The sequence below is a fragment of the Propithecus coquereli genome, unplaced genomic scaffold (genome assembly GCF_000956105.1).
Source record: "Propithecus coquereli isolate 6110/MARCELLA unplaced genomic scaffold, Pcoq_1.0 Scaffold235, whole genome shotgun sequence".
NCBI classification, from domain to species: Eukaryota; Metazoa; Chordata; class Mammalia; order Primates; family Indriidae; genus Propithecus; species Propithecus coquereli.
The window spans coordinates 1,360,038-1,431,632 of record NW_012147897.1 but is presented as its reverse complement, the minus strand read 5'-3'; the positions used below and the strand labels follow the sequence as shown (position 1 = coordinate 1,431,632).

The 71,595-nt window shown below is 41.5% G+C and overlaps 4 protein-coding genes and 1 pseudogene across 5 annotated transcripts in view; 1 reads left to right on the top strand and 4 right to left on the bottom strand.

Annotated features, from left to right (window-relative positions):
- The window catches only part of RRM1 (ribonucleotide reductase M1), a 42,141-nt gene extending 26,256 nt beyond the window's left edge, over positions 1-15,885 (top strand). For both annotated transcript variants that reach the window (XM_012645675.1, XM_012645676.1), the window contains exons 10-19: positions 1,199-1,360; positions 1,792-1,871; positions 2,536-2,737; positions 6,198-6,347; positions 6,563-6,784; positions 8,332-8,408; positions 11,672-11,807; positions 12,849-12,944; positions 14,077-14,265; positions 15,289-15,885. In XM_012645675.1, the coding sequence (XP_012501129.1) occupies positions 1,199-1,360; positions 1,792-1,871; positions 2,536-2,737; positions 6,198-6,347; positions 6,563-6,784; positions 8,332-8,408; positions 11,672-11,807; positions 12,849-12,944; positions 14,077-14,265; positions 15,289-15,477 (1,503 nt within the window). In that variant the 3' untranslated portion in view covers positions 15,478-15,885. The remainder of the gene's footprint in view (positions 1-1,198; positions 1,361-1,791; positions 1,872-2,535; positions 2,738-6,197; positions 6,348-6,562; positions 6,785-8,331; positions 8,409-11,671; positions 11,808-12,848; positions 12,945-14,076; positions 14,266-15,288) is intronic.
- Positions 15,886-22,280: 6,395 nt separating this feature from the next.
- Positions 22,281-23,300, bottom strand: LOC105811478 (olfactory receptor 52Z1-like). Its single transcript, XM_012645673.1, has one exon. The coding sequence runs from the start codon at positions 23,298-23,300 to the stop codon at positions 22,281-22,283; it is 1,020 nt and encodes a 339-aa protein (XP_012501127.1).
- Positions 23,301-40,207: 16,907 nt separating this feature from the next.
- On the bottom strand, positions 40,208-42,055 carry LOC105811447 (lethal(3)malignant brain tumor-like protein 4). Its single transcript, XM_012645641.1, is given in 3 exon segments — positions 40,208-40,467; positions 40,470-41,100; positions 41,102-42,055. Coding segments are annotated over 3 exon segments (1,845 nt in total).
- A 7,626-nt stretch (positions 42,056-49,681) lies between these two features.
- LOC105811467 lies at positions 49,682-50,671 on the bottom strand (annotated as a pseudogene).
- A 9,706-nt stretch (positions 50,672-60,377) lies between these two features.
- On the bottom strand, positions 60,378-61,301 carry LOC105811385 (olfactory receptor 52K1-like). The gene has a single exon (XM_012645567.1). The coding sequence runs from the start codon at positions 61,299-61,301 to the stop codon at positions 60,378-60,380; it is 924 nt and encodes a 307-aa protein (XP_012501021.1).
- Between the last annotated feature and the right edge of the window lie 10,294 nt (positions 61,302-71,595).

Genomic DNA, 71,595 nt, shown 5'->3' with positions numbered 1-71,595 from the left:
AGAACATTTTCATTACCACAAAATGTTTCCTCATGTACCTTTGCATTTAATCACTCCTGTCACTCCCACCCACACATATTGTATCCCTGGCTCTAGGCAGCCACTGATATAGGCAGCTTTTTTACATGATAGTTTATTTGCAAAGAATTTCTCAAGTTGTGACTCACATTAATACCTAACCTTGAAATGGGGTTGTAATATGTAACCTCTAGGTTGTTCTTTTGAAAAAACAAACAGAACAAAAAAAAACCCCAAAACAGGACAACAAAATCCTCCCTAATTGATAGAAGGAATAGTAAAGTTGAGAGAATTGGGTTGTTTACCTAATATGATCAAGAGGATTATTTGTGAATAGAGTCTGCCTGCCTCTTATGACTATATAGGTATACCAATCACCTATTAGTTTGTGGATTTCTCTCTGGTAGTCTTTGGGGACCTTGATAAGACAGATCACCTTTTTCACCTTGAATAAGAGCACAGCTTATATTGTCAGAGGTAAAGCGACTTTCTTTGGGCTTTACATAAGGTGTCATATGGTGTAAAGTGAGCTGGGCTATCATTGAAGAGGAGGTTCCATCTGTAGTTCACTGTGTCACTTGGGACAAGTTACTTAATCTTGTTACACATTTTTTGATATATCAGTTGCTCTTTTTTTCTTTCTTTCTTTTTTTTTTTGAGACAGAGTCTCACTCTGTTGTCTGGGCTAGAGTGCCGTGGCAGCAGCCTAGCTCACAGCAACCTCAAACTCCTGGGCTCAAGGGATCCTACTGTCTCAGCCTCCCGGGTAGCTGGGACTACAGGCATGTGCCACCATGCCCGGCTAATTTTTTCTATAGATATATTTTTAGCTGTCCAGATCATTTGTTTCTATTTTTTAGTAGAGATGGGGTAGACGGGGTCTCGCTTTTGCTCGGGCTGGTCTCGAACTCCTGACCTTGAGCGATCCACCCGCCTTGGCCTCCCGGAGTGCTAGGATTACAGGCGTGAGCCACCGCGCCCGGGTGCTCTTTTTTTACTTGTAGAATGTAAGAAAAATATTACTACTTTACATTTTTATAGTCCTTGGATTTATATTATTTCATTTAATTCATTAATGGTAGTCAAGATCAAAGGAGATATTATAAAAGTACTTCAGAAAACATGAAGTTTCTTTGTTTCATTCTGATTTTGAAAAGAATGATGATTTATTTACCATTAGCGTCCTGGGGCATTTGCTATCTACCTGGAACCTTGGCATTCAGACATCTTTGAGTTCCTTGATTTAAAGAAGAACACAGGAAAGGAAGAACAGCGTGCCAGGGATCTTTTCTTTGCCCTTTGGATTCCGGATCTCTTCATGAAACGAGTGGAGACTAACCAGGTGAGAGATAGATACCTGTTGGTAGTAGTGACTTGATTCAATGAGTTTTGTTTTCTTCAGTCATGTTAAATTATGCTTAGGAAGAGCCCATCTATGTATGATGCTACAGAAGGCATTCTGAACAAGTTAAGAGATGCCATGCCTGTCTTCTTGCATTTTTGTTCTCTGAAGTAGATGGTATCTGACCTAAATGCTTAAAAGGACATGTACAAACAGGAAGAACTAGGTGTTTGAGTCTGAACTTAAAATGATGATTTCTACAGAAAATTTCCAAGAGAGCCTATGAAAGCCACTTTATCTTTGCAGTGTTTCTAATGAATTATGGTTGATTATTTGAAGTTTCTTTCTTTCTTCTTCTGTTTTTTGGCACATAGTTGTCAGGATTTGATACTTGAAGTTTCTTACGAGTGGTACTGTCCTTCCCTTTGTAGGACTGGTCTTTAATGTGTCCAAATGAGTGTCCTGGTCTGGATGAGGTTTGGGGAGAGGAATTTGAGAAGTTATATGAAAGGTATGGGAAAAATATGAAAATAATAATGTTTTAATCATGGTTTCTCTTATTTGGGGGATCCAAATATCAAAAATACTGAAGTCATTAGCCCATTTCTAGGAATCATAAGAAGCATTTAGGAGAGAAAGTGATTAATAATTTAATTTTGATCAGGTTTGCTTCCTGAGTCTTCAAAATTGGTTTCTGTTTTCTTCTTTCTTAAAATTTTGGGATATATAAATAAGTGCTTGGGTTTTTTTAATTCTTATAAAATTTAAGTTAAAAACTAGCAGGGTTATTATTTTGCTGTCATATAGTACTTTTGATAAAATAAGTTATGCTTTATGTTGTATATAGGAATCGTGAGTGACTAGGACACACAATGTCAATAGATCATTAAAATTACCACAGTATTAAGAGATTTGGCTAGTTTTATTCCTTTTTATTACAAAAGATATTATGGATTTGGTGGGATTAGGATTATTTGAAGGTGTCTAAGCCTGCCTGATTTTCCTCTGACTTTACCCAGAGTAAAATAAATATATTCCTTTTTTTTTCTCTTAGCAAAACATGGTAAAAATTTAAGTTTTCATAACTGTATATTTTAATGTCTTTCTTCAAGTTGTCTATAATAAAGATTTTCTTAAGGAATAAATATTAAAATAATCCTCGCTTTGCCTTTCAGTTATGAGAAACAGGGTCGGGTCCGCAAAGTTGTAAAAGCTCAGCAGCTTTGGTATGCCATCATTGAGTCTCAGACAGAGACAGGAACCCCATACATGCTCTACAAAGATTCCTGTAATCGGAAGAGCAACCAGCAGAACCTGGGAACCATCAAATGCAGCAACCTGTGCACAGAAATAGTGGAATATACCAGCAAAGATGAGGTAGGTAGAAAAACTTCTGCTTAGAATACTGAGAGAAAGATCAGGCAGTTACTATTTACAAATCTCTTGCTTGATTTCACTTGAGATGGGCGAAGGAAATTTTCGTAGTTTGTTGTTAGCAGACAAGTACTAAAATAGATTATAAAGGAAGAGTTGTGATCTGTGCCCATAAATATGTTTTAGTCTAAGCCATGTAGAAAAGACTGTCAGTTTTTTCTTATACACACATAATTGTAATAATATTTGCTTGAGAAAAATATCAATGTACAGTTATGGTGGTTAAGGACAAATACAAAAATGTGTTAGGATGCTTATGTAGTTTAAAGTATGTAAGCACGTAGAAAGTTCTTTCAGTGAACAGTCAGATAAAATTCTCATCTCAAATCTGTAAGGAGATTTCACAGAAGAGTCAAGACGAGAAATGGGACATGGATTTGACTTAAAAAAATTGAGAGAAAAGCTTTCCATTTGGGAAGAACAATCTGTATGATAGAGATAGGGCTAGATTTTGTGCATTGTGTCAAGTACATTTGTTTTGATGGAGCAAATAAATTAAGGCCTGGTAGATGGAGAGATGGCTATGGCTGGGGAAGGGAGATAGGAGGTAGAAGCTGACATGTCACAGAGGTAGGAAGCCCTTGTAGGTTTCTGACAGGAAAATAGCATCAAAATGCTAGGATGAAAAGGATGGTTCTTGCTTTGGTTATAGAGTGTCTTGGTCTGAGAAGAGGTTAGAGATTAGCATAAGGAAGTTATCGCAGTAGTTGGATGGCAAGCTGCTTGGTTATTGGATGTAAACTATGGAAGTAAGGAGGAAGAAGCAGATCGCCAATTCTAGGATCTAAAAAAAAAACCACAAAAAACAAACAAACAAATGAAAAGTCAAGAAGTAAGTTAAGCATACCACCAAAGTTACAGTTTAATTCAAAATGTTTTGGGCACCACCTCTGTGTGAAACACTGTGCTATGTGCCCTGGGAATGTAAATAAATATGGCTTCGTCACTGCCTTTGGGAAGCTTCTCATTTTCTTGGGAAGAAATTGACATATATTCAAGTAACTATTAATGCAAGATAGATTACATTATAAAGACTAGAGTGACCATTTTAGAACAAAAATCAGGTCATGTCATTTGTCTGGACAAAGCTACTCTTTGGCTTACCAACCCATGCAGAGTTCTTTTAAGTGAGATGTAATTCATGTACAATAATATTTACCCTTTTAAAGTGTACAATTTAGTGTTTTTTAGTATATTAACAAGTCTGTGCAGCCATTACCACTATCAAATTCTAGTACGTTTTCATCACTGTAGATCTGTGGTCCCCAATCCCCAGGCCACAGACCAGTACCGTTCTGTGGCCTGTTAGGAACTGAGCCGCACAGCAGGATGTGAGTGAAGGGCTTCATCATGAGGGAAGCTTCATCTCTGTTTATGGCTGCTCCCCATCGCTTGCATCACTGCCTGAGCTCCGCCTCCTGTCAGATCAGTGGTGGCACTGGATTCTTATAGGAGCACAAACTCTACTGTAAACTGCATGCGAGGGATCTGGGTTGTGTCCTCCTTATGAGAATCTAATGCCTGATGATCTGAGGAGGAGCTGAGGCAGTGATGCTAGTGCTGGGAGTGGCTGCAAATACAGATTATCATGAGCAGAGAGGTTGCATTTATGGTGAGTTGTGTAATTATTTCATTATATATTACAATGTAATAATAATAGAAATAAAGTGCACAAAAAAATGTAATGCACTTGAATCATCTGGAAACCATCCCCCCAACCCCTGACACCCTCCACCCCTAGTCCATGGAAAAATTGTCTTCCATGAAACTGGTCCCTGATAGCAAAAAGACTGGGGACTGCTGCTCTAGATGATGAAACCCTATACCCGGTATCAGTCACTCCCTATTCCTCTCTTCCCCTAGCCCTTGACAACCACTAATTTATTTTCTGTTTCTGGATTTGTGCACTTGTGTATGTTCCATATGAATGGAATCATATGTGGCCTTTTGTGTTAGGCTTATTTCACTTAGCATGTTCTTAAGGCCTATCTGTATTATAGCATATGCCAGTACTTTCCATCCAGAGTTCTTACAATACCCTATGTCCTATACAACTAGGTCTCTCCACTTCATTGGCTTTTACTTTCCCCTTTGTTCACTATGCTACAACCTCACTGATTTCCTTGCCATTTCTCAAACATGTCAAGCATGTTCCTGCCTCAGGATTTTTGCTCTTTGTTTTACCTTGAATGTTAAACTGCTTCCCTCCCCACCTAGATAGCCACATGGCTTGCTTTCTAACCCCTTCAGTTCTTTGTTTGTATTTCACATTCTCAGTGAGATCTTTCTTGACAATTCTATTTAGTTGTCTCTATCCTTACCCCCAGTACTCTCAGTCTTTTCCTACTTGGTTTTCTCCCTAGCATTTATCAGACTAATGTGATCCAAGCTATATTTTTAAAATGGGTATTCGGCAACATGTGTAGAATGGAATAGATGTGAAAGGCTTGAGGGAATCCAGTTAGGAAACTATTCAGTAGTACAGGTGAGAGAAGTTGAGACTGGATTGGGATACTTATAATCAAAATGGAAAAGAAATTGTATTCATTCAACATTATCAAGTACTTACTGTATGCCAGATATGGTGCTAGTGCTAAAAATAATAATATAAGGATAAATAAGATATGATCCCTGGCTGAAGAAGCTTACTACTTAGAATAGTGTAGTAGAGGAATCACCTGAAGAGCTTTTTCAAAATCCACAAATTTGAATCCTGTGTTGCTAAGGGCTTGTCAGAATATCAATGAAGGTGAGGTAGATGTGTGTTTTGGAAGAACTTTTTGCAGTGATGGAAATGTTCTGTGTGTGGTGGCTATTTTTCTTTTCTTTTTCATGTCAGATGGGTAATGTCAAATGGATAATGCTGTTATGTTGATGTCATAACAAGGTTTGAGGGAGGCACATCTTACACGTGAGCAAGCAAACCCAATCATCACGCTTATGAGCTATAACAGGATCTCTGGTGGCTATTAAGCACTTGAAATATGATTGGTGCAACTGAGAAACTGATTATTAAATTTTATTTAATTTTAGATACATGTAGGCAGTGGCTACTATACTGGACAGTGCACATTTCCTGAATAATGAGATAGACATAAATAAAAAATCAGTTATAGCACAGCATGATATATATATGGTAATAGAGCTATGTACTATGGAACACAGGGTTCTCTCTCCACTTAACCTGTTTCACTGATGCATGTTACAACTTCCATATGTGACTAGGTATTGAAGAAATAGGATTAGTGGGATTTAGAAATGAACTGATGAAGAGGGAGAAGTCAAAGATAAAAATTAAAAATTTTAATGTCTGAGACTGTTGGAAGCTTACATGGTAGTGTCATTGACATTGGGGAAGAAATCAAAATTGTCTAATTCTTGACCCTTTTCCTTTGCATTACAGGTTGCAGTCTGTAACCTGGCTTCCCTGGCCCTGAATATGTATGTCACATCAGAGCACACGTATGACTTTAAGAAGTTGGCTGAAGTCACTAAAGTCATTGTCCGAAACTTGAATAAAATTATTGATATAAACTACTACCCTGTCCCAGAGGTATGAATAGATATTTCTCTGCTTATTGATAATTATTGAAATCCAAGATGGAGGGAGTTTGTCATGGTCTGCAAGCCATCATTTAAATGGCTATCATTGGAATGGTGTGAGAAAACTGACATAAAGAGGGTAATGTGTGTCATTTGGTGCAGAATGTTGCTTTTTCTGTTCAGTAATGTTTTCTCCTTTTCTTCTCTAAATCTGTTGGCACAAAGGCATGCTTATCAAATAAACGCCATCGCCCCATTGGGATTGGGGTACAAGGTCTGGCAGATGCTTTTATCCTGATGAGATATCCTTTTGAGAGTCCAGAGGCCCAATTATTGAATAAGCAAATCTTTGAAACTATTTATTATGGAGCTCTGGAAGCCAGCTGCGACCTGGCCAAGGAGCGTGGCCCATATGAAACCTATGAGGGCTCTCCAGTAAGCAAAGGAGTAAGTATATGGATTAAATTTCTTTTTACCTGTGAGTACCTATAGTTGGCTGAATGGTGGCTTCCCCACCAAAAGGATATGTCCACATCCTAATCCCTAAACCTGTGAATGTTATCTTATTTGGTTCAAAAAAGGGTCTTGGCGTATATAATTAAGAATCTTGAGATAAACAGATTTTCCTGGATTATCCAGGTGGGCCTTAAATCCAGTGGCAATTGTCCTGCAAAAGACACAGAGAAGAAGGGGAAGCAACGTGACCACAGAGGCAGAGATTGGAGTGATACAGCCACATGCCCAGGAATGCTAACAGCCATTAGAAGCTATAAGAGGCAAGGAATGATTCGAATCTCTTCTACTGCCTCTGATGGAGTGTGACCCTCCCAACATGTTTATTTTGGGCTCTAGAACTATGAGAGAATAAATTTTTATTATTGTAAGCTACCGAGTTTTTGGTAGTTTGTTACACCATCTATAGGAAACTTCAGTGCCTTTGTCCTCTGCAGTACAAAGGATACTCAATTTTAATTTCTTATTTAGAACTAGTCATTGCTGCCTGTGTTAGTTTTCTATTGCTAAATTTAGTGGATTAAAACAACATATATTCACATAGTTTCCACAGGTCAGGAGTCCAGGCTTGCCTTAGCGGGGCCTTCTGTGAGTCTCATAGACTGTGTTCAAGGTGTCAGTAGAGCCTGTGGTCTCATCTAAGGCACCAAGTCTTCTTTCAAGTTTACCGGTTGTTGGCTGAATTTATTTCCATGTAGCTTTAGAACTTGTGTCATCTTGCTTCTTTAAGGCCAGTGGAAGAGGCACCTCATTTCAAAAAGGTCCCAGTCCAACCTCTCTCTTTTGAGGGCTTTCATCTGGTAAGTCAGGTCCACCCAGCATAATCTTCCTTTTGTTCAACTCAAAATCAACTGATTTGCAGCCTTAATTACATCTAGAAATCCTTTCCTTTGCTATGATTGTGGGAGTGACATCCTTCATATTCCCAGGTCTTGTCGACACTCAAGTGGAGATTATAAATGCCTATGTACCAGGGAGTGGAAATCTAGGAAGCTGTCTTAGAATTCTGCCTTCCACACTGCCTTTATTATCAGTAGTATGATTCTTTTACACATAAAATGTTAATTTTAGTTCTGATGTTTCTGCTGACATTTAGGAAATCTAATTTGTGGTTGTTTGAAAATAGGTGTTTTTAGCTAAGTAAACAAATCAAGGAACAGATCAAGGCAATGAAGAAAGATAAGATTAATGTTTTTACTTTAAAAAAAAAAGAATGTTTCTTAGCAACATGCTTTCATGAATGTTAGGATTTTCTGGCTTGTGTATATGATGTGGGTTAACCAGTTAGCCTGCCTTTGATCAATATGACTATGTGGAAGTTTGTCCAGGAAAATCTCTGGACCTTGTACTCTTTATGGAGGTCAACTAGAAGACAACGTTTGTTGGGATGTGGGGACATGGCAGTTAGTCATTTGTTTTTTGTCATAGTCTTAAATTGCCACAGAGTGACATATCATAAGTTTGAGTTGTTTATTCCTTAGATTCTTCAGTATGATATGTGGAACGTTACTCCCACGGACCTATGGGACTGGAAACTTCTCAAGGAGAAGATTGCAAAGTAAGTGGAAAGAGAAGTAAAGTAGCTTTGAGGCAGGAGGGTTTGGGTTCTCCTGGATCTTCATAAGTTAGGTATGTCATTTTAGCTTCTTAAACTCAATTTTTTTTAATCCTCTTTTAAATGGAGCTAAAATGGCCTATTTCACAGACCTATTTTTGGAAAAATACTTTGTAAGGTAATATATGTATAGTGACCTGCAAGTTGCTTTGTACAATGAAAGCATTTCAGTACATGGTAGGAATTATTAGTTGATCTTATTTTAGGGACTTAACATACCTAGATTGGGTAGTCTTTTTTTTTTTTCATTAAGCCTTTGTTTTCCCAAATATGCTTGCTTTTGAAATGTTTTTCACTCTCTTATTTATTACTTAACCACATTGGGCATATAAATGGCTTTTGTTTGAATTATTTGTCATAGAAATAAGTTAGGGATTTTGGAAGAGCTTTTGGAGGGAAATGTTTTAAATTGTATGAAAGAAAAATTTCAAAATTGAGTCTTTATAGGACTTTTAAACTAAATCATAAGAGATTTGAGGACAAGCAGAATGTTTTGCTGAGTGAATAACAAAACAACTTGTTTTCATTTTCTGTCATAAGTTTGTCACTATTGGCTTAATGCAAATGCAAAATGTTTAATATTTGGAGAAGAAAGCAGTAACTTTAAAATGCTCTTAAAAGTATCTACTTGTCTTAAAATTGTTTTCTTACTCAAATAATACATGTTAGAAAAGTTAGAAGAATATGTAAAGGGAGTAAAATGAAAATTATCCTAATACCTAAACCTGATGTCAGTATCCTTTAGACTTTCTTCTGAGTGTGTGCATGTATTTATATACAAATTCAACTTTTACAAAAATGGACCTGTACTATATTTTATATTTGTTATTTTGGTTTTTCTTCCTCAACACTATAGTGTAGATATTTTTTTATATACGTGACTTTTTTTTTTTTTTTTTTTAAATTCAGGATATTATGGGGCTACAAACATTTTGGTTACCTATAATGCATTTGCCTCGCCCAAGCCAGGGCTACAAGTGTGTCCTTCCCCCATACAGTGTGCTCTGCTTCCATTAGTTGTGGGTTTACCTCCCCCCCACCCCACCCGCACCTGACCCAATGAATATTACTACCATATGAACACCTTATGTTGATCAGTTAGTACCATTTGATGGCAAGTACACTGTGGAAAGTAATTTGGAGATACCTCAAAGAGCTAAAAATAGAAATACCATTTGATCCAGCAATCCCACTACTAGGCATCTGTCCAAAGGAAAAAAAAACATTCTGTAATAAAGACATCTGCACTCGAATGTTTATAGCAGCACAATTCCCAATTGCAAAGATGTGGAAAAAACCCAAGTGCCCATCAATACATGAGTGGATTAATAAAATGTGGGATATGTATACCATGGAATACTACTCAACTACAAAAACAATGGTAAACTAGCACCTCTTATATTATCCTGGACAGAGATTGAGTCCATCCTTCGAAGTGAGGTATCGCAAGGATGGAAAAACATGACTTTTTTTGAATTTCAAAATTCATGTATGAACACATTCATTAGTAATGAAATTCAAATACAGAAATAAAATAGAAAATAAAAGCCCTTCTTCATACTTCTGCCAACCACTCGTCCAAAAAAACAAACAAAAAACTAACATATCTTTTCCCAGGGATAACCCTTGTTAATGGCATGTATTTTTATAGACCTTTTCTGGTACATTTGCAGATAGATACACACACACAGAGTTTTGTTATATAAATGTGGTCAAACTTGACATATTCTGAGACTTAGTAATTTGGAGACTTTTCTCTTTTAGTACGTGTATGTCTACCTTACGTTTTTAGTGATTATAGATAATCCCATAGTTTGGATATATCATATATGTTTTTTTTTTTTTTTTTTTTTTGAGACAGTCTCACTCTGTCACCTAGACTAGAGTACCATGGCATCAGCCTAACTCACAGCAACCTCAAACTCCTGGGCTCAAGCGATCTTTCTGCTTCAGCCTCCCGAGTAGCTGGGACTACAGGTGTGAGCCACCATGCCCAGCTAATTTTTTATTTCTATTTTTAGTTGTGTGGCTAATTTTTTTTTTTTTTCTATTTTTAGTAGAGATGGGGTCTTGCTCTTGCTCACTCTGGGCTTGAACTCCTGAGCTCAAACAGTCCTCCCACCTCAGCCTCCCGGAGTGCTAGGATTATAGGCGTGAGCCACTGCGCCTGGCCTATCATATATGTGTGACTTTTCACAACATTTTCCTGTCTATAGACAGATGATGTTGCTGTTTTACAGATGAGGAAGTAAAGATATGAAGATATTAACAGTTGGTGGCTTGCTTGATGCCTTACAACTGGAAAGTGACAGGTTGAGAACCCATGTATACAGACTCCTTTAGGATAATGAGGCTCTATGTATGCCGAGCACTATGTGAATCCATAGGTATAGAATGCAGAAAAGACCTGTTCTTTGTGTTTTAAAACCCTAAGACTAAGTGAGCTAAGACATGTAACACAAATGTTAAAAGTATATATAAAGGTATGGGTCATAGAAAATGTTTGCACAGCAAATACTTGTATTTGACACTTGTATTTGTGCCTACCTGATCAGGAAAGATGTTTTAGAGTTGGTATCTCTTAGGCTGAGCTTTGAAGGATGAGCCAGGGGCAGTTTGAAGATTTCTCAGTGTGTCAGATAGTATTTTCTCTCGTAATTACTTTTTTTGGCACTGAACAGAGTCAAAAGATGTTGACCTTCTAGGAACTTATAATTGAAGATGTAATAGGGTTAAGTCAGGAATAAACTGTGAGCATAATTTTTCCCTGTTTACAGGATTATGGAGAATTGTACTGGTATATGTCCGATTCTGACCACTTTCACATCATTGTTTCCTGAAGGGGTCTAGCACAGTGATCATATAGGCACATAGAAAAGAGTGAAGGTTAGATACAGGTGGGGAGCTCTTCAACAGCATTTCGAATGCTTCCCTGGGCAAAATAGTATATCACGTGTTAATGATTCCTGAGTGCCCCAGCACAGTGGCATAAAAATCATGGCATGATAAGGATTGCCAACAGTAAAATTTGTCCTGATTCTGTTCAGGAGTCAGGCATTTAAGAGAGGAGTGAGCTATAACATTAATACTGTGTGGTGTTACATCCCTGCAGGAGTTTAATTCAAAAGTCAGCATGCGAGTTAAATGCATATATGATGTTACAGCATCTGCTTAGGATCAACAGCTAATAATCTCTTTTTCTTTAGGTATGGTATAAGCAACAGTTTACTTATTGCCCCAATGCCTACTGCTTCAACTGCTCAGATCCTGGGGAATAATGAGTCCATTGAACCTTACACCAGCAACATTTATACTCGCAGGGTCTTGTCAGGAGAATTTCAGGTGAGCAGTTCACAAACAGACCTATAGAGAAATCTTTCAAAAGTTTGATATTGGGAATAAATGCTCACTCATATTTAGTATGGCCCTTTTTCTCAGTTTGGAGGCAAAGCTTTGATAGAGTCATCTTCATGTATAGTATTTTTCTATGTTATTTTAGCACATAATGACATTTAATAAATATTTGTTGAAAGAATGGATGATTGGGCTTGAGTATGAAAGTAACTTGATATTAGAGTTCAGGTGATGTTTAACCATTGTATAATCATAGTGATATATGCTACAACCTCAGATACTTAAGTTGGGATACTCAAAATGTGTACAGAGGTATCATTTAAGAGTGCTTCTCAGACTTGGTTACCAATCAGAATTTCTGGTGGGCAGAACCAGTGGGTTTTTTTTTTAAGATAATTCTTATATGCATTTTGAAACAGGATTAGAGATTAAAAAAAAATTCTTACGGGCAGCTAGGGTAGAGAATCACTGATTTAAAATATTTTTATTTGTGAATTTCCAGATGTCTTGAAATAAATTTCTGTAAGGTTTGGGGAGGATTCATTTCTAATTTTTTTACTTAAGTATTTTATCCTTACATAGACAAAAAATCAGTTTGTTTAGATTTACCCAGCTTAGGCAATGTTAGTTGTTTTCACTTTTGCAAATGCTATATGTTATGTTCCTCTTTTTTTAACATTAAAATAATCATTTCAGGTTTATTGAGAAATACAATTTTTTTAGGTCAGTTTAGATATAATCGACAATTAAAAATTGTATATATATCCAAGGTGTACAATGTAATGATTTAATATAATATACTACACTATACTATATTTCTTGAATAATATATATCATGATCTTAAAGGAATATAGCTTTTATGTGGTGGGATGGGCATCTCAGTTTCATAAAAAATAGAATTTACCAAGCAATCCAATGTTAAGTAGTTCTTTGGTGATCTTATTTATTTTAAGCATTAGACCTGTGATCCTATGTAGGCCCTGTCATTGTTACTTATTTCTTCACATCTTTTCTGCTTTTTCATTCAGATTGTAAATCCTCACTTACTGAAAGATCTTACTGAGCGGGGCTTATGGGATGAAAAGATGAAAAACCAGATTATTGCATGCAATGGCTCTGTCCAGGTACAGAATGAAAATGAAGTGTGTACTTGAGGAGCTGAGTTGGACTTTGTGGTGCCTCCTCACTTATCCCAAACAATGTGGAGAATAACTTTTCATTGTGTTCATACAGGCTCTGCTTATGTAGCTCTGTACACTTCTGTGTTGTTGTGCTAGGATTATACACATCTTTACATGGATGGCCTTTTCCCTCTTGTTGTTTGTGCAATAATATAAAATAGTGGTGCCCAACTTTTCTGCATATTAGAATCAATTGGGGAGCTTTTAAAATCCTCAAGTTTAGGTTGTACCCTCTGCCAATTAAATAAAAATGTCTGAGAGTGAGAGCAGACATCACTGTTTTTGGAAGATTCTTTGATGATTCCAAAGTGCATCAAAATTTGGGGACCACTGATACGAAGTCTGAAATTAGAGAATCAGACTTAATTAAAAAACATGGTAGAGATTGAGGGTTGATAGTTCAAAAGACAGAGTCACAAATAGTGTTTAACCATAAAATTTGCAGCTGAGGATCAAGAAGCATTTATTTGTAGATAGAGAGAGGCCTCTGACTAAATGCTGGTCTGTGTGGCAACACAGATAAAGAGTCCTATAACATCTCTATATTTGAGACAGAAACTGTAGCATTAGCCAGTCTGTGTGTTTTAATGTAAGTTAACCCTAGACCTAAGAAAACCTGATTTCTTTGTACTCCAAATGGAGTTTGTGGAGTCCTAGCTTATTTAAAGGGTTTTATCTCATTGCTTCCCTTGATCATATCCCTGTGAGTTACAGCTCTGATTATTTGTTTTCTGCAACTCAAGGGTCATTTATTGCTGCTTAGCACTGACTTTTCCTTCCTTTTTTAAGTGCCTCTAGAACAGTGAATGTTTTGGCCATAAACCAATTAAAAATGGATACTTAAATCCTTACCACCAGATTGATATTTGGTGGGTTAGATGGGGGTTTTTTGGGCTTTCTACGCCAGAGGTGAGCAGTCTTGGCAAACTTGACAAGTATTACATCATACGATGCTGAATGGTAGGGTCAGATCTAGCAGGAAGTAGAACCAAGGTCAGACCCTTGTGTCATTATTCTATAATCTTACTGCTTTCTTCAAATGGAGTAGAATAAACATTTGGTTTCCCTTCTTTAGAGCATACCAGAAATTCCTGATGACCTGAAGCAACTTTATAAAACTGTATGGGAAATCTCTCAGAAAACTGTTCTCAAGATGGCAGCCGAGAGAGGTGCATTCATTGATCAAAGCCAGTCTTTGAATATCCATATTGCTGAGCCTAACTATGGCAAACTCACTAGTATGCACTTCTACGGCTGGAAGCAGGTTGGTAGAGAAAATCAAGGAGGACTTTATTATCAGCTTGGGATATTTTGGAATTGGAACAATTTCATGTTCTATCTACCTATTAAAAATTGCCACCTAGAAGTTTTTCTTTAAGTTCAAATCTAATATGTTAAAACCAACCCATGGTTCTTATGCCAGATCAAGCTTTGCTTTTGCTTTTGCTTTCTTATTTCTGTTAGAATTATTTCATTCTTAGGTTTGAAAACTTGAAGTTACCTGTGATCCTTTCCTTCCGTTATTCTCCACGCAATTACTCACCAAGTCGTGTTGTTTGTTCCTTTGTACTATTTCTTGAATACCTTCCTTCCTATTCCACTGTGATTATTCTTAACTGACCTCTTTGCTTCTAATATCTCTGCTCCAGGCCATCTTGTGCACTATCACCATTCCCTAAAATAAAACTTTGCACATGTTAACCCACTATTCAAAATGTCCAATTGTTTCCCCACTGTATCTATAGTGTAAAAACCAAATTACTTGGCTAGTCATTGCCATCTGTAAAGTCCTGTGATTCTAGATTGTATTCTTATTCCCTGGCAATGTGAAAGGTATTTATATAGGATTATAAATTTTTTTTAAATTTAACAAACATTTATTGAACATCTAGTGTGCCAGGACTGGGGATATTGAATAGAAGATGATGATCCTTACCTTGAAGTGGTCATAGTTTGTTATTATACAGAGACATAATCTAGCCCTTTAAATAGTTATAAACTAAGACAGACATGTTGTCCTAGGCAAACTTGGAAGTTACGCACATAAAAACAAAAACGAGAATAAAAATATTTGACATTTCCAAAGTGATAAGCCTATTTTGGGGGCGATAAGAACAGGATATACTTTTCTGATTCTCAAAGCATTTTTGAGAGTACTTCTAGTGGAGATGGAATTCCAGGAAAGAGTTTGATCTGGTTTATAGGAATGTATTTTAAAACATTGGTCTTGAATGTCTACTGTTTTCACAAAAGTTTTTCCTAATAGTTATATTTACTTCCCTTGTAGGGTTTGAAGACTGGGATGTATTATTTAAGGACAAGACCAGCAGCTAATCCGATCCAGTTCACTCTAAATAAGGAGAAGCTGAAAGATAAGGAAAAGATATCAAAGGAGGAAGAAGAGAAAGAGAGAAACACAGCAGCCATGGTGTGCTCTTTGGAAAATAGAGACGAGTGTCTGATGTGTGGATCCTGAGGAGGAGCTTAGAAGAAGCCAGCATGTCTTCGATAGCCAAACCACCTCTTGAGCATAAGTAGGTGTAATGGGTTTGCTTGAGGTGGTAAGGCTTTGCTGGACCTTATTGCAGCAAAAGGAACAATAGATTTTAAAGTACTGTTTCTATATTCCAAGTTTAGAAAGTAGAATTTTAAGAATGCAGAAGTCATCTCGCAGATAAGGAGTAATTAAGTAAAGTTTCATCACTCTTTTAGCCCCGCTTTTCTGATGACCTCAGTTTTGTTAAGGAGACTTAGTTTTACTGTTTTGACTCATGGATCTCGAGAAGCAAAACTGAGTGACAATTCATGAGAAGTGCTGATAGGATCTTATTCTAGATATGGTCCTATAGGTCATTCTGAAATAAAGATAAACATTTCTGAGTGATTGTGTGAGATTAATTTCGTCATTTATTTTCATGTAAAGGTCAAATTTGAAGAAACATAATTTCTGTTCTTTGAGAATTCAGGGAGGTAATTTTATATTTTACGGCTTTTTCCTTTTTTTTTTGCTGTGATAAAATATACCTGACAAAATTTACCATTTTATCCATTTTTAAACATACAATTCAGTGGCTTGAGTAGATTCACAATGTTGTACTACCATCACCACTATCCTTTGCCAGAACTTTTTCATCATCCCAAACAGAAACTCTGTACTCATAAAAACCGTAACTCCTCATTCTCCCTCCCCTTAGTCCCTGATAATATCTATTCTACTTTCTGTCTCTTTGAATATGCCTATTCTAGATACCTCATATACATGAAATGCAATGTGTCTGGCTTACTTAACATAATTTTTTTAAAGTTCATCCGTGTTGCAGCATGTATCGAAATTTCATTCCTTTTTAAGGCTGAATTAATATTGCATTGTATGTATGTACCACATTTTGTTAATTTGTTCATCTGTTGGGTATTTGGGTTGCTTCCTCCTTTTAAGCAATTGCAAATAATGCTGCTGTGACCATTGGTATACAAGTATCTATTGAATTCCTGTCTTGAATTGTTTTGAGGATATATATAGGAGTGGAATTGCTGGAAAATATGGTAATTCTGTGTTTAACTTTTTGAGGAACTATCAAACTTTTCCACAGTGGCTGTACCATTTTATTATACATTTCATCTAGCAATACACATGGGTTCCAGTTTTCCCACATCCTCACTAACTTTTTATTTTTCATATTTTTGATAATAGCCATCCTACTGGCTTTTGAGAGTTTTGTTTGTGTCTTGGCATGGATCTCTGAGTTTATCCCACTTATTGGGCTTATTGGATGTGTAGATTCATGGCTTTCATTAAATTGGGGAAATTTTTTGGCCATTGTTTCTTCAGATTTTCTGCCCTTTTCTCTCTCTTACAGGACTCCCATAATGCATCTGTTGGTCCACTTGATGGTGTCCCACGGGTCCCTTAGGCTTTGTCCACTTCATTTTTTTTCTTTTCCACACCTCAAACTCAATAATTTCAATTCTCCTATCTTCATGTTTGCTTATTCTCTTTTCCTTCTCAAATCTGTTGAGCTCTTCTAGTAAACTTTTCATTTCAGTTATTCTTTTCAACTCCAGGATTTGATTCTTTTTAATTCTTTTGTTGATATTCTGATTTTGTTAGTAATTGTTTTCCTCATTGCCTTTACTTATTTGTCCATGTTTTTCTTTAGCTCTCTGAATATATTTAAGACAGTTGTTTTAATGTCTTTGTCTAGTAAGTTCAATGTCTTGGCTTCCTCAGGGATAGTTTCTGTTAATTTATCTTATTCCTTTGAGTGGGCCAAGTTTTCCTCTTTCTTTGTATACTTTGTGATTTTTTTTGTTGTTGAAAATTGGGTATTTGATTATTAGAATGAGGTAACTCTGGAAATCAGATTCTCCTCCAGACTTTACTGGGGTTTTTTTGTTGTTGAGTTTTTCTGCTTATTTCCCTTTTTTTTTTAATGCTGAAGGGTATAGTATTCTATTTGAAATGTTTCCGAGCTATTTTTTACAGATACTATTCCTTGTAATGTATGATTGCCCAAGTCTTTGTTCTTTTGGTGCATGTTAATGTTTTGACAGAGATTTCTTTGAATTTTTGGAACTCTCCAGTCTGCAGATTGTTTGTTTTCTGGGGCACTCCTTCCATACTTAAGTAGACTTGCTCTGAGCCTAGGGATCTGCGTTGGTTAATTTTATTTGACGGCTGGCTAGGACATGGTACCCAGATATTCGGTTAAGCACTACTTAGATGTTGCTGTGAAGGTATTTTTTTTAGATGATATTAACATTTCAATCTTAGACTTTAAGTAAAGTTGACTTGAGTAAGGTGAGGACATTGATTGGGAATGAATGTGATCCTGAAAAGTGGAATGGGGATGTATGGGAAAATCCTGATGAAGCCGAAAACATTGAATCCTAGGTTCTGTTGAGTCTTTATTGCCAGATGCTCTACCCAATCTGAGATTAACTTTGCCTGAGGAAACTAATGGCTTTCTCTGAGGTGATTGCCGTGTAAGACACTACTGATTGTCATCAGGACCCACTCCCACCACCCTTCTTTGCTTCTAAACCTATAAGTAGACTCGCGTCTCAGCAGGCCCCTAAAGGTAAGGTGCAAAGTCTGATCCATGAGGTGTGCTGCACTCCAGAACAGTTCCAAAAGAACTACATAATTTTTCCCCTTTGGGAATATGTGTGGAAATTGATATTAAAGGTATAGGATAATGATAGAAGAAACACAAAGTTGGATCAAGCTCAATTTATTGGTATAGGCCCACAAAATAGAGATTCTGGATTTAATGTTGCAGCTTGGGGGATTAGAAAGTGCTCTAACTGTTTGGTTGGTTGGTTGGTTGATTGAAACATGGACCAGAAGGTGGCCTATAGTAAATGAAGTTGAAATGCCAGACCTGCGTTGGTATGCAATAGAGGAAGGGATCCAAAAGCTTAGGGAGATTGAAATGTTAGAGTGAATTTATCATATAAGACTTCCTCACCCACACTGATGGGAGTCTAGAAAACATACCTTTCACCATGACTGTGAGAAATAAATTTATGAGGGGAGCCCCAGCATTCTTGAAGTCTTCTATGATTGCTCTTTTCTAAAGGTCTGAAATTACAATGGGAACTGCTGCCACTGAATTGGGAAACTTAAATTCAATGGGAATAATTGGATCATGTTGTGGCAGGTAGCAGCACTTAATTGCCACAGGCAAGGTGGGAATGGTTACCATAGTGGACAACAGAGTCAAAGCAACATAGAGACCTGTGGTTTGATAGTTATCATGGAGTTCCTAGAAATGAAATAAATGGGGAGTCTATTAAATTCTTACTTGATCTGTATGAGCAGAAGAGTTTTAGTTCAAGTGAACAAAAGTCAAATTTGAGTTACAAAAATGGAGTCTCGGCCCGTCATTCAACCTCCAGATTTGAGCCAGTTTATAGACCCAAAACTCCTTGAACAAAGGGGAGACTAGGTCACCTTGAGGAAAGATCCCACTACACTGCCAAAGATGTATATTTTTAAGTCTTCCAACCTTTCCCAAAAGGACCTGTGGCAGTTTACTAGAGTTACATTGGGGGAAAGGAAATAATGAAACTTTGGGGGATTGCTGGGCACAGGTTCTAAACTAACACTTATTCCAAGAAACCAAAAATATCACTTAGGTTCACCAGTCGGAGTAGGATCTTATGGAGATCAGGTGATCTATGGGCTTTTAGCTCCAGTCTATCTAAGAGTGGGTCCCCAAAGCCATCTTGTGGGGATTTCTACAGTTCGGGAATACATAATTGAAAGAGACATACTCAGCAACTGGCAGAATCCCCACATTGGTTCTTTGACCTGAAGAGTAAGAGCTATTATTAGTGGGAAAGGCCAACTGGAAACTATTAAATCTTCCTCTACCTAGGAAAATGGTAAACCAAAATCAATATTGCATTCCTGGAAGGATGGCAGAAATTAATGCCACTATCAAGGACTTGAAGTATGCAGGAAAGGTAATTCCCACACCTTCCCCATTCAACTCACCTATTTGGCCTATGCAGAAAACATAAATCTTGGAGAATAACAATGGATTATCATAAGCTTAACTAGGTGGTGACTCTTACCAGATGCAGAGTCTGCTCAAGATGATTACTTGAGCAAATTAACATATCCCCTGGTACCTGATATGCAGCTATTCATCTGGCAAATGCTTTTTTTTGATACCCCTTAGTAAAGGTAACCAGAAGCAGTTTGCTTTTAGCTGGCAAGGCAAGTAATACACCTTCACTGGCTTGCCTCAGGGGTTTATCAACTCTCCAGCCCTACATCATAATTTAGTTCACAAGATTTAAAAAATGTTTTATTGATACATAATGTATATCATTTCAGGGTACATGTGATTATTTAATACATTTAAATAATTTATAAAGATCAAATCCATCACCTTGAATATCTGTCTTTATATTGGAACCATTCATTAGTCCACAGGATTTTGGTCAACTTTCTCTTTTATAAGACATCACACTGGTCCAATTCATTGATCACATATTGATTGGACCTTGTGAGCAAGCAATAGCAACTACTCTAGACTTGTTAGTAAGACATGTGCATGTCAGAGGATGGGAAATAAATCTTAGTAAAATTCAGGGGCTTTCTATGTCATTGAAATTTCTGGGCACCTAGCCGTATGAGGCATGTTGAGATATCCCCTCTAAAGTGAAGGATAAATTGTTGCATCTGGCCCCTCCCACAACCATGAAATAGGGACAACACCTAGTAGGCCTTTTTGGATTTTGGAGGCAAAAAAAAATCATTGTAACCATTCCTACCTTATCTTTAGCAATTAAGTGCTACCACCTGCCACTGTGGGATCCAATTACCCCATTGAAGTTAGGTTTCATTTGGTTTCATTTGGAATAGCACATTTGGGTGTACTGCTCCAACTAATTTTCCATGTGACCTGAAATGCTGCTGGTTGTGAGTGGGTCCCAGAACAAGAGAAATCACTGCCATAGGTCCAGGCTGCCATGCAAGCTGCTCTGCTACTTGGGCCACGTGATCCATCAGATTCAATGGTGCTTGGAGTGTCAGTGGCAGTTAGAGATGCTCTTTGGAGCCTTTGGCAGGCCCCTATAGGTGAATTCGAGCACAGGCCCTTAGAATTTTGGAGCAAAGCCCTGCCATCCTCTGCAGATAACTACTCTCCTTTTGAGAAATAGTTTTTGGCTTGCTACTGGGCCTTAGTAGAGCCTGAGCACTTAACCACAGGCCACCAAATTACCATGTGACTTGAGCTGGCCATCATGAACTGGCTGTTGTCTGATGCCACCATGAAATTGAACATGCACAGCAGTACTCTATCATCAATGGAAGTGGTATGTATAAGATCAGGCTCAAACAGGCCCTGAAGGCACAAGTAAGTTACATGAAGAAGTGGCTCAAAAGCCCATAGAATGCACTCCTGCTACATTGTCTTCTCTCTCCCAGCTTGAACCCATGGCCTCATGGGGAGTTCCCAATGATCAGGGTTTTTTTTTCTTTTTTCTTTTTGAAATAGGGTCTTGCTCTGTCACTCTGTGTAGAGTGCAGTGGTGTTATCACAGTTCACTGCAGCCCCAAACTCCTGAGCTCAAGTGATTCTCCCACCTCGGCCTCCCACAGTGCTAGGATTACAGGCATGAGCCACCATGCCCAGCCCCCCAATGATCAATTGACAGAGGAAAAGAAAATTCAGGCTTGGTTTACAGATGATTCTGTATGCATGTACCACAGCCCCTTTATGGGACATCCCTGAAGGACACTCCCTTCTACAGATGCTGGAGAGCTGTGGAAGTCTTTTAGGCAGGAGGTAACTTTTAGATAGATAGATCACACTGGCTGCCATGGGAAGAATGGCCTGACCTATGGATTTGGTCCAGATTTGAGTCTGGGTCCCAGATCAGATACTAGTTTGGTCTTTGGGTCAGACTTGGGCTCCAGGGAAGGACCCTGTCTATATGCCTGAAATAAGCATGGAGGCTTCAGGGTCTGACCTGTGTATTTTGCTCAGTTTGGGCTCCCCAAGGTAGGGCCTAGTCTGGTCTTTGGGCCAGTATGCTGGGACCCAGGAGAAGACCTGGTCTGGGTGTCTACCAGACTGGGGTCACCTGTGTAGGACCTGCTTCCTAGTGAAGCTCCATATATCCAGACATTAATTGGGGCTTTCACAGGAGTTGAGGGAAAGAGGACAGAAAAAACTAAGAAGGATAAATAGGTAAAAACAATTTTATTACTGGGGTGAAAACAGAACATTCTAAGAATTCAATGATGTGGCCCAACTTGAGACCGAGGAATGAACACAGAGACACAAAGACACAGACACATGACTGCAGCCCTTATAAAAAGACACAGACACCACAAAGACAGTATGAGGCTCCAGCAAAAAACTCTTGCTGTAGCTGCTTTATTTATAACATAGTCTGTTTGGCAACTGTCCCACTGTAATTTCTTCATTCCCACACCGTCCCGACTCAACACGTCTCTGTTCCTTGTTTCGTCTCCGGCGAGCAGATGTTTGCATCTAAACTCTCTAGCCCTTCCTGTTTGCAGGGTGAGGGCACACTGGACTTGCATGCAAGGCCAAGGCATGTTCTTGAGAAGAACAACAAGGAATCGTTCCCAGACACAGGTGTCCCCTACAATTCAATAAGCAATAATTGACCAACAATGGGCCTGCTGTTGAGCCTAGTCTGCTCAGGAAATTCTGGCCTGTCCCTGAGTACTGCCTGCTTATCTCTTATTCGCAGAAAGTCACATCCCCAATTTCCCATGTTGATAAAGTTCTCTTACCCTGGCAATTTCCTTTCCACTCTCATGTTCTGCATCCTCTTTGGTTTCTCCCTAACATTCTGGACTGATTCTTTTCCACAGAGCATCTTTTCTACATGTTGCCGGATCTCCTTAGTCCTCACCCCATAAATGACAGGATTCAAGGCTCCTGGGAGCAGCAAGTATATGGCACTGAGAAGATTCTGGACATCCTGAGACACAGTCCTGGCTACTCGGAATACAATAGAAGTGGAAAGACCAGAGAGATAGATGGTGAGGATGACCAGCAAGTGGGAGCCGCATGTATGCAAGGCCTTGGCTCTCGCTCCCCCAGAAGAGATCTGAAAGGCAGCATAAATGATGCGAGTGTAGGAGGTCCCCAGCAGGGTTAGATCAAAGGTCACAGTGACCAATCGCATAACCAGCCCCAACTGGCTGTTGAAAGTCAGGTCTCCACAAGCTATGCTCAGTAGTGCAATGTACTCACAGGTGAAGTGTTGAATCACTCCTGTCCGGCAGAATTGAGCTTGTGCGGTTAGCACCACCAAGGGCACTGCCACTCCCAGGCTCCGTGTCAGGGCAAGAATGGCCAGCAGGCCCAGCAGGCGGGAGGTCATCAGGTCAGTATAGCGGAGTGGGTGGCAGATGGCCACATAACGGTCCAGGGCCATGGCCAGAAGGAGGTTGTAGTCCAGAAGAAGGGTGAAGTAGATAAAGAACATCTGGGCCAGGCAGCCGTGCAGTGATATGGGGTTAGCATAATGTACAAAGCCCTCCAGCATTTTAGGTATCACAGCTGTGGCAGCACAAATGTTGACAGCCAGGAGCAGAGCAATGAGCACATACATGGGCTGATGCAGGTTTCGCTGGGCAACTACTGTGTGGATGACCAGGGCATTGGCAGAGATGATGGTCACATAGAGGAAGGTAAGAGGCAGGACCAGGAGGGGCCTCCACTCTTGCAATCCAGGGAAACCCACCAGGAAGAAGTTGGTGTAGGAGATGTTGAAGGTGCTGGTATTTCCATCCTCACCCATTAGCTTTGGACCTGAGCTGGCACCAGGAGTGGAGATTAGAGGCTGTTAGAACAAAATGGGAAAAAAAGCCCATTTCTATTTTAGGGTCTGAGGAGTTTGTGATGAAAATTCACCTCTTCATGTATGTATTCCTTTGGGGCACAGACAGGTACTATGCCAGATGTGGGAGCAACAAAGATGAACAAGACATTCCTTGTCCTCAAGAAGCTCTTGGCTCTATGTGTGTGAAATGTAAACTTATAAGATACTTGTTATTCCAGATATTTGATTGCTCAGTAAAATATTATGAGGATAAGTAGGTGTGGTATATTAAGGGGAAAAATGAGCAGTGGCCAGAGGTGAAATAAGAAAGATGAAAGAGGGAAGAGGTCAGAGGAGGTGGAGCAAGATAGCCTATTAGAACCCTCCAGCAATCATCCATCTGCAGGAACACCAAATTGAACAACTATCCATGTAAGAAAGCACCTTCATAAGAACCAAAAAATCAGGCGAGCAATCACAGTACCTGGTTTGAACATAACATCAAGGAAAGAGGTGTTGCAGATACCAACCCTAGGCAGTGGAACATGGAGAGAGAATCTGTGCTTGGGGAAGGGAGAGAAAAGTGAGCGTGGAACTTCGCATTAGAACTCAGTGCTGCTCTGTCACAGAGGAAGACACCCAGGGCAGAATTCTGCCAGTGCCACAGAGGGAGCATTTAGACCAGCCCTGGGCCAGAGGAGAATTCCCACCACAGCTGGAGGAATCCAAGTCACAACCCGCTTCACCATCAGCTGACTAAAGTGGCTGAGACCCGGAATAAATTTGAGTAGCAGTCAGCCCACAATGATTGCAGTCCTAGTGCAAGCCCTGGTGCTGCACTGGTCTTGGAGGTAGTGGACTTGGGGTGTGTCACAGTGAAACACCAGCTGTGGTGGCTGAGGGAATGCCTGTGTCAACTCTGCAAAGCAGATCCAGGGACGATTTCTTCTTTTTGGGGGAAGGAAAGGGAGAGTTCAGAGAACTGTGTCTTGCAATTTGGGTACTACATCCACAGTAAATAATAAGCACCAGCAGATTCCTAAAGCTCCTCATTCCAGGTCTTTGCTACTGAATGGCATTTCTAGACCCACCCTGGTCCAAAAGGGAATCTGTTGTCCTGATGGGATGGACCCAGTCCCAGCAGGATTCACCACCTGCTGACTACAGTGATCTTGGGCCTTGAATAAACATCAGTGGCAGTCAGGAAGTAGTGGCCATGGACCTTGGGCAAGCCCCCGTGCTGTGCTGATTTGCATGGCTTCAGGTGCAACCCTCTGCAGTGCCAGCTGTGGTGACCATGGGAGTGTCCATATCACCCCTCCCCCAACTCCAGGCAGCCCAGCATGGATAGTGACTCCTGATTGGGGGAAGAGCGGGAAGATAGTGGGAGACTTTACCTGGTAACCTAGGGAATTCTCCCTTAACTTACCCAAGTCCACCAAGTCTGTGTATCTAAGAGTCTGCAAGAGTCACAGAGTTCCTGGGCTTACGGCATCCCCTAGTACTGAAATAGCTGCAGACTTAGGTCACAACACTCAATCCCCCTTGAATTCATGGAAAGCCCTCTCAAGAAGAATGGGTGCAAACAAGCCCAGACTGTGAAGATTGGAATAAATACCTAACTCTTCAATGTGCAGACATCGATGAATGTCCACAAACACCAAGAACATCCAGGGAAACATGACCTCACCAAACAGACTACTTAAGGCACCAGTGACCAATCCTGAAGTGATAGAGATATGTAACCTTTCAGACAAGGGAATTTAAAATAATCTGTCTTGAGGATGCTTAATGAATTTCATTATAATACTGAAGGATCAGAATCCTATCAGAGAAATTTAATAAAGAGATTGAATAATAAAAAAAATCAAGCAGAAATTCTGGGACTGAAAAAATCAATTGACAGGCTGAAAATGCATTAGAGTCTCTTAACAGCAAAATTGATCAAGAAGAAGAAGGAATTAGTGAGCTTGAAGATAGGCTATATGAAAATACACAATCAGATAAGCAAAAGGAATAAAGAATTAAAAAGAATGAAGCATACCTACCAGATCTAGAAAATAGATCAAAAGGGCAAATCTAAGAGTTATTGGCCTTAAAGACAATACATATAGAGAGATTGGGGAATACAAAGGATAAGTATAAAACTCACTGGTAATAGTAAATACACAGACAAATACAGAATACTTGAACACTGTAATTGCAGTATGTAAGCCACTCATATCTCTAGCAGGAAGACTAAAAGACATCTATCAAAAATAATAACTACAACTTTTTAAGAGACAGACAAATATAAAAATATATAAATACAGAACAAAAAGTCAAAAATCATGGGGGTTGCAGTTAGAGTATAGAGTTTTTTAGTTTTCTCTTTGCTCGTTTGTGTGTTTTTTTCCTTTTCTTTGTAGTCAAAGTCAAGTTGTCATCACTTTAAAATAATTGGTTATAAGATCTTATTTGCAAACAAAAACCTATAATAAATATACAAAAAATAAAAAGCAAGAAATCAAAACATACTACCAGAGAAAGTCACTTTTATACAAAGTAAGACAGGAAGGAAGTAAGAAAGGATAAGAGGACCAACAAGACAGCCATGAAACAAATAGCAAAATGGCAGTAGTAAAGTTCTTACCTATCGATAATAACATTGAATATAAATGGACTAAATTCTATAATCAAAAGATATAGAGTGGTTGAATGGACAAAGAAATAAGACCTAACCATATGCTGCCTACAAGAAACTCACTTCACCTATAAAGACTCACATAGACTGAAAATAAAGGGATGGAAAAAGATATTTCATGCAAATGGAAACCAAAAAAGAGCAGAAGTAGCTATACTTATATCAGATAAAATAGATTTTAAGACAGAACTCTAAAAAGAGACAAAAAGGTCATTATACACTGATAAAGGTATCAATTAAGCAAGAAGATATAAAAATTGTAATTATATATGCACTCAACACTGGAGCATCCAGATATATAAAGCAAATATTATTAGAGATAAAGAGAGAGATAGCCCCCAATACAATAACAGTTGGGGACTTCAACATGCCACTTTCAGCATTGGGCAAATCATTCTGGACAGAAAATCAACAAAGAAACATTGGACTTAATCTGCACTATAGACCAAATGGACCTCATAGACATTTACAGAACATTTTATCCAACAGCTATAGAATACACATTCTTCTCCTAAGCACATGGAGCATTCTGTAGGATAAACCATATGTTAGGCCACAAAAAAGTCTCAAAAATTTTAAAAAATTGAAATCGTATCTAGTATCTTTTCTGACCACAATGGAATAAAACTAGAAATGAATAACAAGAGGAACTTTGGAAACTATTCAAACACATGCAAATTAAACAATATGCTTCTGAATAATTACTGGGTCAATGAAGAAATTAAAAAGAGAATTAAATTTCTTGAAACAAATGAAAATGGAAACACAGCTTACTAAAACCTAAGTAAAAGCAGTACTAAGAGGGATGTTTATAGCAATGAATGCTTACTTCAAAAAAGTAGAAAATTTTCAAATAAACATCTTAATGATGCATTTTAAAGAACTAAAAAAGCAAGAGCAAACCAAATTAAAAATTAGTAGAAGAAGAGAAATAACAAAGATAAGCAATAAGTGAAATTGAGACTAAAAAAATAAAAAATAAAAATGAAAGGAAAGTTGGTTTTTTGGAAGGATAAATAAAATCCAACAAAACCTTTAGCCAGACTAAGACAACAAGAGAGAAGACCCAAATAAAATCAGAGATGAAAAAGGAGACATTATAACTGATACTATGGAAATTCAAAGGATTATTAGAAACTGTTATAAGCAAATATATATCAATAAATTTGGAAACCTAGAATAAATAGATAAATTCCTGGACATGTACAACCTACCAAGACTGAATGATGAATAAATCCAAAACCTGAATAACAAGTAACCAGATAGAAGCAGTAATAAAAAGTCTCCCATCAAAGAAAAGCCCAGGACTTGATGGCTTCACTGCTGAATTCTACCAAGCATTTAAAGAAGAACTAATATCAATCCTACTCAAACTATTTCAATAAATTAAGAAGGAAGGAATACTTCCAAACTCATTCTACAAGGCTAGTATTGCCCTGATACCAAAACCAGACAAAGATACAACAACAAAAAATTACAGGCCATTATCTCTGATGATCATAGATACAAAAATCCTCAACAAAATACTAGCAATCCAAATATAACAACACATTAAAAAGATCGTTTATCATGACCAAGTGAGATTCATCCCAGGGATGCACAGATGGTTTGACATACACAAATGAACAAACGCAATACATCATATCAACAGAATGAAAGACAGAAACCATATGATCATTTCAATAGATGCTGAAAAAACATTGAATAAAATTCAACATCTTTTCATGGTAAAAACTTACAAAAAACTGGGTATAGAAGGAACTCACCTCAACACAATAAAAGCCATATGTGACAGACCATGGGTAGTATCATATTGAATGGGGAAACACTGAAAGCCTTTCCTCTAAAATCTGGAACAACACTAGGATGCCTACTTTCATCACTTTTATTCAGTATAGTACTAGAAGTTCTAGCCAGAGCAGTTAGACAAGAGAAAGAAATAAAGGGCATCCAAATTGGAAAGGAAGATGTCAAATTATCCTTGTTTGCAGACCATATGATCTTATATTTATAGAAAGCTAAAGACTCTACTAAAAAACTGTTGGAACTGATAAACAAATTCACTAAAATTGCAGGATACAAACAATACAAAATTCAGTAGCATTTCTACATGCCAACAGTGAACACTTAAAAAGAAACTGAGAAATTTATCCCATTTACAGTAGCTATAAACAAAAGAAAATACCTAGTAATAAACCAAAGAAATTAAAAATCTCTACAATTAAAACTATAAAACATTGATGAAAGAAATTGAAGAGGACACAAAAAAAATGGAAAGGTATTCTATATTTATGGATTAGAAGAATCAATATTATTGAAATGTCTATATCGTCCAAAGAATCCACAGATTTAATACAGTCCCTATCAAAGCACCAATAACATTCTTCACAGAAAGAGAAAAAAATAATTCTAAATTTTATATGGAACCACAAAAGACCCTGAATAGCCAAAGGCATCCTGAGCAAAAAGAACAAAGCTGGAGGCATCCCATTACCTGACTTCAAATTATACTACAAAGCTATAGTAACTAAAACAGCATGGTACTGGCATAAAAACAGCTACATAAATCAATGGAATAGAATAGAGAACCCAGATACAAATCCATGCACTTATAGTCAACTCATTTGACTTGCTCTGTTGCTCAGGCTAGAGTGCACTGGTATCATCATAGCTCACTGTAACTGGAACTCCTGGGCTCAAGCCGTCCTCCTGCCTCATCTTCCTAAGTAGCTGGGAATACAGGAGCATGCCACCACACCTGGCTAATTTTTCTACTTTTTGTAGAGACAGGGTCTTGCTCTTGTTCAGGCTGGTCTTGAACCCCAGCCTCAAGTGATCCTCTCGCCTCAGCTTCTCAAAGGATTACAGGCATGAGCCACTATGCCCAGGCAACTAATTTTTGACAAAGGTGCCAAGAACATACATTGGGGAAAGGACAGTTTTGTCAACAAATAGTGCTGGGAAAACTGGGTATCCACATGCAGAATAATGAAGCTATACACCTATCTCTCGTCATATACAAAAATGAAATCAAAATGGATTAAAGACTTAAATCTAGGGGGGGGAGAGGGGGCAAGGGTAACATACGTAACCTAAACATCTGTACCCCCATAATATGCTGAAATAAAAAAAAAAAGACTTAAATCTAAGACCTAAAACTATGAAACTACTAGAAGAAAACATTGGGGAAACACTCCACGTCATTGGTCTTGGCAAAGGTTACTTGAGTAAGACCTCAAAAGCCCAGGCAACAAAAGCAAAAACAGTCAAATGGGATCACATCAAGCTAAAAAGCTTCTGCACAGCAAACGAACAATCAACGAAGTAAAGAGACAACCCACAGAATGGGAGAAAATATTTGCAAACTACCCATCCAACAAGGGATTAGTAACCAGAATATGTAAGGAACTCAAACAACTCAATAGGAAAAAAAAACCCCAAATAATCCAATTTCAAAATGGGCAAAAGATCTGAATAGATACTTCTCAAAAGAAGACATACAAATGGCCAACGGGCATATTTAAAAAAATGCTCAACTGCGATTGACAGTGCCACTCAAAAAGAAGTGGGGCGGTCGCCTTCCTCAGGACCGCGGTCACCGTGGAGGTGGTCACTGTGTCCAACTCACCGGGCTTTCTTTTTCCTCCGTGCCCTATTCTGCCTGGGGACCAGGCTTGGGGACCAAGGGGATGAGCACGGAGACTGGCCTGGCACAGGAGTGAGAAAAAAGAAGTGCTCCTTGTAGGTTTTGCAGGATTGCTATGACAACACTGCCTAGGGTGTGGGTGGGGAAAGGGAAGAACTGAACTCTGAAAATGGGAACCTAGAGTGGGGTTTTCATTTGACCACCCACCTTCTCTTTTTGACGAGTCATTTCCATCTCCCTCTTTGTTTTTACCAGTGAACCAAGTCACATTTTAATTTGAGTGAAAAAGATGTCATGTGTTGCTTCTCTAGCCTCAAAAAAGTCCCTCAGTGAGCAAGTGCACTGCAATTTCCTTAGTTTTGTCAAAGCCGCTTCCTGCTTTGAATCTTCTATACCCTTATAGGGTAGTTTTTTGTTTCCCACCTGAACACATCTTATTAGAACTTTGAAAATTAAACAGGTTTAAAAAAATGTTCAACATCAGATTAATGCAAATTAAAGCTATGTTGAGATACCATCTCACCCCAGTTAAAATGGCTTTTATCCAAAAGACAAAAGATAAGAAATGCTGGAGAGGATGTGGAGAAAGGGGAACTCTTTTACACTGTTAGTGGGAATGTAAACTATTACAGCCACTATGGAGAACAGTATGGAGATTCCTCAAAAAACTAAAAAACTAAAAATAGAACTACCACATGATCCAGCAATCCCACTGCTGGGTATATATCCAAACGAAAGGAAATTAATATATCGAAAAGCTATCTGCCCTCTCATGTTTAGTGGAGCATTATTCACAATAGCCAAGATATAGAATTAACCTGAGTGTCCATCAACAGATGAATGGGTAAAGAAAATATGGTACATATACACTATGAAATATTATTCAGCCATAAAAAAGAATGAAATCCTGTCATTTGCAACAACATGGATAGAACTGGAGGCCATTATGTTAAGTGAAATACGCCAGGCAGAGAAAGACAAATATCACATGTTCTCACTAATATGTGGGAATTAAAAATTTTTTTGAACTCATGGAGATGGGAGTACAATGATGGTAGGGAGGGGAGATTAAAATGGGATGAGTATAAAAATAACAGAAGAAATAAGATCTAGTGTTTGGTAGCACAAAAGGGCAGCTATAGTTAATAATAATTTATAGTACATTTCAAAATAACTAAATTTATAGAATATTTCAAAATAACTAAAAGAGTGGCATGGGTATGTTCCTAACAAAGAAATGATCAATGCTTGAGGTAATGGATACTCCAATTACCCTGATTTGATCATTATACATTGTATGCTTGTTTCAAATACATATCACATGTACCCCATAAATATGTACAACTATTATATATCAATAATAATGAAAAATAAATTTAAAAAAGAAATAGAAAGAAAATTAGATTAAAATTTAAAGGAATAAATAAACAAAAGCTATGGAAGAAATTAAAAAAAGAAAGATTAAAAAATCTCCTTGATTTGGAGGAAGAGAAATTATATGAAGAATCCTTGATCGAAGGAGCCTGGGAAGGACCAGGTTGGGCTTATTGGGGAGACAGGAACCAGCCAGGAATGATGGCCTCACTTGTGTGCTTGCGGCACACTGTGGCAAGGACAGAGGAAAGTTGCTGAGGAAGACCTCTGGTCCTCCTTGACCACAAGCAACAGGCTGCAGAGACTGCTTTCTTCCCAATCCCCTGTAGACTGGCTATGGTGCCTCCCTCCTGCCTGGTCTTGTCCTCAGTGTTGTGGATGATGACTTTGCTTTCAGAATGTAAGTTCCAGGAGGGCAGCATACTTCCAGTGTGCTCACTGGAGCTCCAAGCACAGAGCCACCATAGATACACAGATGTTTGAGCATTGCTTGTTGAGTAGGTGAATGAGGAATAGGAAGAAGATGGGAGGAGGCTAAATATTTAATTGGGCTCTTAGATCAGTAATTTCAAAGCTTTGGCCAGACTTTTGTATAATTAAGGGAATAGATATTAACAGATATATGAATAATGGGCCCACATCTTATCTACGTTTTTAGGGAGTACAATTTGGTAGTAGTGGTGGTGGTGGGTGTGATGATAAAAAGAACTAATACTGATATATATGAAAATAGGTCACATCTATTAAACATTGTATGTCAGGCAGTGTTCTAAATGTTTTAATGCATTGACTTTTAAAAAATCTTCTTAATTTTATTGATGAAGGAACTGAGGCACAGAGAGGGTAAGTCTAATACAAGGTCACACAGCTAGTAAATGGCAGAATTGCATTTGAACCCAGAAAGTCACTCCAGAGTACATTATTTTATTCTTTTATTTTTTAAAAAAATTATTTATTTATTTACTTGTTTTCGAGATAGGGTCTCACTCTGTCACCCAGGCTGGAGTGTAGTGGTGCTAAGGTAGCTCACTGAAGCCTCTCACTCCTGGGCTCAAGCAATCCTACTGCCTCAGCCTCCCTGAGTAGCTAGGACTACAGGCATGCGTCACCATGTCTGGCTAAATTTGTAAAACTTCTTTGTCAAGATGGGGTCTCGCTATGTTGCCTGGGCTGTTCTCAAGAACTCCTGGCCTCAAGTGATCCTCTTGCCTTGGTCCCCTGAAGTGCTTGGATTACAGGTGTGAGCCACCATGCCTGGCCCAGAGTTCATTCTTATAACAACTTCAGGATGACTAACTCATCCAGGTTTGCCTGAGAATTTCTGAGTTTTAGCACTGAATGTGTGGCATCCCAGGAAAACAGTCAGGTAAGTCAGGGAGATGATCATTTTACTACTACTACTACCACCAACACTGAAGAGTAGAGAAGGCTTATAAATTGTGGAACAGTTGGGAAATGTTTGTCTTCCTTTTTATAGGTTTAGATGTATTGTCTTTGAAAATCAGTGTTTGTGTGGATGTTACTGTAGCCACACTCTGAATATTCTGAATAATAAGAAGACATATCTGTAAATTCACACTGCAGGGAGAACTCAAAAGGAAGTGGATTTGGAATTCCAAAGCCCACCTTGGAATGTCTTTCTGGAAATCCTAGAGCATTTTAGACAGCATAACTCAGACTTTGGGAAATGTATTGTTGTTGGGGTTGGGCGAGGCCAGACAACCCTTTTGGGGAAGTGATAAAAATCCTTATAGTGGAGGTCTGTAGAGGACTTTTATGAAGGAGAGCAGAGGAGTGAGGAGGAAAATGCAAACTGGAGGAGCAGAGGCCAAGAAGATGTTCAGGGATCCAATACTCCTCTTTCCCAAATAAACCAGAGGGTGGTCATACTTAACCGGGAGAAAACTGACACAGGCTGAGCATGAATCTCTTAACTTGGACAAAGTTGGTCTGTCTCTATTGCGTGAACTGTAATTTGCTCTCCTGTTTTGTGTCTTGGGAATCCTCAGGTAGATTTCTTTGACACTGATCCCCAGAGCAGTCAATAAAGGAAATCTAGAATAGAAATCTAAAGGAGGGACAGAAGGGATGAAAAAGATGATGAGAGAATGAAGGGGATGGATATATACACGCCTAATGGGTGCAGTGCACACTGTCAGGGGGATGGACACTCTGCAAGCTCTGACTTGGGTGGGGCAATGGCAATAAATGTAATCGAAACATTAGTGCCTATGTAATATGCTGAAATAAAAAAATAAATTAAAAAAAGATGATGAGAGATGGGAAGGTCAGTTAACTGGTTGATGAAGATTTTAAGAGTGATGAAGGGATGTGTCTAGAGTCAAATCCATCAGACTTACCAACAAGTTGAAGCTGGGCATGCCTGTAGTCCCAGCTACTGGAGAGGCTAAGGCAGGAGGATTGCTTGAGCCCAGGAGTTCGTATCCGGGCTGTGCAACATAGTGAGACCCTATCGCAAAAAGAAAAAAAAGAGAACCCATTGGAAGTGGACAGAGATGGAGGAATCAAATCAACAATAATTTCAAGGTTTTGTTTTGTTTTGTTTTAAGCTATGATAGGTACACTGGAGCTTCTAAAACCTGAGAAGGGAGGAACAGGGTCAGGGTGCTGGAAGATATAATTAATGAATTGCATTCGGATATTTTGAGGACTCACAAGTAAAGAGATTTCCAGCCAACAACTGGATATAAAGGTGAAGAGCTCAGATAAAGGATTAAGGCTGGAGATAAAAATGTGGGGATTATAATTTTATAGAGGACATGAGATAGAATCGTAAGGGGCAGACAGAATAACAGATGTCAGCGGAGGAGGCTGAGAAAGGGACTGAAGAGAGACAGGTGAGAACAAAGTGGAGTGCTAAAAACCAGAGGGGAGGTTTGGTTGTTCTGGAGACTTCATGGTAAAGGAATTTACAGATGATAGAGGTGGAGGACCAGTACAGCAAAATTATCCTATAAGGTTTAATATTGTGAGCAGCAGAAGAGCGGGAGAGATGGGAGAGCTGAGATGAAGATGACAGATGTCATGTGGTTTCTGCAGAAGGAGGCATTCCTCCTCCACTGTAAAAGTCAAAGCTACAGATAAGAACTTCTTTGGTATCCCTCCATCCCCACAAATTGTTCAGCTACTGTGCTCATCTTTCTCTTTTCCTTCAGTGCCCATTGAAAGAGGTATCTCTTCTCCCTTCTGTTCTCAGGATATCTTCCACTTCTTTCTTCTTTCCCTTCAGCTTATAAAAAAGTTCAAGTTTTTGAAACACGGACTTGGGGGGGGACCAAGGGCAACACACGTAACCTAAACATCTGTACCCCATAATATGCTGAAATAAAAAAAAAAAAGTTCAAGTTTCTGCCATTAGAAAAAGAAACTCTTCCTTAACCTCTTTATACAGCCCTCTAGATCCCAATCTTTCTCCTCACCTTTAGAGCCAAGCCCCCGGCATGTCTTTATCATGCTATATCGCTGGCTTGCTTATCTGTCTACCCACCAGACTAAAAGTGTTGCTGGTGGGGAGACCATGTCTTATTCATGTCTGTCCCAGTGCCCAGCACAGAGCCTATTGCATAACTGGTTGTGCTGAAGTAATCAATGAATGTACAATGTTTGATTTTATTAAACATTCTCATTTGAACTTAGAGCAGCCCTTTGAGGTTGAATGAACGAATGAAAACCTAACCCCAACAAGGCTCGGAGATTTCAAGTTATTTTCTTGGTCTCACCCAGCAAGAAGAGCCAGGCCTCACATCTAGGTCTTCTAGGACTTTTTCCTCTACATCCCTCATACCCCACAAGTGACGCAGCATTGGACAGGTTTCAGGCATTCTTAATCTTAGCAGCAATACTGAGTTAGCACTTACTAAGTACTTAGTACATGCTAGACATGGTTCCAAGTGTGTTCCATGTGGTATCTCTTTAATACTCCCAGCAACCCGAAGAGACAAGTATAGTTGTTCCTCAGGATTGTGGAGGATTGGTTCCAGGACCCTCTGTGAATAACAAAATCTGCAGATGCTCAAGTCCCTTATAGAAAACAGTGCTGGGAAAACTAGATATCCATATACAGAAGAATGGAACTAGACCCCTACCTCTCACCCTATACAAAAATCAACTCAAGATGGATTATAGACCTAAATGTAAGACCCTAGATTATAAGACTACCAGAAGAAAACATAGAGTGTATGCTTCAAGGACATTGATCTCTATAAAGATTTTATGAATAAGACCTCAAAAGCACAGGCAACAAAAACAAAAATAAACAAATGAGATTATGTAAAACTAAAAAGCTTCTGCACAGCAAAGGAAACAATCTGCGGAGTGAAAAGGCAACCTATAGAACGGGAAAAATATTTGCAAACTATTCATCTGCCAGGAGGTTAATATACAGAATATACAAGGAATTGAAACATCTCAAAAGCAAAAAAACCCCAAACAATCTTATTAAAAAATAGGCAAATGATCTGAACAGACATTTCTCAAAAGAAGACATACAAATGGCTGAAAAAATGTATGAAAAAATGTTCAACATCACTAATCATCAGGGAAATACAAATTAAAGCCACAATGAAGTATCATACCCCCCTACATAGGATGGCTATTACCAAAAAGACAAAAAATAACAAATGCAAGTGAGGATGCAGAGAAAAGGGAACTCTTACACATTGTTGGTGGGAATGTAAACTAATATAACCACTATGGAGAACAGTATGGAGGTTTCTCAAAAAACTACCACATAATCCAGGAATCCCACTACTGGGCATTTACCCAAAGGAAAGGAAATCAGTGTATCGACAAGACATCTTCACCCCCATGTTTACTGCAGCACTTTTCAAAATAGCTGATATATGGAATCAACCCAATTGTCTAGCAACAGATGAACAGATAAATAAAATTTGGTATATATACACAACAGAATACTATTCAGTCATAAAAAGAATGATATCCTGTCATTCATGGCAACATGGGTGGGACTGGAGGACAATATAAGTGAAATAAGCCAGGAACAGAAAGTTAAACACTGCATGTTCTCTTTCATATACGGAAGCTAAAGAAAAGTTGATCTCATAGAAGTGAAAAGTAGAATAGAAGATACTAGAGGCTGAGAACGGTATGTGGAAGGGAGGGATAGGGAGAGATTTGTCAAAGGATACAAAATTACAACCAGATAGGAGGAATAAATTCCGGTGTTCCATAGCATTGCAGGATGAATACAATTAACAATAATATATTATATAGTTCCAAATAACTAGAAGAAGGATATTGAATGTTCTCAGCACAAAGAAATGATAAATGTTTGAGACAATGGATATGCTAATTACCCATATCTAATCACTATACATTTTATGTATTGAAACATCACCATGTACCCCATAAATATGTACAATTATTATGTATCAATAAAAAAGGCATAGACTTTGCATAAACTTACACACATCCTCTTGTATACTTTAAATCATCTCTAGATTACTTATAATACCTAATACAATGTAAATGCTTTGTAAGTAGTTGTTATACTGTACTTTTAAAATTTGTTTTATTTATTTATCTATTTTCGAGACAGAGTCTCGCTCTGTTGCCCTGGGTAGAGTGCAGTGGCCTCATAATAGCTCACTGCTACCTCAAACTCCTGGGCTCAAGCGATCCTCCTGCCTCAGCCTCCCGAGTAGCTGTGACTACAGGCAGGTACCATGATGCCTGGCTAATTTTTTTATTTTCAGTAGAGACAGGGTCTCGCTCTTACTTAGGCTGGTCTTGAACTCCTGAGCTCAAGCAATTTTCCTACCTCAGACTCCTAGAGTACTAGGATTATAGATGTAAGCCACCTCACCTGGCCCTTATATTATTTTTTTTACTGTATTTTTATTTTTAGTTTTTTTCAAGTGTTTTTGATCTGCAGTTGGTTGAATCCACAGATGCCGGACCCACAGATACAGAGGGCTGAATGTGCTATTTATTAACCCAGTTTATAGAATGGGGCACACAGATTTAGAGAAGTTAACTAATGTTCTTAAAGTGTTATAGGTATTAAATGATAAGACTGGGACATGAACTAAGGTTTGTCAATGGCGAAAGGTGGAGTTCAGTTCCAACATCAGGTTTACCTGCCTCCAAATCCCCCATAAATCTCTTGTCTCCTCACTGTGGCAGCCTGGAGTGGTCTCCAATTGGGTTGCAGCCTGCAGTGGCTTTGGTTTCCCCTCTGAAGAGGTAAGGCCAGAGGTCAGTGCCCAGCTCCAAGGCACTGATTTAGGAGGCTGAGGGAGAAGGGTGGATAATTAAACCTGTGGCTCCAGGGGAGGAGCCTGAGGAGATTCCCAGATGAGAGTCATTTCTAAGGCCTCAAAGGAGAAACAAAGAGAAACTCAGAAGAACTTGCCTGTCCCTTAAAAGGGGCCCAGGGAGAGGGCTGGGTGGAGGTGACAGTGTACTTACATTTTCATCTTTATGGCTCTTGGTAATTCTCGCAGAGCAGCCACCTCTACTAAGGGATTTCCCTCATTTTACCGATAAGCCATTAGAGGCCCAGAGAGAGTAAATCAGATTTTAGGTCAGGCTCAAAGAGGGGCACAGACAGGCATACACTGGTATTACTGACTAGATGACCTGGGGCTCAGCTAGAAGGGGCTCTTGCATTTGGGGGTTACATGGACACTTAGGGGTTACCCAAAGTCAGGAAAGGACACGGGTGACATTGGGAGAGCCCAGGGGTCAAGACAGGGACCTGGTTTAGGGGCAATGTGTGTGTGTGTGTGGGTGTGTGAGAGAGAGTGTATGTGTATGCACATGTATGTGTGCCTACGCATGTCCCTGCACGCCAAGATTGGTGAGGTATTTACTTCCCTAGTCTGGGCGGCTCAAAAGCTAGGGCAGGAGGTGAGTGCAGTGTGCACTCTGCTGTGAAAACCTGGGGACCACAGGAGGGAAGGGCTGGCTCCTCCAGGGGGCACCACCAGTTTGTCCTCTGAAATTTGGAAAGAGCAGGACTGAAAAAGCTCCTTTTTCCCTCTTTTTCTGCCTCCTTTGGATTTTATTTTGTTTTATGATTTTATTTTATCTCCTTTGTCGGTTTATTAGCTGTTCCTTTGTTGTATTATTTTAGTGTTGTATTATTTTAGCTTTAGGGTTTATAGTACACATCTTTAATTTAACACAGTCTATCTTCAAGTAATGTTGTGCCACTTCTCAGATAGTATGGGATCCTTACAGGACACTTTCATTTCCCCCATCAGTGTGTTATCATTGCTATATGTTTTATTTCTGCATTAATTATAAACCCCACAATATCTTATTTTGGGGGATTTTAAACAGCCTATTATATCCTAAAGAGATTTAGAAAAACATGACAAAAATCAATATTATGTTTGCAAAATTCATTTATGTTTTCATATGTAACTGTCATTTATTTTGTTATTGATAGCATTCCAATGTATGAATGAGTTTCACTCATGTTTTCTTCCAGGAGTTTTATAATTCCAGGTCTTATGTTTAAACCTTTAATCCATTTTGAGTTGATTTTTGTGTGTGGCATAAGGGTCCAATTTCATTCTTTTGCATGAAGATATCTAATTTTCCCACACCGTTTGTTTAAGAGACTGTTTTTTCCCTATTGTGTATTCTTGGCACTCTTGTTAAAGATAAGTTGGCTGTATATGCATGAGTTTATTTCTGGGGTTTCTATTCTGTTTCACTGGTTTATATGTCTATTTTTATGCCAATACTATCCTATTTTAGTTACAATAGCTTTGTAATATATTTTGAAATCAGGAAGTGCGATGGCTCCAATTTTATTTTTCTTTCTCAAGGATTACTTTGGCTGTTTGGGGTCTTTTGCAGTTCATATAAATTTTAGAATTGTTTTTCTATTTCTATAAAAAATGTCATTGGGATTTTGATAGGAATTGTTTTGAATCTGTAGATAGATTGGGTAGTAGGGACATTTTAACAATAGTAAGTCTTCTAAACCATGAATGCAAGATGTCCTTTCATTTATTGTGTCTACTTTAATTTTTTTCTATTGTCTTTCTCTCCTTACCCGAAATGGTGGATCTCCACCTCCACGAGGGCATCTGTAGCTGTTTCCACGTGTAAGAGTAGTAAGAGGTGTAAGAAGAGAGGTACTTGCCTTTCAAAAGTGTGGGACTGAGTTTACACAACTTAAGTCAAGATACGATCACTTATAAAAAACAGATAAAGTCTGATAACAAATCAGAATTTTTCAAACAAAGATTAGATACCAAACTCCCTACTTTAGAGATCTTCCCTTCTGATGGTGTGTCTCTGTTTGTATAGATGTGCACAAGGCCCCAGAGGTAGCACAGCTCCTCATCACACAGATTCGGACAGAGCGCAGGAGAAATCGGTCCGTTCTCCAGAAATCCCCTTGCGAGTGGGAGTGGGGGGAGATTTCTGCGCAGGTGGGTGTCTGGGCCACCAGCCAATGCCAACGTTGGTGCAGAGTCCTCCAAGGCCCTGCTGCTGGTGGAGGGTCTCGCCAGCTTTTGGGCGTGCCCCTGCCTGTCCCCTCCTTACTCCTGGGCACACTTCTTCTCCTAGGCTCTAGGAAGCCTTGGGAGCACAACCGAGAAATGGTTAATGGAACAAAAAGGAGAATTATGAATCATGAAAATATGTGCTTATTATTATTATTTTAAGATTCACACTTTTCTGAGTAAAATACACTAAAATCTCACATGAAGTCTTTTTAAAGCACCAAGTCTCTGACTCTTAGACTCATGGCACCCAGAGGGCAGATCTGGCGAAAATGTTAACAACGTATTTATGAATACTGTCCTTCTATTATTTTACCACTTGAGAGTCTTATGCTTGTGAAATGGAAAATAGTTTCTTTTATAGTGGAGCAAAAGAATAAAGGTGCATGTGTGGGCTTCTTTGGTCTGTCTGTTGCAAACACATCAGAGCTGAAAGGATCCCACCAAAAATAACAATGTTCATAAACCCAAACCCAAACCCAAACCCGAACACGTGCCTAAGTCTCTGAGTCACTGGCACCTGATCAGTCATCAAGATCCTCCAAACATATAAACAACAGACAATTTATAAGGTCCAGATTAAATGTGGATATGACCATGGGGACATTAAAATCAAATCAATGTGCTCCAACTTATTGCTGAGACAGCGCAGGTCCTGGTGCCAGCGGGAGCGTCCTCATCCCCTGACTTCCTGGCCTGAGACGAGGTCTTCTTCAGTGAGGTCCTGGGAATTCCTGAACATCAGGATAGAATTATAAATCTTCAGTGCTGGACCCAATTTGATCTTCATGACTTTGACAATGTCTGTCTGTGTCAGGAGCAGGAAAGCTTTGTCATCAATCTGCTCTTTCTTAAAGCACTTAGCATGCTCGTCACAGCCCAGAAGAGACTGTACAAACTCAGCCACCTCATCCACCGTCCACCGGGCCACCTGGGCTTGCAGTGCTGCTCCCTGCCGAGGGGAAGGTCCCAGAAAAGGCGGGCAGACACGGCTGACATGAAGACCGACTGGTGAAGTGCCTGCTGCGTCTGCCCAGCCGAGTACTCTCTGAAGAGATTATCCAAGTCAATATCTTCTTTTCCTTTGATTTTCAAACACTTTGCCTGCTGTACAAGTCTGGGCTGACTGTTCACCTTTTCATGTTTTCCATTGAATTTCAAACTACAGAGGTTTTTCGATTTTGAATATGAAGAATCTGATTCCAAATTTGCCTGTGTTTCTTCTCTCAGAAGATCAAGAAGTGTTGCCTCCTTTTTCAAATTCATGTCCGAATATGGGCAGCCGAAAGCACTGTGATGTCCTGAATAACGTGGACCACGGATATGGCCTATTCCTCGGCATCCTGGAGTAGGACAAACAGCTTGACCTGGAAGGATTTTCACATCATTTGCTCGCTGTGGCACTTCCAGGGGATGTCCTGTGACATCGCACCACCTGACTGGGTGGATGTCAGGGCTGTCTGCCTCTACCCAGTAGTCATACTTATGGTCCTAACCATCAAAATGAACCTTTACTCTTTGGTCATCAACATCTGTAATTGTAGCAACACGAATTAACCTGGGGTTTTCATTTATCCACAACTTCAAGTTTCATATTTGGCAGAAAACCATGAGGCAACCTCATTTTAAAAACTTTGTCAGGAACTGCATTAGTTTGAGTAGCTTCCAGATATTCTGTCCAGGAAAACTTTTCTGGATCAGGATAACCTGGGGGTGCTATCAGAGTTCTTCCATTCTCCTGACACCAACCAACTGGCTGGACATAAGGACTATTGACAACACACCAGTAATCGTAACTATCATCCCAATTCTCAAAATGCACTAGCAAGCGATCTTCAACAATATCTGCTATGGTCGCCACACACACCAAGGAAGGGTTCTTCCTGTCGACGGCCTCCAGCTTCATTCCAACCTGAAATTCTTTAGGCATTGGCCCATTAGAACTTCTGTTTCTGAATAATTTCTTGGGAGCGTTTTGCAATTTGCAGGCCTTCAAGTAATCCACCCAAACAGATTTATCTTTTCTATAACCCTTAGGGATGTGTAATTTATGTTTGGTCTTTTCACACCAGCCTACTGGATGAATGTCAGGGGAACCTGCATTGGCCCAAAAATCATAGCAACTTAAGTAACCATCAAAATGAAGTCTTAGACGGTAACCACACACCTCAGCTACAGAAAGCACACAGAATACAGATGGATGTTGGGGATCAATGCCTTCTAATCTCATTCCAATCTGAAAACCATTTTCATGCTCTGGAAAGGACTGATCCTTAGAAAACAACTCAACAGGTGCTGTGATAGCCTTCTGTTCTTTCAAGTACTGCTCCCAAGACCACGTTTCCTGGGCAGCTGCTGAAGGGACACGATTCAAAGCGGTTGTGCCATTCCTGGGCTTCTTTTCTTCTTCAGCTTGCTCCTTCAGAGAATGGACAAGTAACTTCGAAGATTCCAAGCATCTGTCCTGATCCAAATGCTCTTTGGAATCCATGATAAGCTTCCTTTTCCTGTTGGGCTGTTTCATCGCCACTTCAGCACTCTTCGGCAGTGTTTTTATGGTCTGACAGGTATTCTTGGTAGGAAGTCTCAATCACACAAGGCATAGCACAGCAATCCCGAGGGGAGAGAGCGGAGCGGCGCGGGCCCGCAACGCCGACTGGGCGACAGGCGCGGGCGAGCCGGAGCGCGGAGGTTCGGCTGGCCCAGGCTGCTGCGCCGCTGGCCCAGTGGCGCCCCAATTTTCTTCATTATTGATTTGTGGTTTTTGGTGTACAAGTCTTTCACCTTCTTGATTAAGTTTGTTCGTAAGTATTTTATTCTTTTCAATGCTATTGTAAATTGGATTGTTTTATTAATTTCCTTTTTGCATAGTTTGTTGTTAACATACAGAACTACAACTGATTTTTATATTTAATTTTTTTTTTTTTTTTTGAGACAGAGTCTCACTCTCTTGCCTGGGGTGAGTGCTGTGGCGTTAGCCTAGCTCACAGCAACCTCAAACTCCTGGGCTCAAGCAATCCTACTGTCTCAGCCTCCCGAGTAGCTGGGACCACAGGCACTCGCCACCATGCCTGGCTAATTTTTTCTACACATATTTTTTTAGCTGTCCAGTTAATTTCTTTCCATTTTTTGGTAGAGACGGGGTCTCGCTCTTGCTCAGGCTGGTCTTGAACTCCTGAGCTCAGAACGATCCGCCCGCCTCGGCCTCCCAGAGTGCTAGGATTACAGGCGTGAGCCACCGCGCCCGGCCTTTATATTTAATTTTGTATCCTGTAACTTTCTTGAATTTGTTTATAGTTCCCTGTTCAGTATGACATTGGCTGTGGGTTTGTTGTGTATGGCTTTTATAATTTTAAGATAAGTCCCATTTATGCCTATTTTGTTAAGCGTTCTTATAATAATAGGGAGCTAAATTTTGTCAAATGCTTTTTCTGCATCTATTGAGAGGATAATATAGTCTTTGTTTTTATTTCTATTTATGTGGTGAATTACATTTATAGATTTGTGTATGTTGAACCATCCTTGCATCTCTGAGATGAAGCCCACTTGATTGTGGTGGATTATTTTTTTGATGTGCAGCTGAATTCAGTTTGCTAGGATTTTATTGAGAATTTTTTGCATCTATATTTATAAGTGATATGGGTCTGTAGTTTCCTTTTTTTGTTGAGTTCTTTCCTTGCTTTATCATCAAGGTGATATTGGCTTCATAAAACATGTTGGGGAGGGTTCCTTCCTTCTTGATGTTATGGAATAATTTCTGCAGGTAGATACCATTTCTTCTTTGTAGGTCTGGTAAAATTTGGGTGTGAAACCATCTGGTCCAGGACTTTTTTCTGTTAGAAGATTTTTTATTGCTGCTTCAATATTGGTATGTGATATTGGTCTGTTCAGGAATTCTATTTCTTCCTGATTGAGCCTAGGAAGGCTGTGTGTTTCTAAGAATTTGTCCATTTCACCTGTTTTCAAGTTTATGTACATAGAGATTTTTATAGTATTCAGAGATGATATTTTGTATTTCCATGGTATCAGTTGTGATTTATCCTTTTTCATTCCTCATTGAGATTATGAGTCATTTCTTTTCTACTTCTGGTTTATCTAGTGAGAGGCCTGTCAATTTTGTTTATCTTTTTAAAGAACCAACTTTTTGTTTCATTAATCTTCTGTATAGTTGTTTTATTATTGATTTCAACTAGCTCTGCCCTGATCTTGGTTATTTTCTTTCTTCTGCTGGGTTTGGGATTGGTTTGCTCTTCCTTTTCCAGTTCCTTGAGATGATTAATTAGATAGTTGATTTGTGATCTTTCTGTCTTTTGGATGTAGGCATTTATGGCTATGAACTTTCCTTTCAGGACTGCTTTAGCTGTATCCCACAGATTTTGATAACTTGTGTCCCCTTTATTATTTAGTTCAAAGAATATTTTGATTTCCATCTTAATTTCCTCCTTGACCTGACTATTGTTCAGCAGTAGCTGGTTTAGTTTCCATGACTTTGTATAGAGATGAGTGTTTCTATTGGAATGGATTTCTAATTTTATTCCACCGTGGTCTCAGAAGATGCATGGTATAATTTCTATTTTTTAAAATTTGTTGAGACATGTTTTGTGGCCTGGGATGTGGTCAGTCTTAGAGAATGTCCCATGACCTGATGAGAAGAATGTATATTCAGTGGTTTTAGGGTAGAATGTTCTATAAATTTCTGTTAGGCTCATTTATTCTAGAGTTCTGTTTAAGTTCATCATTTCTTTGTTGATTTTCTTTTTGAAGGATCTGTCCTGTTCTGTCAGAGGAGCGTTAAAATCCACAGCTATTATGATACTGCTGTTTATCATTTTGTTTAGATCAAGTAGGATTTGCTTTATGAATCTGGGTGTACCTGTGTTAGGTGCGTAAATATTTAGAATTGTTATGTCTTCTTGTTGAATTGTTCCCTTTACCATTATATAATGATCATCTTTGTCTTTCTTACTTTGTTGATTTGAAGTCTATGTTATCTGTATGAGAACTCGTACACCAGCTTTCTTTTGGTTTCCATTTGCATGAAATATTATTTTCTATCCCTTCACCTTGAGTCTGAATGAGTCCTTGTGGGTTAGATGTGTTTCCTGGAGACAGCAGAAACTTGGCTTGTATTATTTTTGTCAGTTCAGCCAGCCTGTGTCTCTTGAGTGGGGAGTTCAAGCCATTCATATTTACTGAAAGAATTGATAAGTGGGGTGGATTTCTGTTCTTCCTGTTGAGTAGAACTTTATTACACTGTTTTACCTGAGCTATTATCTCTCAGCTCCAAACCCGCTCTTTCATACTCAGCTTTGTGATACTGGGGATAGGACTCTGCAAACTGCATTTATCTTTTGTCAGGCAGGCACGAACCCTAGAGGATTATTAGAAAGCAGGAGAGAGGCAAAAGGAACTTTCTCTTTTCTGTTTGCTTATTATTATTGTCAGTATCACTCTAATAACAAACCTTCACTCTGGAAACAGCAATTGGTTCCAGTTTACAACTTCTCTGGGCTCACCCAGAACAAGCCCATTGTATCCCATTTGAGGCACCAGCACCTTCTGGGCAGCCCCTACTTCAATGAGAGGTATGCATCCCAGCTTGTTGGGGCCTTTGCTCTAAGCTCTTGAGGTACAGCACCAGCCAAGTAGCACTCCCTACTCAGAGATCTGCATCCTAGCTCTACATAGCTGTTCCTCTGAGCTCTTGATGTGCCAGCAGCATACTGGTAACACATTCTGCTCAGAGGTCTGAGTTTCAGTTCTGCAGAGCCTCTTCTCCAAGCTTCTAGGTTCTGATACTCTCAACCTCTTCCTTTGTTACCTGATCTCTAGGAATGGTAGCGTCTTCCTTCCAACTTTTTTGTTATCTCAAGATTTCCTTTTTGCTTTTTTTCCTTTCGCTTTTTCTTATCTCCACCTTCTATTTAACTAATTCCCTACATTAAATTCTCTGTTGAAATACCCAGTGTAGTTTTTGTTTTCTTGACTGCACCCTGACTGATACAAGTTACTTGGAGACTGTTCATATCCTCATACTAGTTTTCTCTTTAAGAAGATGTTAGGGCAATTTAACTGATACTGTAAAGGTGACACTGGGAGAGAGTGTGATAAGATCTCAGTTGATCTTTTCGGTTTAGTGCTTCCAGTTCTGTGAAACTTTCTCCTAGCCTTTAGAGCAGTGAAGCAGCAAGCAGAACTCAGAGAGGGCTTGCTGTGCTTAGAATTTTCTTCTATAGGTCTGCTTTTGTTCTTTGTTTATCATGCCCACTGAGCAGCTCAGCTGCTGGGTATTAAACTCAGGTCTACTGGGCTCTAACACTCATGCTGTTTCCTCCATATTGAGCAGTCTCCTAGGTGATGGCAGAGTCAGTGAAAGTGAAGGCAAGGCCTTAAGGGACTATATAGAGAACAATAGGACAGAGATATTTTGTTGTATTTTGAAATCACATCTGGATGCTTTGGATGATTATGGGAGAGAGCAGTGCCTGACCTGGAAAGGAATAGCCACCTTAGAATGGAGAGTACTCTGACCCTCTACCTCCCCAATATTTTCCCTAGGGTTATGGTATTTGATTTAATTAAATCAAGAAATATTTATTTTGTTTCTTTTGGAAGCTTGAATGTTTATGTCTGGTGGAGAAAGAGTGTTGGAGTAGCAGGGTACTGGTAGCAAGTATATCCTTAGACCAAGAGTACCCTGAAGATGAAAGCTATTTCTTCCCTAAGAGTGGAGAACATGCTTCTTTGACCATTCTAGTGGTTCTTGAAAGACAGGGACCACAACTACTCCATCAGCCTGTGTGCTCCAGGGCTAGAAGCACTGCCCTATGTGCATTTCCTTCCTTGTACACTGGAAGACTCAAGTCTGGGCAGGATGACTTATATGGTGTTACACTCTCCTGTGTCCATGAACATTGAAAACATGCTTGTTTCTTCTTCTCTTGTGTTCCCCACTCCATGTATTCATAAGAAAAATCAAGAAACATATTTTCCCCCTGTACATAAGAACTACTATACTCATTACATGTTGCTACTTTGAAATGGAACTTATGGGAAGCTTAGGATATAATTGAGGAATACGAGATATTACAGGTACAATTAGGATCTTGCCTGGGGAAAAGGAGAGCAGGCTAGCCCTCATTCCACTATTATTACCCAGGAACTCTCACCTTCTTCCTATCCTGTTTATCTGTTGTTCACTGGCCTTTTTTTGAAGGGTGTCAGACTCTACCACCTACCTCTTGCTATGTGCTATGAGACATACATAGCTGTCCTCTGTGCTGGAGTGCTCAAGTTCCAAGCTTGAAACTCAAAAGGAAACCTTCAATTTGGTTATGTATTATAAGACATAATCACTTACAAGCAATTTCTCTCCTCAATATTTCTCTCAGAAACTGGGGTACTCACATCTTGACACTTTGTTAATGTGTTTTTATAAGTGACTCCCTACTGTTGCCTTAAATTATTGTTTTTCCAGTTTTGTGTCCCCTTCTTTCCTCATCATTGTCATCTAACAGCTTCAGTGTTCTCTACCTGTTTGTACAGAGGACCTTGGCTCAGTCTATCTTCTCTGCCCAACTCCTGCCATTCTCCAGAACTACAGTACTATTCATTCATGTCGATGATCCAGTCAGCATCTTTGTTTAATGGTTATTTACCTCCTTCAGCACAGGTGACATATTCTACATCTAGTGCAGGCCACAAATACCATAGTCATACCCTGGATTATCACCCAGAAACACACCACCTCTGAACTCTTGTATTTTAGTATCTTTCTTTCCAGCCTTATTCCTTCCCCCCACTGCCCCTGCTTTTATATATCGTGATGACTTCTGGGCCTCTAATATTTCTTTAATTGTTCAGAGCCCTCCTGTCTTCTCTGCCTTTCTCGCACTTGGGTGTCAGGCAGCACAGTCACTCTCCCTGCAGCACTCCTGTTTCTCTGCTGTATGCTTCCGATAATTGGATGAAAGCTGTTCCTCGACTGCTAAGGTTCTCTGGAGAAACAGCACAACCGTGAAGTTCTGCATCCCTTTGCACTCCTTTCTTTCTGCTGTTGACTCTTGAACAATATGGGTTTGGACAGCATGGGTCCACTTATACATGGGGTTTCTTTCACCTCTGTTACCCCTGAGATAGCAAGACAAACCTCTCCTCTTCCTTAGCTTATTCAACATGGAGACAATGAAGATGAAGACCTTTATGATGATCCACTTCTAATTAATGAATAATAAATATGTTTTATCTTTCTTATGATTTTATTAATAACATTTTCTTTTGTCTATCTTTATTATAAGAATACAGTATATAATTCATGTAACATACAAAATACGTGTTAATCAGTTGTTTACATTATCAGTAAGGCTTCTGGTCAGCTGTAGGGTATTAGTAGTTAAGTTTTTGGGGAGTCAAAAGTTATATGTGGATTTTCAACTGCATGGGGGGGTCAAATAGTTTAAGGATCAATATACATCAGAAGGGAAAGGTCCCTCCTTCTCTGGAGATTCAGCTTTCCTCTAGTTCCCATGTGGTACCTCACTTAATGGATCATCCCTTGGCTTTCCTCTTAACTGGCCTCTCCTCTCCCTATTAGGCAGGTAATATTACTATGTCTGTTTTGCAGATGAGAAAACTAATGTTTAGAAGAATTCCAAGATTGTCTCATGGTCTCACATCTGTAAGTGGCTGAGCTAAGAATCAAACTCAAGTCTCTCCCTCTCCAAGCCCCACATTATTTCTACTCAGCAAAGTTTACCAGTATCCTCTCCTCTACCTTCCCTTTCATCTACTCCTCTCTATTTCCCCCCACAAACATCTCTCCATCCTGATCCACTCAGAATCACGGCAGTTTTATTCCAGTCCCCACCATTCCACTCACTGAAATTGGTTGACTAATGCCTGTGGATCCTCTAAACTTTAAATCCCGCTAAGGCAAGGCCATATCATGCTTGTCATTGTATCTCTAGGGCCTAAAGAAAGGACCTGTCCTTGCTAAAGCAGTCATCAGCAACCTGTGCATTACTGCATCGAAGGCCCCTTTGGTCCTCTTTCACCCCGCAGAGGATTTAGCATTGCTGACCACTCCAGCCTTCATCACACAGTCCCCTCCCCTACCTTTGGTGAAGCCACTCTCTCCTCACTTCCCTTCTGCCTCTTTGGCCCTTACATACAAATTCAGCCTTCTGATTTCTTTGACATCAATCTACCTCCCCTCATCCCTGCGGTCACTAGTCAGGTTCAGGCCACTGTAGTCTTTCATCTGGACTAGTGTAACAGCTTCCTGTTGGGTCTCTTGGCCTACAGGCCTGTCTCTTTCTAATCCACACTCTACTGTGACTGCAGAGTGATCATCCCGAAACACAAATATGATCTTGCCAGGTCCCTGCTTTGGACTCTTAAGTGGTTATATACTGTCCAGAGTAAAAACTCAAATGCCTTATCATGACATATAATGCGTTTGATCATCTGGCTTCTGCTTACCCATCCAGCCTCATTTCCTCCATGCCCGCTACTCTCTCTGTCTATGGAAACATGGGACTACCGGTGAGCTTCCACGAATGCTGTGTTTATTCATGCTTCTCTGCCTTTATCCGTGCCATTCTCTTTGCCTAGAATGGGTTTTCTTTTCTCCTTCTCCTTACTCCCCAGAGAACACTTTATTATTCTTCAAATCCAACTCAAATTCACCTTCTCTGTAAGGTGTTTCTCATTTTAGTGAGTGTCTCCTCCTCCATGTTGCCACAGAATCTTGCACATAAAGCTTTAAATGAACATTACATCTCTTTACAGCCTGCTAGATTGGAACCTCCTTCAGGGAAGCGACTGGGATTATTTTTTCTTTCTCTGCAATCATAGGCTTAGCATGACATATGTATAATAAACATCTGATGAATAAATGAATGAATGAATGAATGAAACTCTTATGCAGAAGGAAAGAGAGAAAACTTAGAAGCCAGAGACAGAAGCCTTGTTTTACAGCTCATTACTGTATAACTCTGGATGAGTGGCTATTTTCAGAAAGTGAATATAAGAGTCTCAAAGATAAGTGCAAATAGCCAAGCCAATATACGGCAAGGATGACTGACTCACAAAATTACCCTCCCCTCACTGGATAGTGAGAATGATTTCAGGACACACAAGTCCCAGAGAATCAGCCAGGAAGCTGCCTATGTGAGGACAGAGACTGGGGCTTCTCGGTGGGGACTGGCAGCTGTGTTCTTTGGAACAGAGTTGTCAGGTGCTGCCTGATTTCCCTGGTTCTGGCCCCATAGATGATGGGGTTGACCAGACACGGGAGCAGCAGGTAGAAGGCACTGAGCAGGTTGTGCACGTCCTGGGAGGCAGTGCGGGCCACACGGTAGACGATGGATGAGGACATTGTTGACGAGTAGATGGTGAAGATGACCAGCAGGTGGGAGCCACAGGTGTTCAGGGCCTTGGAACGTGCTCCAGAAGGCAGCATGGATGATGCGGGAATAGGAGGCTCCGAGTAGGAGCATGTCCAGGACTCTGTTGAAGATGCGGACGGTGAGCCCCACGGTCTTGTTCAGGGAAACGTCCCCACAGGAGAGCTTCATCAGAGCCATGTGCTCACAGGCAAAGTGGTGGATCACGTCTGAGCGGCAGAAGGGACCCGAGAAGCCAGAAACACCACTGGAGCAACAATGCATGTGCTCCTGGCAGCTGCCACCCCCACCAGGCCAGCCAGCAACTGGCCCGTCACTATCTCTGGGTAGCGGAGAGGGTAGCAGATGGCAACATAGCGGTCCAGGGCCATGACCAGGAGAATGTTGCAGTCAAAGACAATGAAGAAGTAGATGCAGAACATCTGGACCAGGCAGCGAGTCAGGGAGATGTGGTTGAGCTGCGCGGAGAAGCTGAAGAGCATGGTGGGCACCACGGTGGAGGCGGCACAGAGGTTGACAGCCAGGAGCAGGGCTATGAGCAGGTACATGGGCTGGTGCAGGCTGCGCTGGGCCGCCACCGTGTGGATGACCAGGGCATTGGCGGAGACGATCACCAGGTAGAGGCTGAGAAAGGGCAGCACCAAGATGGTGCGGGACTCCTGCAGCCCTGGGAAGCCCATCAGGAGGAAGCTGGTGTAGGATGTGTTGGAGCTTCCATTGCTCCACCCTGACATCTTCCCTGGGAGTGCAGGACAGCTCTGCGGAGAGGGCAGGGGCAGGAGGTCTGGTGTCTGTACCAGCCCTGGCCAGCCCCAGCCTCACCAGGATGGCCTGGGGGCTTTGACCTCCATGAGCCTCTGATGTTCCTAGAGAGAGAAGAAAAAGTTATTTTTAATCATTTAATGAGATGCTTCAAGAAATAACATCATTCCATAGTCTCATTTGTCCATTTTGCTTCCTTGTTTCTATAAAGCTACAGATTATTCCTTTTCTTCCTTCACATCTTTACTGAGCACCTGCTTTGTGCTAGGCCATGGAGAGCAACGAGTATCATTTTTGTGCCCTGAGTCTGCATTCTAGGCTAGTAATGACAAGCAATGGTCAAAATGAAGTGTGTAACAGTATGCTCAAGAAATGAATTCCGAAACACTGTCTGTTTTAAGCTACAGCGAACCTGGGATGGACCGATGCCAGCACAATTGAGGCCATTTCTATCCTTAATCTATTCTCCTTTTTTCTGATCTGGTAAGATGAAAAGCCACAGGTTGAAAACTAGGGAGAGGAAAGAAAGCACAGGAGAAGAATTTAGGGACAAAGCTGACCAGCTCCCGTTTCCCAGCCTGGACATCCAGTCTGGAGGAGGCTTGGTGGGGAGGTGGAGGTGGGGCAAAATCTAATTTCAAAGTTTAGGGTTTTTATCATTAGGTGGAAGTGGCTATTTGTATAACTTATATTAAGTTGTTTGTGAAATTAAAAGTGACCCAAGGACTCTTTAAGATTGTTTAGGAATTAACAAAGTCATAATATAAACTTTTTGCAATTTCATCCAACGAGCAACACAGATCACATATGAAAAGAGAATAGGCAGAAAAAAAGCTGTTTTCCAGTGTCCCCTTGGAGCGTTGCTCTTTCAATGTAATGGTACAAGTATAAGGAGAGCTATAGGATAGTTTTGTACAAAGAGATTCAGGAGCCTGGTGGACAGAGGTCTGACTATGCCTGGTGTAGGTTGGGAGGGATGAGGGAAAGATTTATTGAGGAAAGCCACGTCTAGTAAATGATTTACTCAGTTCAAGTATGTTAGATTCTCCCAGTTTTAGCAAATGTATAAGAATGGAACTGATGTGCAGATATTTAGAGATGACCTTTTTTCTTTTTTTCACTGCTTAAACAAAATCTATTTTAGATGTTTGACAAGGATCAACTTTAAGTTTAATAATCTGTAATTGATGTTAGCCTCTTTCCCTCCCATTTTCCCAATATTCATAGTTTTTCAAAGATTTCTCATGGATGTACTGGAGGGAAATTCCGAACACATGTTCAGATTCGTTCAGTGAGCATAAGTAATTTGTCTAAGCAACAGATTTGAATTTTACTGGCATCATCAGATGCTCTCTTACAATCTCTTACCATGATAGGGCACGGGCTTTAGTTCTTTCAGACATCTTTAGTCTGCTTTTTCTGGTTTCAAGCTATTTTCTCATGATATGAGGATAGAAATAAAATGGAAGATGAGCAATGTCTTTGTTCTTTCTTAATATTGCTCACCTGCCCAAGATCTACAGAGCCCTTCTTTTTTTGCCTTTTCCCTCCATTCCAAGAGCTGACTGAAGACCCCCATTCTGACCCGCCCAGAATTCTAAGCTTCAGAGTTGGAGCTTGCATGTGGCTAACCCTCCCCACGGGCCTTCTGAAGCTGCCCCAGGCAGGGGAAGAGAGGAGGGTAATGAAGCAGGGACTCTGTACCCACGGCTAAGGCAGGCACCCTAGCCTAGGGCTGGGGCTCTCACAGGCAAGTATGGAGAGCCAAAAGAAAGGCAGGAACTGCCTGGATCTCAACAAACACTTGGTGGTGGACAACCACAATGATAGGAAACAGGAAATTTGGTTGTCTTTGTTCTTCCCTGGTCCCCACTGGGATCATAGGATCAGAAAACCAAGAACTCGGAGAGACCCAATGCTCAGAGAATCCAAGAGCCATCTAGAAGAAAAATTGACAAAGCAAGCCTAACATGATAGGATGTGGGGAGAAAGAGAAGAAGAAAGCAAGGATTCCTTCTCCCCATCCATAATGTCACAAAAAAGCACTTTTCTAGGTTAAGCTACCGTGAGAAGTAGCTTACTGTCTATAATTACAAGGAGAATTTACAGGTGGTGAAAACATTTTGGGGAGCCTTCCGTCCCTCTGCTCACCTCTGCCCCTACATGACTCAGGTGAGAGCCTCCCCCTAGCCTCGTGCCCAGCCAAGCACTAACTTTGTTACTCACCAGGACTTACACAGACTGAGAGTAGTGATAGCAGTTTGCTCTAGGCCTGAGTTCCTTGAATGCTGTTAAATCCATCCCATTCCTCGCTGGGGAACTCCCCAGAGCTCCCTCCCAGGCTCTGACTTAGCCAGTCAGCAGGGTCCCAGCAGTGGCGGGAATGAGAACACATCCCCTCAGGGACCTGTAGGCTGGAGGAACAGTATGAGCAGAAATGGGGCCTCGATGTGGGCATGTGAGGGGACCAGTAATGAGGGGTCTTGTTTATGAGAAGCATTCCTAGCATTCCTCCTTGACCCTTTGCTCCCTTACCCCACATTTTTCTGGGTGACCTCACCCTTTTCATGATTTTCACCTTTTCCTGGGCACCTGTGACTCACACACCTCCACCTATAGGTCAGATGTTGCCTCTGCATCCCAGAGCCGTGTATCCAATAGCTGTTAGAGGAACCCTATGCCCCAGAGAAACCTCAAACTTAAAATGCCCCAAGCCAAATTCATGTCTTCACATGAACATGTTTTCTCCCTGTCATTTTTTTCTGAAGTGGTGTTTAATTTTATTCTTTCTCTTTTGTAAAATTTATTTCAATAGATTTTGAGGGTACAAATGTTTTTTGTTACATAGATTAATTGTATAGTGGTGAAGTCAGGGCTTTTAGTGTATCTGTCACCTGAGTACATTGTACTCAGTAGATAATCTTGGCCCTCTCCCACCCTTCCCTTTCTTAGTTTCCAATGTCTATTACACCACTTTATGGCCATATATATACCCATCGTTTAGCTCCCACTTGGGAGAACATTTGTTTTTCCATTCCTGAGATACTTCACTTAGGATGATGGTCTCCACTCCATCCAAGTTACTGCAAAAGACATTGTTTCATTCCTTTTTATGGCTGAGTAACATTCCATGTTATATATTTTCTTTACCCACTTATCAGTTGATAGGCACTTAGGTTGATTCCATATTTGCAATTGTAAATTGTGCTGCGATAAACATTCAGGTGCAGGTGTCTTTTCGATAGAATGACTTCTTGTCCTTTGGGTAGACCCCCCCAGTAGTGGGATTGCTGGATCAAATGGTAGGTCTACTTTCAGTTCTTTGAGGAATCGCCATACTATTTTCTATAGAGGTTGTACTAATTTACATTCCTACCCACAATGTGTACGTGTTCCCTTTTCACTGCACTGGCACCAGCATCTATTGTTTTTTGACTTTTTAATAGTAGCCGTTCTGACAGGGGTAAGGTGGTATCTCATTGTGGTTTTAATTTTCATTTCCCTGATGATTAGTGATGTTGAGCATTTTTCATAATAGTTATTGGCCATTTGTATATCATCTTTTGCAAAAAATCTGTTCATATCTTTTGCCCACTTGTTAATGGAGTTATTTGTTTTTTCCTGCTGATTTGTAAGAATTCCTTGTAGATTCTGGATATTAGTCCTTCATTAGATGTATGCTTTGTAAATATTTTCTCCCATTCTGTATGTTGCCTATTTACTCTGTTGATTATTTCCTTTGCTGAGCAGAACCTTTTATTTTAATTCAGTCCCATTTATTTATTTTTGTTGTTGCTCTATTTGCTTTTAAGGTCTTAGTCATAAATTCTTTGCCTAGGCCAATGTCTAGAAGAGTTTTTCCTGTTTCCTTGTAGAATTTTTATGGCTTCTGGCCTTACATTTAAGTCTTTAATTCATCTCGAGTTAATTTTTGTATATAGCGAGAGATGGAAATCCAGTTTTACTCTTCCGCATGTGGCTCTCCAATTTTCCCAGCACCATTTATTGAATACTGTGTCCCTTACCCAGTGTATGTTTTTGCCTGCTTTGTCAACAATCAGTAGGTGTATGCTTTTATTTCTGGGTTCTCTATTCTGTTCTATTGATATATATGTATACTTTAATTCCAGTACTGTGCTTTTTGGGTTACTATAGACTTGTAGTATAATTCGAAGCTGGGTAATGTGATGCTTCCAGATCTGCTCTATTTGCTTAGCATTGCTTTGGCTATTCAGGCTCTTTTTGGATTCCATATGAAACTCAGGATTGTTTTCTCTAATTTTGTGAAAAATGATGTTGATATTTTGATGGGAATTGTATTGAATGTGTAAATCACTTGGGGCTGTACGGACATTTAAAAACGATTGATTCTTCCAATCCGTGAGCAAGGGATGTTTTCCATTTGTTTGTGTCATCTATGATTTCTTTCATTGGTGTTTTGCAGTTCTTCTTGTAGAGATCTTTCATCTCCTTGGTTAAATATATTCCTAGGTATTTTATTTTTTTTTTGCAGCTATTGTAAATGGTATTGACTTCTTGATTTGACTTTCAGCTGAGCTGTTTTTAGTGTACAGAAATGCTACTCATTTGTGTACACTAATTTTGTAAACTAAGACTTTACTAGATTTATTTATCAATTCTGGGAGTCTTTTGGAGGAATCTTCAGGGTTTTCTACCTATAAGATAATATCATTGGCAAACAGGGATAGTTTGACTTCCTCTTTTCCAACCTGGATGCCCTTTATTTCTTTTTCTTGCCTGATTGCTCTGGCTAGGACTTCCAGTACTGTGTTGAATAGAAGTGGTGACAGTGGGCACCCTTGTCTTGTTCCAGTTCTTAGGGGGAATGCTTTCAACTTTACCTCATTCAGTATGATGTTGGTTGTGGGTTTGTCATATATGGCTTTTATTATTTTGAGGTATGTTCTTTCTATGTCTAGTTTGTTGAGAGTTTTTATCATGAAGGGGTGCTGGATTTTATCAAATGCTTTTTCTACATCTACTGAGATGATTGTATGGTTTTTGTTTTTAATTCTGGTTATGTGGTGAATCACATTTATTGTTTTGCATGTGGTGAACCATCTTACATCTCTGGGGTGAAAGCCACTTGATAGTTGTGAATTATCTTTTTGATGTGTTGTTTGGTTCAGTTTGCTAGTATTGTGTTGAGGATTTTTACATCTATGTTCATGAAGAATATTGATCTGTAGTTTTCTTCTTTTGTTGTGTCCTTTCCTGGCTTTGGTATCAGGGTGATACTGGCTTCATAGAATGAGTTAGGGAGGGTTCCCTCTGTCTCAATGTAAGGGAATAGTTTCGGGGGGGATAGGTGCCAGTTCTTCTTTGTAGGTCTGGTAGAATTTGGCTGTATGGGCCAGGGCTTTTTTTTGGATCAGGGGTGGGGGAGAGTTTTTATTACTGTTTCAATCTTGCTACTTGTTATTGATCTGTTCAGGATTTATATTTCTTCCTGGTTCAAACTTGGGAGGTTATGTGTTTCCAAAAATTTATTTATTTCCTCTAGATTTTCTAGTTTGTGTGCATAGAGGTTTTCACAGTAGTCTCAGATGATATTTTGTTTTCTGTGGTATCAGTTGTAATATCTCCTTTTTCATTTCTGATTGAGCTTATGTGAATCCTCTGTCTTCTATTCTTAGTTAATCTAGCTAGTAGTCCATTGATTTTGTTTATCTTTTCAAAGAACCAACTTTTCCTTTTTTTGATTCTTTGTATTTTTTTATTGGTTTCAATTTCATTTAGTTCTACTCTGATCTTTGTTATTTCTTTTCTTCTGCTAACTTTGGATTTGGTTTGTTTTTATTTCTCTAGTTCCTTGAAGTGTGATGTTATGCTGTTAATGTGTGATCTTTCTGTCTTTTTGATGTAGGCATTTAGTATCCCAGAGATTTTGGTAGCTTGTGTTGCCGTTGTCTTTCAATTTGAAAAAAATTTTGATTTTCATTTTGATTTTGTCTTTGATCCAAGGATCATTCAGCAGCAGGTTACTTAATTTCCATGTATTTGTGTAGTTTTGAGAGTTCCTCTTGGAATTGGTATCTAGTTTTATTCCACTGTGGTCTGAGAAGATACATGGTATGATTTCAACTTTTAAAAATGTACTGGGACTTGTTTTGTGGCCTAACGTATGATCTATCGGAAAATGTTCTATGTGCTGATGAAGAGAATGTATAGTCTTCAATTTGGGGATAGAATCTTCTATAAATGTCTGTTAGGTCCATTTGTTCTAGAGTTCTGTATAAGTCCAGTGTTTCTTTATTGATTAGAAAAATCAACGATCTGTCTAATTCTGTCAGTGGAGTGTTGAAGTCCCCCACTATTATTATGTTGCTATTTATTTCTCTTCTTAGGTCTAACAATATTTGTTTTATGAATCTGGGAGTTCTTGTGTGAGATGCATATATAGTTAGGATTATTAGACCTTCTTGTTGAATTGATACCTTTAACATTGCGTAATGATCATCTTTGTCTTTTTTTACTGTTGTTGATTTAAAGTCTGTTTTATCTGATATAAGAATAGCTACTCCTGCTCACTTCTGGTTTCCATTTGCATGGAATATTTTTTCCACCTATTTACATTGAGTCTATGAGAATCTTTATGAATTAAATGGGTATCCTGGAGACAGTGGATATTTGGGTTGTGTTGTTTTATCCATTCTGCCATCCTAAATCTTTAAGTGGGGCATTTAGACTGTTTATATTCAATGTTAATATTGATGTGTGCAATACTGTTTCAGTCATCATGTTGATTGTTATCTAGTTTCTTTGTATTCTTCCTAGTGTTATTGTTTTATAAGTGTTTTTTTTTTTTTTTTTTTTACTTTCAGGTGTTTTGACACTACTGAGTATCAAAAATTCTTTTCGATATTTAGAGCACTTTTAAGCATTTCTTCTAGGGCATATCTAGTAGTGACAAATTCCTTTACTGTTTGGGGAAGACTTTATTTCTCCTTTGTTTATGAAACTTCATTTTTCAAGATAAAAAATTCTTGGCTGACAGTTATTCTGTTTCAGAAATACTAAAGATAGGACCCCAATCCCTTCTGGCTTGTAAGGTTTCTGCTGAGAAGTCTGCTGTTATTCTGATGGGTTTTCCTTGGTAAGTTACCTGGTGCTTTCACTTCACAGCTTGTAGGATTTTCTCTTTCACTTTGACTTTGGCCAGAGTGATAATTATGTACTTTTGAGATGTCTTATTTGCAATGAATCTTCCAAGAGTTTGATGACCTTCTTGTATTTGTGTAAATCTCTAGCCACACCATGGAAGTTTTCTTCCATTATTCCTTCAAATAGGTTTTCTATGCTTTTGCTTTTTCTTCTCCCTCAGGGATATCTATAGTTTTTATGTTTGAGAGTTTTACATAATCTAATATTTCTAGAAGACTTTGTTCATTTTAAAAATTAATTTTTCTTTATTTTTGACTAGATTAATTCAAAACTCATGTCTTCAATATCTAAAATTCTTTCTTCTGTTTGGTCTAGTTTGTTGTTAAAACTTTTCACTATATTTTGTACTTCCTAAATAAGTCTTTCAACACCAGAAGTTCCATTATGTTTTCTTTAAAAAAGTATCTTTTTAGTGAATTTTTTATCCATGTCTTGAATTATTTTTTTGGTTTCTTTGGTTTTCAATGTTCTCATCAATCCCATTGAGGTTATTTGTGATCCGTATTTTGATTTCCGTATCTGAAATTTCAGTAATTTCCTCTTGGTTGGAGTCCCTTGCTTGAGAGCTAATGTGACCCTTTGGGTCACTCTGTTTTTTCATACTGCCAGAATTCTTGTGCTGATTCCTTCCCATCTGGAGAAACTGTCACTTTTTGTTTTTGACTTTACTTTTTTTAGATGGAACTTTTTCCCACATCTCTTAAGGATTTGACTGTAGTGTATGTTAGTTAAGGACCTTTGGCTTTGGTTGTGGGTACTTTCAGATGGCCAAGTTTCTGAATAAATTTCTTAGTAATAGATAGCTCTAGTGTGGTAGTTTTATCAAATGCTAATTATTTGTAGACTGTAGTGTTGATATACTATATGTGTGGGCAGATTCCCTTCCTTCTACCAACAAATAGAGATGGAGTGAGGGGGGTCTCTGGAATCTTGCCTCTTTCTCCAGCCCTGTGCACTTCTAATAGCAAGAATTATGTTGGGATGTCTAGTTTTATATCCAGACCAGTAGGTGGTGCTGGTAGGTAAGAGTCAGCCAAACCCTGCACAACTGAATCAGCAAATGATGAAATGGGCTGTACAAGTTGATCTCCCTGCCAGTAGGTGGTGTTGGCAGGAGAGAGCTAGACGTGGTGTTGTTTGTGGGACCTATGTCTGGTCCTAGCTTACCAAGCACTCAGACATTCCAGGTGCCAGGTGGGGCCCTGGAACTGCCATGGGGTCCCTTAGTGTGATCTGTCATCCCCAAGGTTGATGAGCATGGGGAAGGTGGGTGAGTCTGGGTCTGGCAGGTCTGTATCCAGGCTCCCCCAGAGATTGGCATAAGCACTGTCCCAATGGGGGTTGAAAGTCAGCCTCCAGGTTGCTGGGGGAAGCCTGGGGGTGGGGTGGAGATGCCCCCACCATGCCAAAGTACCTGCTGTGGAAGCTGGGCAGTTCAGAATCCAGTCTAGCAGTTGGAAGTGGGTTCAGATTGCTTCCCCCCAGCTTCCAGCCAAACCAGCCAGGCCAGTCAAAAGGCGATGTGCTAAGGCAGTATAGCAGGATCAGAGTGCAAGCCTCCTCAGCCAGAACAGAAGGCGCAGCTGTCATTTCTGATGGGGGAGGGGTGTCCCATGTGTGTGCCATAGCCCAAACACACTCCCCACTCTCCTCTCAGTTCTGACCATATGGGCTCTATCCCCACTTGAGATCAGTTCACAAATCTCCCCTCCAGGCCCCAAATGATGCAATCGGGTCCTGGGAATATGGTAACAGGACCACAGATCCATTCCTAGACCCTGAGTCCAAGCACCAACTCTGATTAGGAGAAGCAGGCTGGTCTCCAACTGCCTGGGGGTATCTAAAGCCAGGGATAACAATAAGTCCCTTTTGATTATTCTGTGACTATCTTGTTCTTTGATTCTTCTTAGAGTAGAAAAAAAGAGTTCTTCTTAGTTTAATTACTCAATAAGGGATTTTCTTGCAAATTTTGGTACCCAGAAACTAAGGCCTACTCTTTATTTTTTGAAAGAAGTGAATCTTGTTTTTATAAAATCCAAAATTTAAAAACTAATTATTTGTAAAATGCAGAAGTAGATAGCATTTATTAGAGAGATACTTCTAAAAAAATAAATACAGATTTCTTCAATTTCTGTGCAATTCTTTTAAGGAATTATTAAAGAAAGAGATATTTAAGAAAATCATAATTCCAGCTGCTCTAACACCATATGCCATGAAACTATGGACATATTGATACATTTTAATGAGGACAGACGGAAGCTAAAAGATTAATGTTATGATGCTAGGAAAAGCAGTGTTGAGGAAGACACTATTATACACCCCTTTTCCTATTTTAGGGGAGAAAACAGAAAAGTCTGTGGAAAAGAATAATGAGAGAGAATAAGATGGTGACAGTTGAGTTCCTACATATCCACTTCCTGTCTTCCCCAGCCTTGCCTGGGACAACCAGAGAGGCGAACAGAGGCTTGTCAGAGGTGGCTCGTGGACTTGCCCTCAGGAAAAACCTTGCCAGGTGCTGCCCCTATAGATGATGGGGTTGATCAGACACGGGAGCAGCAGGTAGAAGGCACTGAGCAGGTTGTGCACGTCCTGGGAGGCAGTGCGGGCCACACGGTAGACGATGGATGAGGACATTGTTGACGAGTAGATGGTGAAGATGACCAGCAGGTGGGAGCCACAGGTGTTCAGGGCCTTGGAACGTGCTCCATCTGACGAAATCCTGAAGGCAGCATGGATGATGCGGGAATAGGAGGCTCCGAGTAGGAGCATGTCCAGGACTCTGTTGAAGATGCGGACGGTGAGCCCCACGGTCTTGTTCAGGGAAACGTCCCCACAGGAGAGCTTCATCAGAGCCATGTGCTCACAGGCAAAGTGGTGGATCACGTCTGAGCGGCAGAAGCGGACCCGAGAAGCCAGAAACACCACTGGAGCAACAATGCATGTGCTCCTGGCAGCTGCCACCTCCACCAGGCCAGCCAGCAACTGGCCCGTCACTACCTCTGGGTAGCGGAGAGGGTAGCAGATGGCAACATAGCGGTCCAGGGCCATGACCAGGAGAATGTTGCAGTCAAAGACAATGAAGAAGTAGATGCAGAACATCTGGACCAGGCAGCGAGTCAGGGAGATGTGGTTGAGCTGCGAGGAGAAGCTGAAGAGCATGGCGGACACCATGGTGGAGGCGGCACAGAGGTTGACAGCCAGGAGCAGGGCTATGAGCAGGTACATGGGCTGGTGCAGGCTGCACTGGGCCGCCACCGTGTGGGGGATGACCAGGGCATTGGCGGAGACGATCACCAGGTAGAGGCTGAGGAAGGGCAGCACCAGGAGGTCGCGGGACTCCTGCAGCCCTGGGAAGCCCATCAGGAGGAGGAAACTGGTGTAGGATGTGTTGGAGCTTCCATTGCTCCATTCTGACATCTTCCCTGGGAGTGCAGAATAGCTCTGGGGAGAGGGCAGGGGCAGGAGGTCTGGTGTCTGTACCAGCCCTGGCCAGCCCCAGCCTCACCACGATGGCCCGGGAGCTTTGATTTTCATGAGTCTTCAATATTTCTGGAGAGAGAGAGAAAACAAGAGAATTTTATGGTCATAATCTAATGAGATACACATCTTTCAATAAATCTTTGTCCGCATTTCAAATAAATTCCTCAGAGTAGATTTTGGATGTTTCTACAGCAATTCTTACTGGGTCAAATGATATAAACATTTTTGAGGGTGCCAAGTAGATTTCCAGTGAAATTGTATCAATCCTTGTCACTGAGTCGCTGGTACTAGCACTGAATTACCATGATTTAAAAAAATTGGATGGTTGAAAAAATATTATCTCATTTTAATTTGCATGTTCTTTTTGTCAATTTTCTATTCATGTTCTTTGCCCATTTATCTGTTAGAAACTTAGTGTTTCCCTTAGCAATTTAAATATTAAAATAATTATCTCCTTTTTTATCCATTCAAACAAGTTTTATAAATCTTGTTAATATTTTTGTTTTGTGATGTTTTAAAAGTTTTAAATGTATAAAATCATATCTACTGATAATTCTCTTTGTGAGTTTTTTCCTTGGTTTAAAGAACTCTAAGCTTGGACAATCCTTCCTCATTCAAAGATCAAATAAATAGTATAACATATTTTGCTCTTCCTTAAAATATGGCCTTATTTTTTATATTAAGTTTTGATCCACAGAAAATTCATTTTGATATGTGACATGAGGTGATGATCTAACTTGATTTCCTCCAAACATCCAAATAATTGCTCTTGTCCCATTATCTCCACTGCTTTTTTGTTTTTTTGAGACAGAGTGTTTTTTGAGACAGAGTCTCACTGTGTTGCCCGGGCTAGAGTGCCGTGGTGTCATCCTAGCTCACAGCAACCTCAAACTCCTGGGCTCAAGCAATTCTTCTGCCTCAGCCTCCTGAGTAGCTGGGACTACAGGCATGTGCCACCATGCCCGGTTAATTTTTTCTGTATATTTTTAGTTGTCCAATTAATTTCTTTCTAATTTTAGTAGAGACGGGGTCTTGCTCAGGCTGGTTTTGAACTCTTGAGCTCAAACAATCCGCCCGCCTTGGCCTCCCAGAGAGCTAGGATTACAGACGTGAGCCACCGCGCCCGGCCTATCTCCACTGCTTTGTGTTACCATCTTTATCCTAGATTAAGTTCTTCTATATGGAAGGGTTGTTTTTAGGTAGGGATGTTCTGTTTGTTCTTGTGCCAGTACCATACTATATTTTAAATAAAAGCTTTATGGAGACATAATTCACATACAATTCAGTTTACTCATTTAAGGCTGTAGCATAGCTGAATAATATTTCATTGTATGGATATACCACATTTTATCTATCCGTTCATCATGTGATTGATATTTGGATTGATTCCACTTTTCGGCTATTATGAATAATGCTGCTATGCACATTAATGTACAAGTTTTTGTATATGTTTTCATGTCTCTTGTGTATATACCCAGGAGTGAAATTGCTGGGTCACATGGTGACTATGTTTAACCTTTCGAGGAATTTCCATACTGTTTTCTGAAGAAGTGGAACAATTTTGCATTTCCACCGGCAATGCATGAAGTTCCAATTTCTCCACCTCCTTGCCAACATTTATGATCATCTATCTTTTTTATTCTAGCCATCCCAGTGGCTTTTGTTTATATTTTTCTGAGGAATAGTGATGTCGAGCATCTTTTCAAGTGCTTATTGGCCATTTGTATATTTTATTTGGATAAATGTCTTTTCAAATCCATCGCTCATTTTTAATTGAGTTGTAAAGAGAGCAACACACTGTTTTAATCACTATAGTTTCATAATTTATTTTGGTTTCAAATAAAACTTATGTCCACAAGTACTTTTGTTTAAAAAACTTTTTTTGTTATTCTCAAGTTTTATTTTTCCAACCTTTAGAGTCATTTTACCAATTTTAAAAAACGATTCCATTGTAATTTAAAAAATTGGAATTTCATTAAACCTATTAAGTAATCTGTGGAGGATCGACATCCTGACGATCTTCTGTCTTTCCATGTAGTACAAAGCATGTCATTTTAAGTTTTCAAGTCTTGTTTTATATCCCTTCCTACTGGTCTGTGCTGCCCAAGGTCCCTGCTCTGGAGCTAGAAACTCAACACAGATGGGGGAATTCAGATCTCGTACCCCAAGCCCAGCGTGCTGCCTCCCACAGGGCAGCTCTGCCCAAACAGGGTCAGGGTGGGAACTGCAGGATCTTGGTCAGGCCAGCAGGTAGGTTCTAAATGTCAGTAACCAGGAGCCAAGAGTGCCAAGGAAGTGCGACTTTTATTGAGCACCTATTATGTGGGGAGTTCTGAAGTACCAGTGGTGCTTCTATGACATTTATGGGAGAAGGGGGCAGCTGGAAACAGGAGAACGAGGCTGTGGGAGGGCCTGTTGAAGTGAGGATATTATCATCCTATTTAGAGGTGCAGCATCTAGGGTTAGAGATTTTAGGGAACTTGTCCAAGGTCACACAGCAGATCTGGGGCGATGCTGGGATGGGTCATCTGACCTGAATCTGGCTGTGGCCACTCACCCCTTGTTTTTTCTCTGCTCTGGGCCCAGGGGAGAAACAGATGAGGTTCAGGGATGGCTCCCCGGAGGAGGGGAGTTTGGGCCAGGCCTGGACAGTTCGGAAGCAGCCACAGGCAGAGAGGGTGAGGGCCCGTCATGGCTGAGGCTGAGCTCAACATGAGGGGAAGGGTCCGCGGTGCGGTAGGTGTGGGGCTGTCAGGCTGGTTCCAAAGCCTGGGGTGTGGGGAGGGCAGAAGCCAAACAAGATGTGGGGTTTGGAGCCTGGGAGGCCCTCCCAGGGCAGCTGGCTGGGTACACCTCAGCCTTGTTGGCCGAGGTGGCAGCAAGAGGCCCAGTGGGCAGCCCGGGGCTGGAGGGCCTCAGAGACACTGAGCTCTCTCCAAACTCTGTCACCCCTGGGCCCAGGTGAAGGGTTTGCCAAGAGGAGGGACTTCCTCATGCTGGGCGGAGCACACCTCAGGTGACCCCTCCATGGGCTCCACTGTCCCCTACTCCCTGGGCCCTGGCACGTGTTCTCTCTGGGCTCCATGCACCCCTCCACTTTGCCCTTGACCCTTCTGTGGGTGGCAGATGCACAGCAAAGGTGGCCTCCACCTGCTGGACCTGCCCCTCCCCGCTCTGATCCCCCAGGACTGTGGCGGCTCTCACTGGACACGCCACTCGGTCAGCTCACACCGAGCCAACGCGGAGCCCTGAGAATTGTTTGACTGCCCTTCTCAAGGCTCTGTATTAGTTTCCTTGGTCTGCAATAACCAACTGCCACAAACCGGGTGCTTAGAACAACAGAAATTTACCCTCCCCCCGCTCTGGTGGCTGGAAGTCCAAAACTACATAGCGCGGGGCCACGCTCCTCTGAAAGCTCCGGGGGACAATCCGCTCCTCGCCTCTCCCAGCTCCAGGCATCCCTCGGCTTGCGCTGCATAATTTCAGTCTCTGCCACCGTCTTCATGTGGCCTTCTTTTCTTTCTGTCAAAGGGACATTTGTCATTGGATTTAGGGTCCATCTGGGTAATCCAGGATGATCCCACCTGAAGATCCTGAATTCCACACGCAAGGACCCATTTCCCAATTGAGGTCACACTCACAGTCTCCAGGGGTTGGGCTGGCACCGCTTTGTGGGGCCGCCACTCAGCACTGCAGCCCCCTGTGTGGAAAGAGTGCGAGGGAGGGGCGGGGAGGGTGCCCTTGGCCTGGGCGGGCTTGGGGGCGGGGGCTGGAGTCCGGGAGTGTGTGGCAGTCATGATGCGGGAGGCAAGGGCGCTGCTCTCCGCACTCCTGTCTGGTCTGCTCATAAAGTCCTTGACTCTGGGGGCTCCACTCTGGAGGGCAGGAGCTCAGCCGTGCCTGTGGGCAGGGCTAAGCCAGAAAGGCTTCTTGGGGGAGGTGAGCTTCAAACCTTGCCTTGGAAAGAGAGAGCAGCTGAGGGGTGCAGAGTGAGCATGCAGGCTGACGAGATGCCACTCGGGTCTCTATCACACCGAGAGATCCCAGCTGTGCCTCTTCTCATGTCCGGGGCTCTCCTAGGCAGGAATAAGCCTCCCCCCAGCCTGGGAGACCCTCCTGCTGGGGCAGTGCCCAGTGCCAGGGTAAGGTGTTGTGGCTGCAGAGCAGAGAGGGGAGGCCTCACCAGGACTCCATGCCATGGACAACCGGGGAGGGGCAGCATGAGGTGGGCACACATGTCCCAGGGCAACGTGGCTGCCTCTCTCTCTCTCTCTCTTTCTCTCTCTTTTCGATAGGGTCTTGCTCTGTTACCCAGGCTGGACCATAGTGGTGCAGTCACAGCTCACTGCAGGCTGCTGGGCTCAAGCAATCCTCTTGCCTCAGCCTCTCAAAGTGTTGGGATTACAGGTGTGAGCCACTGCACCTGGCAAATTTCTTTTCTTTATAAATTATCCAGTCTTAGGTATTCTGTTATAGCGGCACAAAACAGTCTAAGACACCTTCCACAAGGCAGCTGGCAAGTGAGCCCCCTGCCCAAGTGAGGGGGCTTCCTTTTAACAGTGGGGCAGCTCTCAAACCTTCTCCCATCCAGGGAAGGGACAGAAGCCTTTGGACAAGCTTCAGGGACTCAGCCCTGCCTGGGTTAGAGGAAGGGGCCTGACTAGAGTAGCGGGAGGTGCAGACCAGAGCTTGGCCGGCCCCCGACACTGACTCCAGCCAGGGTGCTTCCCAGCACCAGGCACCTCCTTCACCTTAGCAGACTTGACTGTGGGTCCATTCTTTGAGCCCAAAGGGAAGAAACGTCAGGACCCTGCGGAAGATGAGGCACTAACAGCCTTATCCCAAAGGGCCTGCCCTGATTCGCCTGAGCCTGGGGTCTGACTTTGAAAAGTTCTGGGCATGAGGGCCCTATTATTATTTGTGAAGGGTGGGCCTTCAGCCTCCTCCAGTCTCCCTCCGTTGGCCCCTCCCCTGGCTGGCCAGGGGCTATAGGGAAGGAATAGCCCATTTAACCAGCTCCTGCCCTGGCCAGGTCCTGCATTTGGGGCCATTACATGCCATATCTCATTTAAACCTCAAAACTCCTTGCAAGGTAGTTATCACCAAACCCATTTTCCAGATGAGAAACTGAGGCCCAGAGAGGTTGCACTTGGCCAAGGCTCAGCACCAGTAAGTGGCAGGATTGGAGCTTGACATCAAGTCTGGGCCTGGTCCCTAAACCCTCCTATAAGATGCTTGGCCTGGGCACAGGCTGGTGGCAGCCCCCGGCCCCCTGCAGGAATGGGAAATGGGAAGAGATCCTCTCTACAGAGTCCATGTGGGCAGGGATCAGGCTGAATGAATGCACGGCTGAATTACAGGACTTACTCTGCTGTTTAATTTTTAGGAGACAGAGGGGCCTTACTGAGAATCCACTGTCCTGACAGTCTGGAGGCCTGGTGCTGGGCCCACTTGCCAGAGCCTTGCTGTGTGACCTAGGGCAGGGCTGGCCCACCCACCATGGGTCTCATGTACATACAGAAGGGGTGGGAACTATTCGTTCAGATGCCCTCAGGCCGAACATACTAGCCCTAAGAAACTAGGCTGCAGACCCAAAGACCTCAGGCTGTGGGCAGTGGGAAAAGTGGCAAGAGGCATGATAGGCTCCGTGTGTATTGTGTGGGAAGAGCAGGGGAGAGGCCACCTGCGATGAGCACTGCAGAAAGCCAAGAGGCCTCAGGCCCCTGTTGGACACACAAGCGACCCCAGCTGTATAATCCTAGCTCCTCCCTAACCCATAAACAAATTATTTGGCTCTGGGGACTCTTTGGCTTCTGAGCGAAGCTTTTGGAGTTTTCTATCCATATGTGGGCTGGGGGTCTTGCCCAGGGGTCCTCTGGCCTCTCCTGGTTGTGGGACTGGCTTTTCGCAGCAGTGGGAGGCCTGGCCAGGTGCAGACTGCACTTCCCAGAGAAGCCACAAGGTGGTACCCAAGGACCACATCGGGCCAGGGCCGCCTGCGCTTACACCTGTCCAGGAGGGACTGTGCCCAGGGAAGGTGCAGTCTGTGCCTGGCAAGGCTAGTTAGTTTGAGGCGCCTTATCTTCACAAATCCCTAATACAACCCCTGCATCCCACACAGGACTGCCTGTTGGGCCATGCTGGTGTCAGGGCCTGTTAGGGGATCTGGGATCTAGTTTTGTCTCTGTGTGGTCCTGGCACCTCAGAGTGCTCTTCTGAAAAATGGGCATAATAATAGCACTAACCTCATCTTCATTCAATCATTCATTCATTCAACGCACGTTTTGGAGCACCTACTGGGCTGGGTGTGGTATATAGCTGTGAACAAGCAAAGCCTCACAGGGGTGAGGATTCTGAGGATTAACTGAAGTAATGTTTATAATTTATTTAGCACAGTTACTAACATACAGTATGGACTTTATAAATATTAGCAAAAACTTGATCTCTAGTCCTTGCACCAACTCTGTGTGGCTGGTCCTGCTATGGATCCCCTTTTATGTAGGAGGAAGTAGGTGGAGGCGTTGCCCATGGCCACACAGCGGGAAGTAGCAGAGCTGGGACTTGAATCCGGGCTGACTCTAGACCCCACCGCTGCTGGTTCCATGTTTAACTTGGAGGGGTGTGTGGCTCCTCTGGGCTCCCTCCCGTATTCCTCAGGGGCCCTTGGGCCAACCTGGGTCACTCCCTCAGACCTTCCCCATCCAGCTTCTCAGCTTCCTCCTCCCCTGGACTCTCCAACTCCTCCTGCGAGTGTGGTCTTGGCAGGGACCCGCTCGGAAAGTCAGTGGTCACCAAGAGGCCACCAGTGATTCAGGGGCCCTAAGGAAGTCCCAGGCCCAGCTCCCTTCTGCTACCACCTGGGGACAAGGCCTGCCTGGCAATGGAGGCCAGAGCCACCTAGCTCCAGCCCCAGCCCCATCGTGAACACCGGTCACACTGAGCTGGGACTACTGAGCTCAGACCTTTCCTAAGGGTCTGTGAGGGGAGGGGGCAGAACACCTGAGAATCTTCCCTCGGAGAGATTGACCGGAAGGGAGCCGTGGGATATGTCTTGAAGTCGTGTTTCCGTAGCAAGCTGTTTCTGCTTAGGTGTTGGGTTTATTTGGGGGTGAAGGAAGCAGCAGAGAGAGGGTCCCTGGAGCTCACAGGTTGTACTCCGAGCAGGCAGAGGCGGGGACAGGTCTGCCAGTCCCCACTCCCTCTGGTTGTCCCCTGGCCTGTGATTCCCTTTCTGGTGTATTTTGAGTATCTCCTGCTAACCCGCTGTCGTGAGCTCCCCGGGAGGAGCACACATGGCCACGCACATGGCTGGGGTGTCGAGCCCCAGCGAGTGTCAGTGTCCCTGCAGGGCGAAACGGTGAAGTGGCAGGGCGGGGGAAAGTTTGCCCGCCCCTGCTGAGGTGCTCAAGCGTGGGAGTCTCCCTGGGCCTGGCTTCCCACCAGCTGGGCTCCTCCGGCACTGACTGGAGCTTTCTGAGACTCAGCTTCCTCACCTGTGTAGCAGTGAGAGCTACTGCCCTGAGGCTCTAGCATTCCCAGGCCAGGCTCATCTCCATTACCGCACTCAGTTCTCGCGATAGCCCTGCGAGGCCGGCACTGCGTCACCGTTCTACAAATGTAAAGCCGAGCTCCCGGGGAGTAGGCGACGTGTTGGACAGACGGCCCCCTGCCCCCAGTATCAGCCACGCTGCGTCATCCTTCCACCAGACTCCAAGCTCTCCGGGGCAGGGAGAGCATCTAACCGACTTGAAATTCCAGGGCCTGGCACAGAACCTGCCACGGATTCAGGGAGCAAATTCCGTGCTTTGTTTATTCCATCAAGACATTAAATAGTATTAACTATAGTCGTTTAGTGAATGTTTCCTCTGGGCCAGGCTATGGTAGGCATTCTCTGTACACAATCTTATGAAACAGATATGATTTATAGCCCCAATTTACAGATGAAGAAGCAAAGACTCAGAAGAATGAAATAAATAACTTGCATAAGTTCACACAGCTAGTTAAGTGGCAGAGCTGGGATTTGAGCCCAAATGTGTCTCACTTCAGAGCTAGTATTCTCTACAGGGAGAGGTTGCATGAGGTGGGCAAGCACAATGTCTTGGGCTCAGTTTATTTATCTGTGAAATAGGGGTAATAGTTACCACCTCATGGGGCTTCTCAGGTGAGTGCATGGGTTGATACACATAAATAGCAGCCGTTTGTCCCCGTCACCATCTTTACATCACCCTCCCTCCCTCCTGAGGCTGCGTGAGGAGGAAATGGGTTCAGGTGGGTGCCTGGGTCCATTGTCATGTTGACAACCAGACATCTTTGCTCCTGCAGGGATGTAGTGCTTGGCCCTGGGCATGGCCAGGCCCCAAAAAGTGTTGCAGGATGGGGTGGGGGAGTGGAGGATAGAGCTGGCGCGCCCTGCCAGGTAGGGGGCATCCTTGAGGCTCTGGGTAGCCCAGCGGCGCCTCATACCGCCAGGCTGCAGCTGAGGGCTGTGCCAGCCCCAGCGGTGACAGCAGCGTATCCATGGTGCACCTGGGCTTGGGCAACCTGGAGAAATCTCTGTGCCCCTCAGGGCTGGGAAAAGTTTGGGTCACTGCGGAGGAAGTCGTGGGCCGCGTGGGAGAAAGTTGTGGCTGTTCAAACTTTTCTTACTCTGAGCTCATCACTCTCTGTCCCTGAGGCCAGCTGAGTGATTGCCGCTAATTAGGCCATAATGAGCTGGACCTTGGTGGCCTGCGAGGTTCCTGGGGGGACACGGGCTCAGCAGGACGCCTGGGGCCCAATTATAGCAGCCCAGGCCTGACGCCTGGTCCAGCTGCAGCCTGAGCCCCAAGGAGATCTACCCGCCCCAGGTGCCCACTTTACCCACCAGGCCAAACTTTTAATGAGTGGAAATGGCTACTTTTCTATCTTTGCTGGTTGCCCAGGCATGCCACCTGGGTCCTGCCTGCTCCCTCCTTAAAGAGCCAGAGCAGTTTCTGGAGTACGATTTGCTGCAGTGTAAACTGATCAGTCAATCAAAAGCAGGTCATGTGGAGTCTAGACGCTGACCCACTGTGTGACCTGGGACCGAGCCCCAGACCTCTCTAGGCTCCAGTTTTCAGGGATTCACACCACAAGGTTGGTGTGAGAATCAGATGAAATAACACGAACTGTAAAGTGCTGGTTGCTTTTGAACAATCATTATTGTCCTTGAACAATCATATTGTCCTTAATTATTATATTATATTAACCTGGTCAGCACCTTGACTCTGCCCCTCACTCCCAGCTGAATTAGAGCCATCTCCGACCTGGGTGCTCAGAGGCAGCAGGGTGGCCCTCCCTGCTCTGCTCCAGGCTGGGCCGGCCAAGCGCCAGTGCTATTTCTAGGCCTCTCTTGGCCCAACTTCCTTTTCCCTCTCTCCTGCTGTGTTCCCTAGGGCTGCACACAGGCGCCACCAAGAGTGTAAGAGCCCTGATGTTATCAAGTTCAACCCCTACTGCGCAGACGAGTTCTTCCCGGGGAGAAGCAGGGCCTGAGCTGGAACTCCTTCCTTCTCTGGGGCTTAGTTACAATGGCCTTTGTGCATAAGTGGCGCTTTAGTGTCTTTGGCCTTTTGCACAGCCCTGTGAGGGGAGGCTGGCAGGCGTCCATCTGTTCACTCACTTCTTATAGCTCAGCTTGCAGACTCCAAAGCCAGACCGACCAGGTGCACATCCTGTCCCCACTATTTACCGGGCACATCTCTGTGCCTCAGTTTCCTCGAATGGGAAAACACTAGTACTGATATGATTGTTGTATTGAATGAGTTAGAATCCACATAAAATGTTTGGAACTGGGCTTAGTGCAGGCTCTCAGTAATTCATATTAGCTATTTTTCTGATTATTATGATTCAGTCATTCTGTCAGCAAACATTTGTTGAGCTCCTATTACGGGCTGAGCTTGGTGGTGCTAGGACCTGGGGGTACAGCAGCGAATGTGGGGGAGGCTGATACATCAAGTCATAATTTTAGGACCAAGGGTGTGGCAGGCTGAGGTGGGGATAAGCCAGGGGACACAGCAGAGGGGCCTTGACCCCACCCCCACCTGAGGGTGAGGGAGGCACAGCCAGGGAAGGCTTCCCAGAGGAGGTAGAAGTGGGGGGGTGGCACTGGGCCATGATTTACTGAGTGCTTAAGCTGGGCTGGGCCCTGTGCTAAGAGCTCTGTGTCCGCTGTGTCAGCCCATCCTCACAGACCTGTGAGGGAGGTGATGGT

Coding starts and splice junctions, on each gene's coding strand:
- LOC105811478 (XM_012645673.1), bottom strand. CDS start 23,300: ATGGGTGAGGATGGAAATACCAGCACCTTCAACATCTCCTACACCAAC.
- LOC105811385 (XM_012645567.1), bottom strand. CDS start 61,301: ATGTCAGAATGGAGCAATGGAAGCTCCAACACATCCTACACCAGTTTC.